Below are 68,804 nucleotides of genomic sequence, written 5' to 3' on the forward strand. Positions count from 1 at the left end.
TTCTCTCCAGCTAGAAGAAGCCGTCGGACTCGCTTTCCTATCGCTCAAGCGAAGAGATAGAACGCACGCTGCGACCACAGAGTAACCCGTCTGGACCAAGCCAATAGTTTGATTAAAAACGGCAACGAAATCCTCATCGTGAAAAAAGAAAGAGTTGGACGGTGAATTACCAAAGATCCGACGGAGAGAATGTGAGACAGTATGCGAACGTTAAACAGCCCTGCCAGCACAGCGGCAACGATTCCGACCCAGATCTGAGAGTTAACCGGAGTGTGTCTTGTTGGGTGTACTCTCGCAAATATCGAAGGTAACAACCCGTCTCTCCCAAGGCCAAGGTACAACCGCGACTAAATCATTAGAATAATCATATCAACAAGCTTGTTCATTAAATGACAAGGACGCGGAAATCACATGAAAATCGAAGGCGACTAACCTACCTGAACATAGAGGCCAACTAGGACAGTGGTGGTAAGTCCAGCGACGGCACCGACACTGATTAAGATTGAAACGTATTTTAAGCCTTTGGATATGAAAGCGTCGCTCAGTGGAGCTTCCTCTCCGAGTTGATAGTAAGGCACCATCCCGGTAATCACTAAGCACACGGCAATGTATAGCACGATGCATATCAGAAGACTACACATTATGCCTATTGGTAGATCACGCTGAAATATCAAAGCGACAAAGAATAGTTTAAACAACGGCCTAGGCCAAAAAAAAAAAGAAGTCGGGTGTTATAGATAAATAGTCAATTGAAATTAATGTATTTGCAAGATACCCAAGGTTTGTTTAAATTAGAGAAATAGCCAAACTTTACTTTTCAATCAAATTTTTGAACTTCTAATTAAATTTTCATGACAGTGTAAATTTAGAACTTTGGCTATTTTGCTAATTAATTAGTTTCAACGGGCTATTTTGCATCATTTTTAAAAAAGACAGCATACGACTCTGAATTTATCTACCTGCGGTCTCTTTGATTCTTCGGCTGAATTAGCAACTGCATCGAATCCAACATATGCAAAGAATACTACAGTTGCTCCAGTTAGTATCTCCTTTACGCCATTTGGGGCAAAGGGAGTCCAATTCGAAGTATCCACATCAAACGAGCCAACGAGAATGACAAAAATTACTATAGTAATCTGCAAAAGAAAAAAAAAGAAAAAAAAAGTTAATAATGATACTCAAGTCAATTTATTCTATCTGAGAGTGCACGAGATAAGCAGAGCACACCTTCAAAGAGGTCATGAAGGAGTTCACAGCAGATGATTCACCGACACCCCAACAAAGAATCACAGTGAGAAGTGCGAGGAGGATCGGGGCCAGAATATTGATCGACAAAAGCCCGCCGAAGAACTCCTCGCCGCCGTGGCCGATCCAGCTCGGAATGTTGTCTTTGAAAATGGGAAAGAGTTCGAAGATGGTAACGGTGTAGCTTGCTAGGCTGCGGGCTATGCTTGCCGCCCCGATGTGGTAGTCCAACATCACTTGAGTGAAGACCAGAAAAGCGGTGAGCTCGTTGAAAGCCGAGTATGTGTACAAGTAGGCCCCGCCAACTACAGCGGGGAAACGAGAAGCCAGCTCGGCGAAGCACAGAGCGTTTAGCACGGACGATAATCCAGCCAATAGAAAACTAACAGTAACTCCTGCAATAATAACAGATTATACGGCCTATCTACTAAACAGCAAACTTAAATCAATGTTATCAAAGAGGCAAGTTTAAGCACATCGAAAAATGATTAGATGTTATGACAAGTACAAGATGCCAGTTTAATTTTATTTAAAAAAAAAAAAATTATCATTTTACAATGAACTTCACTAAAGAAACTAGATTTTCCAATTTTTTTTTAATCAGATATAAGCAGAGAGCTTGGATGATAATATCCCATCAGCGATGACACATGATTTTACCACTGAATAACCAATTCTAGTTCTCGTTCTGCAAAAAAAAATTAAAAAAATAAACTAAAAAAACTAAGAACACACGCGCACATACACACACGATTAGCAAAAAAAAATTAAATCAATCTTCAGCTGATTTTAATAACTAGCGTATCACTAATTCACTATCAGTGATGGCGATCGCACCAAGAATGATAAGTAACATACAAAAAAATAAAAATCAATCTTGAGCAAGAGAGAGAAGGATGACTGACCGGGACCGGCATCGCGAGCGACGGTGCCGGTGACCACGAAGATTCCGGCGCCGATGGAAGCGCCGACTCCGAGGAGGACGAGGTCAAACACGCCGAGTCGGCGAACAAGTCCATCGCCGGAATTTGTGCGGACGGAGATTTCCGACGAAGAAGAAGGTAAAGGCTTGACTCTGAGAGCCGAAGACCAGAAATGAGAGCAAAACGACGAAGAAGAATTCGATCTCGAAGACGATGACCAATTTGTGCTCCGAGATTTCTGGTGTTCGTATTCTTCCCCACCCATGGCGATTTTTTACTATTAATTTTGTGTGATGGAGTCAATATACCAGACACGAGACAATTTTTTTTGAAAAATAGAAATCTATTATTAATCATAACGTTCTTGATTAATTACAGACTCTATCGAAAGAGGGTAATCCTCCAACCAAATGAGTTTATCATCTATGAAAAGAGCGTAAGTTGTTAAACCATGGGCTGCCATGTTGGCTTCCCTATAGATGTGAGACAACTTTACTCCTGGAAAGTTAGACAATAAACTAGATACATCCGACAAATGGAACTAAACTCATTCTTGAAGATAGTTTCCTTCTCACGAGCTTGTACCACAATCTTAGCATCTGACTCCACAAAGTGGATAGACAGAAACACTTCCAAAGCCCAAGATAAGCCATAGCGGAGAGCGGGAGCTTCAGCTTCTTTGACCGTGAATTTGCCTGGGAGATTTTGAGCCAATGCAGCCATAACCAGTCCAGAAGAGTTGCGAAACACGGCTCCAACTCCAAAGTAGTTTGAAGATTTAGGAATTGAAGCATCGACGTTGAGCTTGTAGTGGTCGCAACTTGGGGGTATCCATCTTGCTTGGGAGTGGTCCTGTCTGGGTTCAGGACCACTCGGCAAGCGATATGTAGAAGACCGTCTGGATTGGACAGACTAAAAATAAGAAGAAAATTTGGCGTCCACGAGGTAATCTGGTAAAAGTCATTACAAGGAACCAAAACTACCACACAGGGAGACGAAAGCGGTTACAGAGAACCGAAACAATCAAGAAGATTTATATCAAATTTTATGTTTGATTATTTAAGTAAGAACAAAGATTTTTTGACAAAATTAACTTAAAAAGTAATGTATACAAACTTCCAGAGAAGTTAAAGAAAGGAAAAAAAACAAGCATAGCATACGTGTTGGCAAATGATCCAGACACGAGACAATTGGTGATTGCGTCATCGCGTATGTAAATGAATTGTGAATGTGAGTGTATTATTGTGAAACAAATCAGAGATTAAAGTTAAATGCAGAGTATTGTAATAGATCATTAAACACAGAGACGCGTTTCAAAAAAAAAAAAAAACACGTGGGGGTTTGAGTTTGACTGACCCAACATTAGAATTATTTTAGAAAAATGATATTTTTGGCCCTTCAATTTTGTCATCGGTAACAAGTTGGTCACTGAACAAAAACATCTACAGTTTTACCATTTCGTCATTGTAATTGTATCATATTTGATCCTTATGTTACTTATATCGCCAAAATAAACGAAATTCAATCGTGTGTCTATCATGTGTTGGAAAAAATAAAAAAATATAGGTAATAACGTGAATTCGCAACATTCGAATCCATTCGGAAGTGTTTCTGAGGCGGTTTGGCTTTCATGAGGCCGTTGTCACCACCATCGGTAAGTAATTAATCTCTCTTGAAATGGGTCTCTCTCGAATTAATCTCTCCCGTTATAACCAATATAGCATTGTTTTTCAACACATTATAAACACACGATCGAATCTCGTTTATTTTGGCGATATAAGTAACAGAAGGACCAAATATGATACAATTACAATGACGAAAGGATAAAACTGCAGATTTTTTTGTTCAGTGACCAACTTGTTACTGGTGACAAAGTTGAGGGACCAAAAATATTATTTTTCCAATTATTTTTAGATTAATTATATATTGGCCTCATCTACTTTGTGCTCATTAACACGTCGCTCCTCAAACTTTGAAAACGGCATAAATACCCTCTCAATTGAAAATCAATTATGATTTTAATCATTCTGTCAAGATTGGTGTTAAAATTGCCGAAAAATTAACACGTGCTCATCAAGTGGTGAAGAAAATAAGGGAAATTATTTATTTTCCCTTATTGCTGAGAGTTTCAAAGTTTTATTTAGGTTAATAAATTCATTTAGTTTTTTTTATTTATTTATTTGTACTTTAGTTGCTCCAAATCGAGATGAACTAGGGATTGGAATAGCGATTTCAAGATTTCTTGATTCAATCCTTAGACCGAGTAAATAATTGCAATGGAATCTAGTCTGAGTTTGTCCGAGCGACGAAAATCGCGAATACAAGGAAGCAAGGCCGAGATAAGACCAGTTGAGCTCCGACGTGTAGGTGCAGGCGTATCAGAGTGAAATGCACTTCCTGGACGAAGGATAATCATGGGCAGAGGTTCTTTGGGTGTCCAGACCATAAGGTATGTATTTAGCTCCACTTCTCTGCTTGATAAATGCCAGTCGTCACTAATCTCGTCCGTTGCTACGTTGTATCAGACCAACTCTCCAAAAGGATGTGGTTTCCTGGAATGGATTGATACACCCATGTGTTCACGATCGACTCAAATAATTCATGGGCTGTTGAAGAAGATCAATGTGTTTGAAACGACGATGCAAGTGTCGGACACCGAAGATTTCGAATACCATGCACAAATTGCCTCGATGAAGGATGCAAAAGATTTGAAACAGATAAATATTATGCTTGGTCTTGTTTTAGTAATTGTTTGTATATTAGTTTTCAAGTAATTGATAATTTGGTGTTAAATTGATGTTGCATTGTTAAATTGGTGTTAAAATGATGTGGTGTTTGATGCAACTATTCAAATGACTGGGGTATTGGTGACTTGTAATGTTGTTTTGTGTTGTTTTGAGTCCCTGTTTTAATACAAGTATGTTTTATGAGTATGGATTGTATATGAAAACAATCTGAGGCAAATTGACTCAAAGTATATGCATAAATTGACACAAACATGTTCAACTGCTTCCATACGACATACATATACCATATGTTCCAATAAGACAAAATATTACATCAAATCATTGCATAGTAATTCTACATCAAGTTTCTAGCCTTTTTCATAACAAAAATACTTGTTTGATCAAACTATGATCCCAAAATATACAAAATATAAGACATTAGACATGCTTAATCTTCTTCCAAGTACAACCAATTTAGTCTCTGAATAACCCATGTGGTTGCATCATTAGCGGGTCATTCCTTATGGTATGAGTCATAAACCTAGGACTTCTCTACGCAAAGGAAATAAAGAGATGTAGAGTAAAAAATTGATACATTGTAAATTAGGAATGAACAAATCTTTACCATCAGTTCACTTGGCTGTGAAAGACGTGAAGGACATGAAGGTTGAGGAGGTTGTGAAGGTTTTGCTGCTTGACTGGCTTGCATTGTTTGTAATGTAGATTGTGAAGGTTGGTGTGATGTCCTTATGTGTGCACGTTCATCTCTTTGTTACATTTCAAAGATACATATATTCAATGACCGTAACATATAGACCAATCAGAATATGTTATGCTATACAAGTACCTGTTCTTGTTGTGTTCTTCTAAAACATCTTTTGATGTTATGTCCTTGTTTACCACACTTTGAACACTTTGTCATAACATACTTTCTTCTCATTTTTGTGGCCCGCCTTGGAACAACTTCGTCATCCTGAAGTTGCCGGATCTTCTTTGGCCTCCCAGGTTTAGCTCGGTCTGCTGCATAGTCATATGAGCCAATCTAGTTTTTGGCCATTGTTTAGAGGGTTAATAGGAATAATTTTGTTGACATACGTATCATGGTAACATGACTTCTTATACCAATAAAAAATATACTTCATTGGGTCATCTTGTATATTCCAAATGCAACTAATGGCGTGAGAACAAGGTATGCCTGAAACCATATACATACAATTCAATGCCAAATCATAGATGATTCCTTAAATGACTAACTAAGCTGATAGATCCCAGCAGTTGCATGAGCATGTTTGACGTGCCAAATTGACAGCGTACATGATCCCAAACATATCAGTAACCTGATAGTCAAAGTCACCACTCCATGACGTATGTTCTGTGCACTCAATCTCTTATTCGTCTCGAAAATATTCCTTACCCGAGGGCCAAGATCAGAATGTCACTTCTCACCTGCAAGCTTTTGCTTGGTGAACCTTTGTAGTAGATACATCCTTACACGTTCCAGTAATGACAAAATTGATTTATTCCTTGCCATCAACATTGCTCTAGTTTCGTTGAAAGACTCGCAAAGATTGTTCAATAAAATTTAACATTTTGGACCAGGTCTGAAATTACATCTCGCTCAATGTTCAGGGCACTTTTCAATGAGCCATTCATATGCAACTTGGTCATTCACTTTGATTAAGTCCATCTCTGCTTCATAACGAGGTCTTGAATAGCTCATAGCCGCTGCCATCATTTTTGTCTTTAGAAATTGACCTTTAAACACTTGTGTTTATCAATTGTATAAGTACAACATATACATTCAGTAGAAATAAGTAAATTCAATAAAAGCTAACCTTTGTAAAATTGCCTTGAAGCTGCTGCCATCATTTTTGTCGTTAGAAATTGACCTTTAAACACCTTTGTTTATCAATTTTATAAGTACAACATATATATTCAGTAGAAATAAGTAAATTCAACAAAAGCTAACCTTTGTAAAATTTCCTTGAAGACGGGGTACCCAATGTCTATGTTCAGCTTGAACTGAATCTTCCTCCCATAGATCAGATAAAGCTTCTTGCAATCCTTTTTGCTTGTCCGAAATGAACGTCCAGTGGTGGCTGTTGTTGATATTAACGTCTTTTTTAAGAAACTGGAAGAACCAAGTCCAAGATGATTTACCTTTTGATTCCACTATAGCATATGCAATAGGGAACATCGAGTTGTTAGCATCGATCTCAATTGCTGCAAGTAGTTTTCCACTATGATGACCTTTGATGTGGCATCCATCTAGTCCAATAACCGGTATGCATTGAGAAAATCGAGACTTGCACGCCTGGAAACAAATGTACATCCTCTTGAAAATAGGACTGCAATCGACACCTGGATCTGTTTCAAACTCCACGGTCGAACCCGGGTTTGACCTCTTGATTTCTGCACTATAGTCCTACAGAGCTGTATATTGTTCCTTGAAAGAGCCCTAAATAATCTTGGTCGCAATTCTTTTCGTGTTGTATGCTTTCATTTTGTTACATTCAAGTATAAAATCATTCAGCACACGATTCATGAACTCTAGCACTGACCATAAATCTCCACTTTTGAATGCTGTCATATAAGTCTTGGCGAGTCATTTTGAAGTTGCGAAACCGGTTGTGGTTAACTCTCGGACAAGTGTGATCAGAAATATATTTCTCGATAACAAACACCCTGTCGACTCTCATACTTGATGCATAACATACCCATTTGCAGTTTTTATCCTTGTAACTGCACTCTTATACGTTGAAGGTCTTTCTTCTTAAAGTACACATCCTTGCCCACTCGGATTGCATACTCTCTAATAGCCTCCTTGTACACACCTGCATTTGGGAAAGATAGTCCCAACTTAAAACTCATGTTCCTCATGTCAGAACCTTATCTAACCTCCTGACATCGAGGAAGATTTTTCTTGAAGTTCCTCTTCTCCCTAAGCTTGTCCAATTATGTAGTATCTTCGCCGGATTCACTAGTGTCGGAGTCAACACCTCCAATCTCAGCGTCAATGTCATAGTCATTATCATCCTCAGAGTTGTAATCGCTGAGAACTTGCTTCCCTTTGCTCTGTAACCCATTGAGTCCAGCATCCACAGATGGTCTATCGATGTAGACATCTTCATCACTGAGCACGAATCCAAATTCTTGCTAAGTTGGTCATTTCTGGTACACCGCCCAGGCGTCGTCATCCAAGTCGTCATCAAGTTCTTCAAGATCTACTTCATCATTCTCATCTTGCTCAATTAATGGCTCCCCAGACTGAAAACGCTCATGATCTACTTCATCATTATTAGCTTGCTCAGTGAATGGCTCCTCAGACTGAAGGTGCTCAGTATCTACTTTATCATTCTCAGCTAGCTCAGTGAATAGCTCCTCAGACTGAACGTGCTCAGGATCTATTTCATCATTCTCTGCTTGCTCAGTGACTGACTCCTCAAACTGAACATGCTCAGGTTCTACTTGATCATTCTTTGTGTGCTCAATGCTGGCCCTCAGACTGAACGTGCTCAGTCTCATACTTTTCGTGCCCATCCTCAACCTGCAAGATATCATTGTGTTCTTCTATTACTGGACTAGACACTAGGTGATCACAGTACATGTCTACCTCCCAATTTGTCTTTAATATCTCAACGATGTCTTCAAGCAAATACTTATCTGCTTCAACAAACGAGACCTTCTTATCCTTAGGGAACTTCAAAAAGTACACCACGTGGCCGTGGTATTACAGCTTGTTTTTCAATATGCCATCCAACTGAACAGTATACATTATGTCTAAATCAGCATAGTCCAAATGACTAACGCTATCGCCAATGTATTTGACTTCGTCTTGTCAAAGTCAATCAACATTATGTCAAAGTCAATATATTGAGTATGAAGCTGTTAAGAAGTTGGTCTGAAAAATAATAAAAAAGAATGAATAAAAAATCCATTATATCACAATGATCAACCCAAAACCCATGATTTAAATATCGTAATAAAGACGGATACCCTACACATAGACAAAACCCAGAATAATGGACCCATCTAACGTTACAAAACAAAACAGGCATGACAAAAAACTCAAAACTCGAGTGGTCCCAATTACCCATTCACACGTCGCCTAGCCGGAGATTCCTCCTCGCCTCCAACTAAATCAACGAACCTTGACAACTTCTTATTTCCCAGCGATTTCCTCTTCATGTTCGCAGTACTGAAATTTAGGGTTTAGGTTTCGTGAAATTTTGTCGATACGATTTCTTTTATCTTTTATAATCCTTGAGTTTAATTTCGAATTTAATAAATTTTTTTTATTACATTTCTTTCTTTTTTAATCCGATATCAACAATTTCATTTTGAATTAGTTAATTAATTTTATTATTTTATGTGGATACTAAGATTACCAATATAACCTTATTTTCTTCACCACGTGATGAACACTTGTTAATTTGCCGGCAATTTTAACACCAATCTTGATAGAATGATTAAAATTATAATCGCTGCTCAATTGAGGGGGTAATTATGCAGTTTTCAAAGTTTGAGGAGCGGCCTGTCAATGACCACAATGTAGAGGGAGCGAATATGTAATTAATCCTTTTTTTTACTAGTTTTTATACATCACATCATGTATATATCTACTCATACTATAACGTCCGAATTTACAAAAAATAATAGTTTTCAAGTTGTAAATAATTATTTTTCTTGATTTTTATAAATATTAAAAAATTATTTGGGTACATCAACTTCTTTTTTTTTATTTTTTATTTTATCTAAAAGTGTTCATTTAACTTTGTTTATTATTTTGAAAATGCTAAATCATTAAAACACTGTTTTTGTAATTTTTCTCCATTATTGGGTTTAGGGGAATCCAATACTGGGAGAAAAAAAAATACAAACCCTCGAGGTAATATTGAGTATACTACAAAATAACCCTCATTTTTTTTTTACAAATCAATATCGTGAATTTTCAATTGTGCAAAATGTATACCCAATATTTCAAAAGTGTGCAAATTTACATCCCTAAAGACTAGACCACACAGAGGTCGGAGACTGCAGAAGGTTGCGTTTAGAGGTGTAAATTTGCAAAATTTTGAAAATAATCAAGGTAGAGATAAATCCCGAGAGAATAAAAATCCAATGTAAGTCTATCATGGAAAATGATGATTTCAGCAACAAAAAAGAAAGTGGGGGATTAAATTTGTTTTGAATCCCATCATAGTCATTTTTTTAAGAATTAATGACATTTTTAGTCCCTGAACTATGTCGAGTGTAACAACTTGGTCCTTCGGCGAAAAAAGCTGTAGCGTCGATACCTGGTTAATGTGAGGAAATCACGTTTGATCCTTCTGTCAAATTTTTCGTCTATTTAGACAGAACGATGCTGACGTGGCTTGATCGAGTAGGGTAGTTAAGTAATTTTATATTTCAAGCGAGTAAATGGAACCTATTCGACACATTTTTCCCGAAATATTCAAATTGAACGACAAAGAAATTGAACGACAACGAAAATCTTAATTGGCGGCTGTGAAAACCCTAATGGCGAAGACGAAGTCGTCGGCGACGAAGATGCCGGCGGTGGCATTTAATGGAGGAGCAAAATCGAGTCGAAATACAACCCCAGTGCAGTCGGGGTGTTACGGTGAGAATGAACTCTCAAAAGTTTTTGGTTAGTTTTAGAAACATGAAAATGATTTTTGGATACCACGGGGACCAGTTTTTTTTGTTGTCGTTGGAATGGGGTTTGTCTGGGACCACGCGAATAAGTTGTTTATGGTCGGATATTATTTGGGGATGACTGGGACCACGCGAATAACTTGTTTTTGGTCGGTTATTTTCTGGGACCACTTGTTTATTTATTCCTCCTTTGTTTTGTATGGGACCACTGGTGTTTTATTGTCCCCTGATGCATATTATTTGTTTATTGAATATTCTTGTTTATTTTTGTCAAGTACTGGACTGATTTTTGTCCTCTGATTGTTTTGTATATTGACAGAGGAGTTGGTCAACAGCTTTACGTTACAAGTCCACCATGGTGGGTCAATGGTATTTGATACTGATGGAACCAGATACGTTGGAGGTGGCATAAGTCCTCAAGAATTCACAGATTTAGACAAGATGTCTATCTTTGAATTGAATGGGATTTTGAATGACCTGGGTTACTCATCTGCTCCAACATATTTCTTGAAGTCAGGTACGAGCAATTGGATGAATTTTGTTGAAAATGATGAGTGCTTGATTGAAGATATGGCTGAGATATTGAAGACACAGTGGGAGGTACACTTGTTCTGTTCTCACCCACTTGACATGACTGAGAATGAGGAGCTATTACGTGCCGGTGATGAGCTAATACCTGCCGTGGAAGAAGAACAGACAACGCTTGAGGTTGACGCTAACAATGAGGTTAATGATGATCAGATGAGCGACATAGACACAGATGAAGAAGCTACAAAACAACCCGGTGAGGCTGAGTTCGGGTTCGAGTTGAGCGAGGAGGACATTCAAGTTGATGGAGCAGCAGTGGATCTTGGGCTAGCTGGGCTACGGGACAAAGGAAAGCGTATTGTCGATGAGCATTTTGATCCGGACAGTGAGAGTGAAGACGATATTGACGCTGACTTTGGAGGGTTCGACACAGAGTCAGAAGAAGAGTGTGAAAAAGAAGATGACACGTCCTGGAACAAGCGAAACCCGAAGAGGAAACTGCCACGATTTCAAGAGTTTAGAGAGGAAGGTGATATGGGTAATGTGACCCTGAAATTAGGATTGTCCTTCAATAGCTCGAAAGTCTTCAAGGAAGCAGTGAAAGAATACGCTATTCGCCAGGGTAAGGACATTTATTTAAAAAAAAATGACAGCAGACGGGTACGAGCTGAGTGTCATGACAAAGGCTGCAAATGGGTTTGTTACGCATCAAACTTGGGGACTAGGAATGGTGTTTTCATCATTAAAACATACGTCGCTGAACACACGTGTCCAAGGGTCAACAAAAACAGATTTGCTACCTCGGCATGGCTTGCGAAGAAGTATATGCAATCTTTCAAAGACAGTGAATCATGGTCCGCCCCGGACTTCATGAATCGGGTTCAAAAGGATTATGTCCTTGAATGTAACAAGATGAAGGCGTATAGAGCAAAAAGGCTTGCGACAAAGGCCATTGAAGGCTGTAATAAAGAGCAGTACGCGGCATTGTGGGACTACGCAGCGGAGTTGAAGCGGTCAAACCCGGGATCCACTGTTGAAATTGAAGCAGAATCTGGTCCTGATGGTAAGCCGGTGTTTAAAAGGATGTACATTTGCTTTCAAGCTTGCAAGTTAGGATTCGCTCATTGCCGACCTGTGATCGGTGTCGATGGCTGCCATATCAAAGGTCACCACACCGGTCAGTTACTCTCAGCAATAGGTATTGATGCGAACAATTCAATGTTCCCTATCGCGTACGCGGTTGTTGAATTAGAAGGAAGAGCTACTTGGAGTTGGTTTTTAAACTTTTTAAAAGAGGACGTGAAGATAGACAATGGACACCATTGGACTTTCATATCGGATAAACAAAAGGGATTGCAAGAAGCGTTGAATGACCTCTGGGAAGAGGGATCGGTTCAAGGTGAGCATCGACACTGTGCCCGCCATCTTCAGGGAAATTTCACTAAGGTATTTTCTCATTTTTTGTAGTACTTTTATCTGGGTCCCATTTTTTACATGTTAATAATGCGTCTATTTGTTGCAATTAAGCGTTGAATGACGACTGCTTAATTTTTAAAAATTAAATGAAAAGCAAAACCTACTACGAGTGGTAATAATGTTGGTGCTGGTTTAAGACTTTCATTTTGTTTATAGTCAAAAGATGGCGAGACAAGATTCTGATGTGACAAGAAACTGATAATTTTCATGGTTTATGGCATAAACTTTATGTTAATTGAATATCTATTTTTCATACAACAAACATGCATTTGTTCTCTAATCATTTGTTATACACTTCGATCACCTGTTTAAAATGTATAATTTACACTGTAATTTATTTATTTTTGTTAAATTTTGCTTATAATATGAAAATGACAGTGCAAGCTCTGCAAGAAATTTCAAGATGTATAATTTACACTGTAGTTTGGAATTATAATGACAGGTTTTTAAAGGCCAGTTTATGAAGACCAAGATGATGGCCGCTGCTATGGCGTACTCAACTTCACGCTTTGAGGCTGAGTTAGAGTTAATCAAGGCCGAAGATGAGAGTGCTTACAATTGGCTCATTGAAAAACGCCCTCAACATTGGGCAAGGAGCCATTTCCGGTCAGGACCAAAGTGCGACATCTTACTCAATAATCTGTGTGAGAGTTTCAATGGGACTAGATCAGTGCTAATGGCTCGACAGAAACCAATTTTGTCGATGTTGGAGCGGATTCGAATGTATCTACTCCAAAGGTTCACGAAACAGAGATTGGCTGGAGATAAGTGGACTGGAGAAATTGGGCCTCGGATTTACAAGATATTGGAGAACAATAAGGTCCTTAGTGCACAGAACATACCATATTGGGCCGGAGGATCCGATTACCAAGTCTCGAACATGTACGGGTCAATGTACGCAGTGAATTTAGCACGCCACTCATGCTCATGTAACAGATGGAATCTTTCAGGTATTAATTTACTCATATGTCTTACTCATATTCATGACTTGGTTCAACACATGATTAACACTTATTTTTTGTAGGAATTCCGTGTGCTCATGCTATAAGCTGCATTTGGCACAAACACGATGATCCTTTGAAATATGTGTCAATGTGGTACAAGAAGCCTTGTTATGAACAAACATATGTTCAAGGGATATGTCCTATTAATCCCCTAGAACAATGGCCACGAACAAGAAAGACCCCTATGTCCATGCCACCGGACCGAGCCAAACCCGGAAGACCAAAGAAGCTTAGGCGACTCTCTCATGACGAGGTAGTTCCAAAGGGAGGTACAAGGATGACAAGAAGATATATCATGTCACGGTGCTCAAAATGTGGGAAAGAGGGCCATAATGTGAAAACATGTTTCAGGCGACAAGAAGAATCAAGGGTACATCAATTTCTGTAATGCCTATTATACTTGAATTCATTATGATTTAGTATTGATTTATTATTGACTATGTACATTTCTGTAATAACTTTGACAGAGGCATGGAATAGCACCACCATCATCCCAGCCTTCTCAAGCTCAGCCACCATCATCCCAGCCTTCTCAAGCTCAACCACCATCATCACAGCCTTCTCAACCTCAGCCACCGCCATCACACCCTTCCCAAGCTACACAGCCACCACGACCGTCACCGCCTTTGAGTCAAGCTACACAGCCATTGAGGGTGAGGGTACTACTGAATTTTGATATTCTTAATTTTTTTTTTGTTCTCATTCCATGTGTCTTTTTATTGTACAGAGAAGCCCGAGACCATCATCACAGCCTTCTCAACCTCAGCCACCGCCATCACAGCCTTCCCAAGCTACACAGCCACCACGACCGTCACCGCCTTTGAGTCAAGCTACACAGCCATTGAGGGTGAGGGTACTACTGAATTTTGATATTCTTAATTTTTTTTTTGTTCTCATTCCATGTGTCTTTTTATTGTACAGAGAAGCCCGAGATTTAGGACTCACAACATAAGACAGGATCTCATGACGCCGCGAAGTTTATTCAAGTAGATGGTTTATTCAAAACAAGTATCTCATGAGGCCGAGATTTTTTGGGTTGCAGATCGTTTATGTCTGTATTAAGGTTTCTTTCAGTTTCTTTTGATGAAATGAAATGATGTTTATGAATGGTTTATGTACTTGGTTAAAACATATTCTACTTTTGGGTTATGACTGGTTTATGTACTTGGTTGGTATATGAATGATTAAAATAGATTGACATCTTATTGACTCTAAATTATGTTATTTGATAGCTTAGTTTGTCTGTTGATTATGTACTTTGGTTTAACAATAATTTTTTCCAAGAATCTGTATCAAGAATTGATACTTAAATCAACTGAAAATATAACCTACTAAAACTGAGAAATAAACCAACTGGCATTACTTGAGCATTTGAATCCAGAATACCAGACAACATTACACGTTCATTATCAGTTACAAAACAACTTTGATCACAAAACCTGCATCACAAACCTACTAAAACTGGGAAATAAACCAACTGGCATTACTTGAGCATTTGAATCCAGAATACCAGACAACATTACACGTTCATTATCAGTTACAAAACAACTTTGATCACAAAACCTGCATCACAATTTACTTAAACAAAAGTACAAACACAAACAGTAATATAACCATGGCCAACATCTTAATCTGTTTTAGATCTTTCGTGAAATTCACTCCACAGCTTTGGTGGTCGTGAAATTCTTCTGTTACCAAGTCCGACTTCGTCCTCTCAAATGCATTAATTCTCTTCAACAGTCCGGGAATAATCGTTGTTGATCTTGCGCACATTGGAGGGTCTAGCCATTCATGAAATCCACAGCCTGGCTCTGTTTTATGCTGGTAATTTTCAAAATATTTAGAGTCGGCAATTTCACAAACACAGAAAGAAAAAAATTGAAAATCCCTAAAATGAAAACCTCACCTTATACCCGGGGCATCCATAAAATCTTCGTCCCGGGTTTTCAGTCGTCCACGACGTGCGTTCGACCCCAGTAGCACTGCAGAAACATGCCGGAGGTCGTCGCCGCGACCCATCGACCTCTACGCGAGATTTCCTTGACGAAGAAGACATAGAGGATTCCATGACACTCCAAGCTTGACGCGGTTGTCTTCAAGCCCAGTTCTGAAGAAATTTGTTCATTTCTTCTTGATTATGGAATTAAACGATTTGGGATTTTAGGGTTTTATCAAGGGATTTGATTTTCTCGATTTGGGATTTGATTTTCTCGATTTAATTTTCTCGATTTGGGATTACACGGCCATATGATTTACAAGAAGAGGAAACCATTAAAACATGGACAAAATGGTAACTACCCTACTCGATCAAGCCACGTCAGCATCGTTCTGTCTAAATAGACGAAAAATTTGACAGAAGGATCAAACGTGATTTCCTCACATTAACCAGGTATCGACGCTACAGCTTTTTTTGCCGAAGGACCAAGTTGTTACACTCGACATAGTTCAGGGCCTAAAAATGTCATTAATTATTTTTTTAACCATATATGTACTAAAATATTTATTGCTCCATGATATAATTTTTATCAATTAATTTTTAAAATAAAACATTCATAACTTTTAACATGATATTATATTGAAATTGACTCTCTTATTTTATTTGCCATCAAATTAACACAAATTCAGTAATAATAACTTATAGTTATGGTATTTGCGAGATAAGAAGACTCGCAAAAAAGAAATGAGAATTATTTGCGGAGATCATCCAAGTAATATTTTAGTTATGGTATTAGAGTCCCAATTAATTATCTTTTAATAAACTCTATACATTAAAAAAAATTGATTCTCTTATTTATTTGAGTTTTCTAAGTAACTATGTCACCTATAACATTAGGTTTGGGATCTAGCATATGTTTGGAGATTTTTAGGGAAATAGCCAAACATATTAGGTGGCAAAATATTTTTTACTTTTTTGTCCTTCAATAATGAAAGTAGTTTTTTAAAATCACGTTATTTTTTTTCTTTTTTGTTGTGCAATTAAATTCCTATTTTGTAGAAGGTAGTTACCAAATATTTGAATCCACGTTCTCTCTCTCTTCCACTTTCTTTTCTCTCTCTCTCTCTCTCTCTCTCTCTCTCTCTCTCTCTCCACAAAATAGATCTGGTTTTTTTAACCACGTTATCTTTATTTCCTCTTCCACGTTCTCCTCTCCCACTGAGCCTTCGACCGAGCCCTCCGAGCCCTCCCGGTGACCCAGCACGACCGAGTCTGGGGACCCTATCTCGCCCTGGTCTCCCTCCCCGGAGTGTCTTCCGACACGTCTCTGCGAGTCTTCGGCGATACCTCATGTTCGACCCGACACACGTCGAGGATTTCATCGAGTTTCTGCTCTCGGCGGGGCTGTTCCAGGAGGCGGCGGAGCGGCTCGCCGGAGTCCTCAACGACGACGGGTTCTCGTACGTGAAAGGGAAGACGAGGCACCGGCTCTGGCTCGAGCTCTGCGATTTGCTGACGAAGCGCGCCGAAGAGATCTCGGGGCTTGACGTGGACGCGATCATCCGCGGCGGGATCAAGAAGTTCACCGACGAGGTATAGATGATTTATTTATAGTTATATCCATTTATTTCCATTCAAATTACTTAAATGTGGAGAATGAGATAATTTCCAGTAATTTACGTTTATTATCTGTGTTGACAGGTTCCCAACAGTAACGTCAGTCTTGGTGAGCCGTTCTAGATTAGCGCGCCACGTGATTAATGATATCTTTGATAAAATAATTTGTTGAGATTTGTTAGAGGTTAAAGGCTACGTATAACAATTTTGAAATTGTCTGTTATTTTATATTGTTATTGCATATTATTTAATATAATTATATTAATTATTTCCATTTGATTAAGTAAAAGGGCAAATTAGTCTATTAATTATTGACACCTAAGCACGTTGGCTATTTCCCTAAAAGTTATGAAACATAGGCTAAAAACAAAATCTATAGTTTCAAATTGGTTATTTTGCTACAGTGCCCTATTTATTTTAGCTATTATATTACCATAAATTAATTGACTATAAATTATAGGAAAAATGGTATGAAATAGCCAATTCAAACTATGACTTTTGCAAAATAGCCATAGTTTCATTAGGTATAGCAAAATAGCCAATTGAGAGTACTACGACTTTTAATCCTGCCTCGATTAATTTTAATCCAACCGTCATAAACCTTACATTCTGTCTTTATAGTTCGTTGGGATTAAATTTAATCCAACCTAGATTAATCTTACTTTGGCTAGTTTGCTTATAGTTGACAAACTATGGCTATTTTGCAAAAGTTTAAGTTCTATTTGGCTATATAGCCGCTTGACCCTAAATTAAACTCATCGAGATAAGAAAACTTAGCAAAAACGAAATGAGTATTATTTGCAATGATCATCCAAGTAATATATTTGTAGCTGTGGTATTAGATTCCTCCCCTTTAAGTATTATTTTTACATAATAGTTTCATAAAATTGATTCTCTTATTTTTAGGTATCATATTGCCATAAATTATTCGAAGAATAAGACATAGTTAAACTCATCGAGATAAAAAAAAAACCTCACAAAGAAGGAAATGGTAATTATTTACGTCGATCATCCGAGTATATACCAAGTGATATATTAGGATTTTATGATATTAGATTCCTTATTAATTAATTTTCATTAAATGTTATTACTAGGAATGTACATCGGGTTGGGTTATTCGGTTTTATACTTTTGACGGACCCAACCCGATGCATTCGGTTTGTCAATTTGAAAACCCAAACCAAACCGTTTATGGCATGTGAACCAAACCAACCCGAACCAAAAAAGATCGGGTTGGTTTGGATTGGTTTGTTTGGGGCGGTTCGAGTCGGTTTGTTCGGGTTCACCGTAATTTAGATATGTAAATAAGTGTAAAACATTAAGCAAAAATCAATAGAAATATTTAAAGCAAGTCTATAAAAAAATCAAAAAGAAAAAAAATCATAGGAATTAGAAAATCGCCATAATCTAAAATAAATAAATATTTTTTTTTTCTCTTGATCATGAAAAACTCAAGTCTTATGCAAAAAATAAAATAAAAATGAACTCAAGTCCGTTGCTCTTTGCTAAAGTTCACGACGACAAAGACCTACAAAACAAATAATTAATAATAAATTAATTAGAATTCTCGTTGTAAGATCATGAATCATATATCATATATGTTTTATTTTTACCTTGATAATGACAATATATTTTGTTTAAAAATAAGACCCAGAGCCAGAGCCAGAAAAAAGAGCATGACCCTCCTGATTCGAAATGAAGAGTTCCTGCTAATATCTCTGCAATTACAAAAGTACAAAAGAATATTGGAATAAAATGTTGTTGATAATTTTTATGAACATTTTTTGGGGCTTCTAATATTGTCCCTATAAATTACCTGTTTTCACGATCGATTCCGAAGATTGTAGATTTTCTACTTCTTCTTTCAGTTCTTCCACAATTAGTGACACATTATCGCCAATCAACCAATCCCTCAAACAAATCAAAGCTTCTATCATTCTTGGGTGCAAAGAACTTCGGAATTTATCAAGAACTCTACCACTTGTAGAGAATGCTGATTCAGAAGCAACGGTTGAAACTTGAGCTGCTAAGATGTCTCGAGCAATGGATGATAAAGTTGGATACTTTGAGCTATTCAACTTCCATCATGAAAGTATATCAAACTTAGCAGACACAACAAGCGGCTCGCGTGATTCCATCAAGTATACATCAACTTCGTTCCTAGCACCATGACTGTAATCACAAGTTTCCATAAGTCTACTCAAGATGGCCGAAGTACAACTCTTGTTTTGAGGAATTGGCTGCGATTGAGACAATTGTTTTTCTTTGGTAGATGTATGGTTCTCATTGTAAAACTTCAACAAGTCTTGCAACTTCTCTTTAATTCGAAAGCACACCATATCAGCCTCCATCGTTTCACCGGTTGCTATTTCGATACAAACCTTCACAAGTCCCATCTTGTATCGAGGGTCAAGAACAGCGGCAATAATCAGCATGTCATTGATTTTTTCCGCATCACCCCAATACTTATCAAACTTAGCCTTCATGTTGAAAGCCATGTTTCTTAAAATACTTGTTTGTGCTGACTTTAGTGTTGTTAACAACTGTCGAACTTCATAGATTTCACGGAAGAACAAATTCGCCGTAGTGTAGTGTGTCCCGCTGAACTTCAATGTTACCTCGTAGAATGTCTTCAAGAAAGTAACATACTCTTTTGCTTTCTCCCAATCGATATCAGTTGGAGGCCCTTTCCGTTGTTTCCCATCTTCATTCTCTCTAAAATAGTTCTCGTAATTTCCATCAACCACCATCATATCAAATGCCTTTTGGTATTTTAGTGCTGTCTCTAGCATAAGATATGTCGAGTTCCATCGGGTGGGAACATCTAAGCACAAACCAGCCTTAGAGTCGATTTTTTCTTCAACGACGCATTCATCAAACTTCTTTGCTCTAGTTGTAGAAGACCGAACAAACTTCACTGCATTTCTGATCATCTCAATAAAATCATCGATTTCCTTCAAACCTTCAGTTACGATCAAATTCACTATATGAGCGCAGCAACGAATATGCAAAGACTTACCATCCAGAAGAACACAACCGGGGATGTCTTGTAGTCTTCTTTGCAGGTAAGTCAACGCTGTATCATTTGAGGAAGCATTATCGACTGTGACTGAAACTACTTTTATAATTCCCCATTCGCGGATACATGTCTCGAGCTCTCTTCCAATAGTATCTCCTTTGTGATTCGGAACAAGGAAAAAATTGATGATCCTCTCATGCAACTTCCAGTTGTCATCTATAAAGTGAACGGTGACACACATATAGTTTAGATTCTGAATAGACCTCCATGTATCTGTAGTTAGATACACTCTATACTTTTGCAAGATTGTCTTCATATTTTTTTTCTTCCAAATATGTTTGATACACATCTCTAGCCACTGTAACTCGAGAAACAAGAGCAAGTCTAGGCTGAATGATGGAGCAAAATTGTTTGAAAAAACAATTTTCAATGTGCTTGAAAGGTAACTCAGCACCAACTATGTACTCAACGCAAGCCCTCCTACCTTTTTCCTTAGTGAAGTTAGCGATCGTCAAATTACTAACCATGTCACCACTCTCGTTTTTGTGTATCAAAACTGTTTGCTTTGGATCATCTTTCTCCTGCCTTCCCGGGAATTTTTTGCACCTTCCCATATGAGAATTCAAAGTGCTCGTACCATGCTTCTTTCCATGACATGCAAAGTCTTCTTGACAATAATTACAAATAGCCCTCAAACCATTTGGAGTTTTGACAAAATGGTTCCATACCTCAGATCTTCTTTTAGGCTTTCTCTTCCCCAAAGTTGTTTGACTACTTTGAGTGTTGTTTGTAGTCTCATCATCTTCCTCGTGATCGCTTATTGGAATTGGCTCCAAAAAAGTATCCATTGTAGTCAAAGGTCTGTATTAAGAAATTAAAAATAACAAAAAATAATGATTACTAGGTTCAAGACTAAGTGTAAATCAATAATAATTACAGAAAAGTCAATAATAATCTATACACGAGCTTTGGCATAGCCTTACATACATATTAGAGTTTTGGCATAGCCTTACATGCACATTATTTATATATATATATATATATATATATATATATATATATATATATATATATATATAAAGCAGAGGACATACTCTGTTATTTTTACAGTACCGAGGAATACCTATATAATTTTACAAAATTACATAAATGCCACAAATCATACAAAAAGTGAACTCAAATATTAAGCTTGACATACTCGATGTGTGAAAGTTTTACTGAATTCAGAGTTCAGACTGGAAAATCCAAATGATCAGGAATATCGACTGCGTAAAACTCGATCACCGCCGTGTTCCCACCAGCATTGTTGTTCCTCCGTTGTATAAAAGAATTTAAAGCTTAGGTAATCATAATTTAAAGTATCGCTAAAGGCAGTAAGCTTGACATTTCTTTTTTTAATATTTCAGGACAAACATACATATAAAAATTAACCTACTATTTCATTTAAAGAATCAAATTTTATGAAGAAAAATAATTTCTTCTGAATTTTATTTTCTTGTGAAGGAGAAGAAAAGAAACCTAATGCGCACAATTGAATTGAAAACAAGTGGCTAAAACTACACAAGCCTATATTATTTTCTTAACTCTAACTTCACAATAAAGCATCATTTTTCACAATAATTCCGGTACCTAAAATGATGCTCAACGACATTTTAAACCTCAAGTCAAAAACCACAATTTTTATCAAACATTCCAAAACCATCAGTTTCAAATTTAGACCCAAAAATATGAAATAAAGAGAAAAAATATACTCGGTGTAAGTAGAGAAAGTAACCTGCTGTAGAAGCACAAGACTGCTTTCGTCCTTGTAGTAACACAGTGATCGCTATCTAGCTCCTCCAAATCACTGTAAAGTTTCAATACATCGAACACATAGAGGTCAATTTTTTTTACTTACAGAGAGAGAGATATGCAGAGTTTCAAACTTCCAAACTAATAATAAAAATAAAAACTAAAAACTAATATGTAGAGAGAGAGATACGCAGAGTGTGCTAGCCAAACTTCCAAACTAATAAATTTTTTTTTACTTACAACTTCCAAACTAATCAATTTTTTTTACTTAAAGAGAGAGATATGCAGAGTTTGTGTGCTAGCCAATATGTAACTCCCTTCTCATCTCCTGCTTTTGGTGTTTGAAAAAAAAACAAGACTTTGATTTGATATCGAAATCGCACTCGATTCTGATGGCGAGGACCGTATCCAAATACTTAGTATTGAAGCCTCTCTTCTTAAGCTTGACCTGAGTATAAATTACACTTAGCGAGCCAAAACCAAATATAAATCCGCTAGTTAATCACATCCTATCATTAACTCAAGAAATCTCAGATTCAAAACAATATTCATAATCAATTCAGCAACTCACTAACCACACAGGCTCAAATTAAGTCACAATTTCATAATCTAAATTCCCAATAAACAGATTCGTAACAACTCAATCTCACATTCAAGTCAGCATAAACAATTATGTAATTGCAGGTTCAATCAGCAAACTAAACAAAACAAGATAGAAGCCTCATCAAGCACGGAATCCATCAATCAGAATTTAGGTAAAATCACTACATATAACAAATTTGAATACCGAGTCCAAAGCCCTAATTTTTTTTACTTTCTGAAATCTGAAATAAACAGTGAATAACCCTAATTTAAGTCACAATTTCATAATCAAAATTCCCAATAAACAGATTCGTAACAACTCAGTCTCACATTCAAGTAAGCATAAACAATTATCTATATGCTGATATGCTCCAATAACTATTTAATATGTTTTTTTACAGTGGAACGAGACAAGCATCAAACAATTAGAGGAAGGAAAACCTTACCACAAAAAATTGTAGCGACTGTGAAAAAACCAATACCCCTGGTACGAACAACAGAGGTAGCGAGTAGTGACTGTGAATATATCGGGGAAAAAAATCTAGGTCAGACAGGAGGGAGGGCAAAAAAATTTATATGGTATCGAACTATCGATCAAATATATAGTGAAGAGCGGTACTGAATTAGGGCTTACCTCGGGTTGGGTCGGTGTGACCCGCGATTTTGGCGACGAGAGCCGAATCCGTTCGACGAAGGCCTTCGGCTCGGTTCGGTGCAATCCGAAATTGATCGGGTCTTCGTGGGTCGACTTCGTCGGATCAACGGAGTGGGTTGGAGGGCTGGTTTACTCGGTTCGTCGGTTTCGGGTCACAGTCCTAGTTAATACACTTTATAAAAGGATTTACCATAATAAAATTTCTTGAGTAAATAATAATATGTTATCAAATGTTTTGAGTTTTATTCAAATACCTTTATCTCTAAAATATAATCGATCACAATCGACCATATGGTAAAGTTTTATTCAAATGCCGTCATCTCTAAAATAATTAATTACCATTGACATAGTCAATTAAACTCATCGAGATAAGAAAACTCACAATAAAGGAAATGGTAATTATTTGTGGCAATCATCCAAGTCATGGAAAGTGATATATTAGGTGTTTATGATATTAGATTCCTTATTAATTACCGTCTAATTAAATGTTAATACACTATAAAATGTTAGACCATTATAAACTTCTTGAGTAAATTATATTATGTTACTATATCTAATGAGTTTTATTCAAATGCCGTTATCTCTAAGATAAAATCGATCACAATTATATCATCGATAACATGATAAAATTTTATTCAAATGCCGTCATCTCTAAAATAGAATCGATCACAATTACACCATCGGCGACATGATACAATATTCGCTTATTTTTTTTTTCCTTTGTACACATATTTTTCTTATTTATTTATTTTTGTACTGCATGATTTCACAAAACCAAATTAATATTATTATTAACATTATTGAGATTAATTAGAAGTTAAGTGTCGTTTACTCATTAACAAGGCATATAAATAAGAATGGTTTGTTTGGTTCGTCTAATGAGCTGTGTTTTCCTTTGTTCTCTCATTCTTCCCAACCCATCTCAACCCCAAATCCTGTGATTCTTCGTCCCAAATTCCCTTCTCTTCTCTTCCGTTTCCCACACCATTACAAGCCAATCTCTCTCTCCAAGCTCTGTTTATCGTTTCGTTCGCAATTAGGACATTTAGAGATAGATAGGAAGATAAACACGGTTTGAGGGTTAGGATTGCTTGGCTCTTTCCTATTACCAATCAAAGTCACGACCTAAATTCTCCCACCGACCTTTGTTCAGCTTTTGACTTATCTCTCCCAATCTACCCTAACGAATCACGAATTCAATCAAATTGGAATCTCCATTGGAGGTTCTCTTTGTTCTTGGGAACCACAAGAAAGGGTGTGATTTTTGCTCCTACAAGCGTCGAACTTTGATGTCCTTAAATTTAATGATTACGCTCAGTTTGTAGAGAAATTTAAGGACCGTTTCGTGTGGTTGTTCGCTCGAATGCATTTATGGTGCTAGATTTTATTTGTCTTTAATATATACATATATATTTTTTCTTCTATCGAAGCTGGACTTATCTTCTTGTAGATTTTGAATAATCAATTGTGGGTGGTATATATTGGGACATCCTTGTGGGAACTTGAATTTCTTTTTCTCGTTGTAAGGGTTAGGGTTTTCGCTGAGGTAAAGTTGGACGCTTTTTTTAATTTGTAGCTTTGTGAATTGGTTATAGAGTTTTGAGTTTTTGGTTTTGGTTTTCTTAATGGTATTGGCTTGTGGGCGTGTTCTTGATATCGTTGCCTGAGGGTATTATGAGTCGTCGGGTTCGAAGAAAGGTGGCTCGGAAAGGGAAGGAAAAAGTGATCTTGCCGAGCTACCCCGAGATCGAAGGGGACGATGTTTCGGGTTGGGACCGAGCTGTTGAGCTCGTCGCCGTGGATTGGACCGGTCTCCCCGATGACACGGTGATCCAACTGTTTTCGTGTCTGAACTATCGTGACCGAGCTAGCCTCGCTTCGACCTGCAAGACTTGGAGGTTCCTCGGAGTCTCTCCGTGCCTGTGGACTGCTCTGGATCTCCGAGCCCACAAATGCGATGCTTCAATGGCCGCCTCGCTGGCTTCGAGGTGCGTGAATCTCCAGAGGCTTAGATTTCGCGGCGCCGAATCTGCTGACGCTCTGATCAGTCTTCAAGCTCGGAATCTCCGTGAGATAAGCGGCGACTATTGCAGGAAAATAACCGACGCCACTCTCTCGGTGATCGTGGCTAGGCACGAGGCCCTCGAGAGCCTTCAGCTCGGCCCTGACTTCTGCGAGAGGATTAGCAGCGATGCTATAAAGGCGATAGCTCTTTGTTGTCCTAACCTGAGCAAGCTTAGGCTCTCTGGGATAAGAGACGTGAACGCCGAAGCCATCAATGCTTTGGGCAAGCATTGTCAGAAGTTGACTGATGTCGGGTTCATAGACTGTTTGAACGTGGACGAGGTCGCTTTAGGGAATGTGAATTCGCTCCGTTTTCTCTCGGTCGCGGGGACGTCGAACATGAAATGGGGCGTCGTTTCTCACCATTGGACAAAGCTCCCTCACTTGATCTGCTTGGATGTGTCGAGGACCGACATTGGCACGTCGGCCGTTTCAAGATTGTTCTCTTCGACGCCGAACTTGAAGGTCTTGTGCGCTCTGAACTGTCAAGTACTCGAACAGGACAGTAGCTTATTACCCGGCGGTAAAAACAAAGGGAAAATGCTAATAGCTCTCTTTACCGATATTTTGAAAGATACAGCTTCGTTATTTGTCGACACTTCGAAGAAAGTCAGTAATGTGTTTCTGGACTGGAGGGATTCGGGAAAGAAAGATAAGAACTTGGAGGAAATCATGGCTTGGCTCGAGTGGATCCTGTCCCACACTCTCTTGCGGATTGCTGAGAGCAATCAGCAGGGCTTGGATTCTTTCTGGCTCAAGCAAGGCGCGGCGTTATTGCTCAATTTGATGCAAAGCTCACAAGAAGACGTTCAAGAAAGAGCCGCGACGGGGCTCGCAACTTTCGTCGTGATTGACGACGAAAATGCCAGCATAGATTGTGGAAGGGCCGAAGCTGTTATGAGAGACGGTGGGATTCGCCTGCTTTTGGACCTAGCCAAATCTTGGCGGGAAGGTCTCCAATCAGAGGCTGCAAAGGTAACTTATTTATCTATTATCTACATTCGATTCCCACTATTAATTTTATAAAAAAAAAACGGTTTTAGCTATATCTATTAATGTGCAAATTTCAAATGATAGGCCATCGCAAACTTGTCCGTCAATGCCAATGTTGCAAAAGCCGTAGCTGAGGAAGGAGGTATCACGATTCTTGCCGGTTTAGCAAGGTCTATGAACAGGCTAGTCGCCGAAGAGGCCGCTGGGGGGCTATGGAATCTCTCTGTTGGAGAAGAACATAAGGTTTGGTTTGGCGAGTTTTGTCTATATCGATTACGCCTTGGAATCACTCTCAAGCTTTATTTCATCGTAAAAATGATATTTGCTTCAGGGCGCCATTGCGGAGGCTGGTGGAGTAAACGCTCTAGTGGATCTTATATTCAAGTGGTCAACTGGCGGTGACGGAGTTCTGGTTTGTCTTCTAACTTTGGTCCATCGTTCCCTTATTTATTTATTTTTTTCCTTTCTCTGAAACTATAGAGACTCCGTGAGCGTATGAGCTAAATGTAACGCTTTCCCTTAAGTGGTCTCAGGAACGTGCAGCGGGTGCGCTGGCGAACTTGGCGGCGGATGACAAGTGTAGCACCGAGGTCGCGGTGGCGGGCGGTGTCCATGCTTTGGTGATGCTTGCTCGTAATTGCAAGTTTGAGGGCGTTCAAGAGCAGGTAACAATTTCAATGCGATAAAACTATACGAAAATATGTTTTAATCGGGTATACGGGAGATACCCGTAACCATGGACTGAAGCTACTGTGGGGCCCCCCCTCAATACTATTTTTTCTACACTTTTTGCTAGGTTTTTTTTTACCCTAAAAATTTACAAATTAGCTCCCCCTGAACTTCCTTTTTTTTAGCAAATTCGTCCGTTACTCTTCCCAAAAATGCCCTAGCTTCACTCGGAACTATTTTGTACAAACTATTCCTTTTATTCTCTTATTTTTTTTCTTTTAATTATTGGTATCTCTTAAATAAGTATGTTGTTGAAACAGGCTGCGCGTGCATTGGCGAATCTGGCTGCTCATGGAGATAGTAACAGCAATAATGCTGCGGTTGGGCAGGAGGCAGGTGCTCTCGATGCTCTCGTTCAACTTACCCAGTCGCCCCATGAAGGTGTCAGGTACATATAATACGAAGTTTACTCTATTTCTGTGTTCCCATAATGGTAAAGTCTAAACTGTAATGATGATTAAGTGTTAGTCTTCTTCTGTTTCTGCGCTCTAAATCTAGACCAATTTAACAACGATTGAGCGGTTCTTACAGGCAAGAAGCTGCTGGTGCATTATGGAATCTCTCTTTTGATGACAGAAATCGAGAAGCAATCGCCGCGGCCGGTGGCGTTGAAGCATTGGTAAATCACTTGATGATCTCATGTCTTTCTGCTACGGAATGTGTGTCCTGCAAAAAGGAAACTAAATTATATTCTGCGATAAACATTTTCTGTGTATTTAGGTTGCTCTGGCACAATCTTGCTCAAATGCCTCCCCAGGTCTACAAGAAAGAGCAGCCGGTGCTCTCTGGGGATTGTCAGTCTCCGAAGTCAACAGGTATATTCAGTTACTTACATATTTTTTTTTCTAAGGAAACATAGTCTCAAGAAGGTGATTTTTACTAGGAAGGAAACAGATTAGACAAAAAGGGAAAAAAACTAATCCGGAGAACAAACCCATTACATAAAAACCGGAACCTAATCCAACTAAATCCGAAACAAAACTTGTCTAATGTAGCCAGCCATAGTGCACCCTTAATCGGAAACTTTGTTGCAATCCTACCTTAACTTCGAGTATCATCATTGTCCTTGACAACCTTAGATAGTGATTAAAAGAATTCAGCTTCTACATAGCTTTCCAAGAATCATGGAGCTGGTTAAATAGATTTAACTATTGAATTTCTGTCACATATCCTTATTGTTGCTAACAAGAAATCTGTCATATATCTTGGTTTTGTATTTATTAGCATTGCTATCGGACAAGAAGGTGGTGTAGCCCCTCTGATTGCATTGGCTCGCTCAGACGCGGAAGTAAGTTCCAAGAGATGCCCGTGTGGGATTTTTTTCTAATTTTTTTTATATTTGAAGTGCGGTAAGAATGCTAACACTGATCTCTGGATTCAGGATGTCCATGAAACAGCTGCCGGAGCTCTTTGGAATCTGGCATTCAATCCGGGCAACGCTCTCCGCATCGTCGAGGAAGGCGGAGTGCCAGCTCTTGTTCATCTTTGCTCTTCCTCTGTATCCAAAATGGCACGTTTCATGGCCGCACTGGCACTCGCATACATGTTCGATGGGAGGTACTTATTATTATTATTATCCCGACTGTGTCTTTATCTGTACTACTAGACTAGCGTGTTGCTCATTTTGTCTGTTTTTTTTTCTTTTTCTTTCAAAAGTTTCTTTGAAATGCCCACAACGTCCTCATACCCACGTGACTCGCATGGAAAATTTGATAGGCAAGTTAATAGAGCCTTTTATGTGAATTGAGAGAGCAACCAATCCAAAATGTGTTTAGGCAAATAGAGGGATTAGAGTATATTAGTTGGGTCTTAGCTACATGATTTATGATGTGCTAACTAAACTGCAGAATGGATGAGTACGCGCTGGTCGGTACTTCGTCGGACAGCGTTCCAAAGAGCGTGAGCTTAGAGGGTGCTCGGAGGATGGCTCTAAAGCACATCGAAGCTTTTGTTCTCACATTCTCCGACCCACACTCGTTTGCAGCCGCGGCTGCTTCATCGGCTCCGGCGGCGTTGGCCCAAGTCACCGAAGGAGCCCGTATTCAGGAAGCAGGCCATCTCAGATGCAGGTTCGCTCGTACCCTCTTTTATTTAGCAAATAACTGTGTAATCTAGAGCATCCATTTATTCATCATCGACCCTCTATATTGAACTTGGCAGTGGAGCTGAAATCGGAAGGTTTGTAGCGATGCTACGGAACTCCTCGTCGGTGCTCAAGGCGTGTGCGGCGTTCGCTCTTCTCCAGGTATTCGGCCGGCCCTCTTCTTGAAAACCCACCTCCGTATTTTGTATTCGTATTCATTTTCTCTTTGGGACCGTCTCCGATGCAGTTCACGATTCCGGGGGGTAGGCATGCCGTCCACCACGCGAGTCTCATGCAGAACGCCGGAGCTGCGAGAGTCCTGCGCGCCGCAGCCGCCGCTGCAACGGCGCCGCTCGAAGCCAAAATCTTTGCGAGAATCGTGCTCCGTAATCTCGAGCATCATAACATAGAATCTTCACTCTGAAATTGAGAGAGAGAGAGAAAACTAGTTCAGCTTCAGCTTGGTCATGTGTCTGTATGTACGTACTACTATAGCCAAGTGCCGAGCACTCGAAGAATTTCTGAGTAGAGTCATTCGGAGTGCTCCACCGGTTATGCTCGATATATCTCATTAATTTCGTCTTTTTTATTTTATTTTATTTTATTTTATTTTATTTTATTTTGGGAAGTGTTTTTCGTTTGTTAGGCATAAAGGGTGGTTGGTCAGGGTATGAGTGACTCTTTCACCATTGTAGCAGCAACATGGTAAAAGGTGTTGAGAAGAGTGTACTTAGGTGGTGGTGGTGGTGATGGTGATGGGATTTTAGTCTTGTAATCTTGTCATACCTGATTTTTGTTTCTATTCATTTGTGGGCAGTCTCGTCTAGATAATAATACTTTGTATGATGTTAGCATCTTTAAACTTTGTTGAGACACCAAATTTTCTTATTTTCCTCCTGATTAAGATTCAATCAGTGGCCGATAATGACGAAAAGAAAAAAAGGAATGGATTGTTCATCCGAGAATTCTCTTTGGGGTCTGTTAAGATTTCAAGAATGGCTTTCAGTTTACGCATGATTGATTTTTAGGAGCTCGAAAAATGTGGAACTAAAAGCTCACCACTTCAGGTTGTGGGAAGTTTCTATGAAACAAATCACCTAGAAAGTAGTCCCCAAGCAATTATCTTGCTAATGATTTTCATTGTTGAGTTTCAGCAAAATATACTTCAATTACATGGGATTTTAAGTCAATAACTTGGAGCTCAAGTTTGAGGGAGGGACAGCAAATTGAAGAATGGCTTTATTACAGAGCATCATAGTCTGCCAAGTTTTAATAAAAAAAAAAAAGAGTGCAAAGAACGCTTGAAACACTTGAGACTCGGACACTCGAATATCGCCGGCATGGTTAATAAGACTTGTACATTTGTATAAGAGATTAAATATTGCCTCATCGAATTATTGACATCGTGTTTTTCTCCCCCACAAATTCTCGTTGCCCTAATTCACAGATCGAAGCAAGAATCGGGTGTCGGTAATGAGCCGAGGCAGTTCCAAAATGTGATTCCAGATTGCCAAAATCCAATTATACGATGACTGTGATTCATCGATCCCCATCGGCGGCGGAGACTCCTGCTCAATCAAGTACGGCACAATATACTTTTTCATGTCGCTTTTAGATATCTCCAAATGATTCCCCGTCACGTTCACGAATTTCACTTTCCCGGCTTTATCCAAAGCTTTCAATCCTATCCAGTCTTCGGTGTAAAGCTGCGTCTGTTTTTTATGAGACAATTTTCAGTACTTAGTAACACTACTGAAAATAATAATAATAATAATAAATAATATCACCTCTTGTGCTGGCAGAATGGTGTCGAAGGTACCGTCAGGGTAATATCCAAACCATGCGGTTTCTTTTGGTATCAAAATCGTATCGTGTTCGAACTGCTCAGTTATCCACAGAATAACATGTCATCACGCCGCAATCAATAAGAAAAACACGTAAAACTCTTTTTTTGACTCACCATAATGAGCACCAAGTTGTCTAAGCTAGATAATCTCGCCTTGTACGTGGAATTTCTCTCGTTGGCGATCTCGTTGTTGAGTTTCGGAAGAAATCGGCATCCTTGCAAGTAGTCGGCAATGTCCTGGACAATATTTCAGACAATTGAGGGGAACAAAAAAAAAAAAAAAAACCACGACCAGGTTGACGGAAAAAGTAATTGGAAATAGTAACGCTTACGGTCGGGATTTTGAGGTAACCACTCGGAGCTAAGTGTTCCTGAGGAATTGTAGACCAAGTTACGTGATTTGGCACATGAAATAGTGCAAGGCAGTGACGGAGTCAGTATAGGCCCAGCAGGGGCTTAAGCCCCCCCCTCAAAATTTTTTTTGCACTTTTTGCCCATTTTAAAAAAAATTACATTTTTTTTCCCTTGAAAATTTATACTTTTGGCCCAATTTTTATAAATTTTTTACAATCAAGCCCCCCCTGATTTTTTTTTTTCAAATTAGCCCCACCCCCTGATGGGCTTTTCTGGCTCCGTCACTGGTGCAAGGTATGTATGAAATGAAGAGCTTTAAGCTGAAACGGAAAATTTTGAACCTGGATATAGTTGCTGTATATCTCTAGCTTGAGTAAGGTGTCGATAAGAATGCAAATCCACCCAGACTGAAAATATAAGAGCATGTTAAAAAGAAAATTAACCGAACCAATTTTTTTTTTCTACATCCTATTTTCGAGTAATAATCTGAAATCGGGTTATGAAAAAAAGAACCGCATACACCGCAAAGTGGAATTGAAGCAGTCCCGGCATGAGGGCCTCCGAGTGACACGAAATTCTTAACCTGTGGACGACCAACAAGTTACACAGAACATGAATAATTGATCGAGGTGCATAAAAGAGAAAACGATTATGATGTTTCAAGTCGGGACTATTGATCGGTTCTTACAGGAGGTCCACCATCACAAAACTCAATGACGCCACGACCGATCACGTTTCCCTGCCAAAAAGAAACATAGGAAATCCGATGAACTTTCGAAACTAATCAATCGTGTGTATATACACGATATTTGACTGCGAGGTTAGTTACCATACGAGATCTTTAAACCACCAAACGAGAACCAATGGATTCAAAAAGAGTCACCTGAGAAAGTCCAACAATGTTGTAACCCCCGCTGAGCTCACTCATTTTCTTCACCTGAATTGTCGAAACCAAAAGCTAGTCAACCGAAACATCCGTTTCAAATGCCGTGATTGAATAACAATATATATATATATATATATATATATTATATATATAGCCAAATCTGTCCACCTTGTCACACACAATGGCCGTCTGCAAAAAGAAACACAAGTGTCGACATTTTAACTTGCACAGGAGAAAAACAAAACAAAAACAAAAAAAAAAAACAAACACGTTGTGTGTGTAAGGAACAAAAAAATCACCTGTTCCAACAAGGGCATTGTCCACGAATCCCACGACCCGTTTCCAATTTCCCTACAATCAGCCCAAAAAATATTTAATCCTGGATATAGTAGCAATAAAGATGACAGCAATATAATCATTGAAAAAAAAAAAGAAAAAAAAGAAGAAGAGCATACAAGCAATATCCTTGAGAACCAGACCAATCACTCAAGTGCTCAGTGAATTTCGAGATTCCTCGGTTTCTACATTTGTCTCCAATGCCTGCCCGCGGAAATAAAATATGCACAGATTTACATACATAATGAATCTAGAAAGCAAGCTCATTCATTTCAGGAGCGTTAACATTTTAGACGCTAAAACGGAAATTAGAGTTGACTTGGCTCTCTATTCATATAGTTGGGAATTACCGTGTAAGACGATGAACGGAAGGGAGTGAGTGAGAGTTGTTGCGAGCGCGAAGAGGACGAGGGTGATGGTCGGAAAGATCGGAGAGGACGGTGATCGTGTCAGAGAAGCCATGGATTGGGTTTGGTTGGAGATTAGTGTTTGAGATTTGAGGTTCTTGAGGACTTCGAGGTTTGAATGCCTCAACTGTTGGGATTTTACTAATTTCGGGGTACTCTGAAAACGCCCCGCGCCAACTACCCTTCTCACTTCACTATTAATGGTCAAGTCTTTGTTAAGGAAATGATTGGATTTTGGATGAGATTTTTCTTTTCCCTGAGAAACGCCTAGAAAAATACCTCGGGTAATGATTTGGATTTTTTTTCCCTTTCTTTCTTTGGACCGGAGTGTGGCCTTTTTTTATTATATCGATAAAGGTAGATTTCTTGATAATATTTGCTAGCCACGTGAAAGAGTGGAGATTTATCGCGTACGTCGTTTGAGGTTTTCGGGGTCATTTTTCTACGGTCTCGAAAAAGTTGTGTCTAATCGGATGGGTCCGAAATATCGATATCTCAAGAAGATCTTTGAAATCACGATGAAGAAAGAGATTATTTCCGTTAGTCACGAGAAAACTATGGTAGGTTCCGGTTAGACTTGAAGAGCCGCAATCCCTCCAAAGAGCCTCGAAAGAGGCGTGGTGGTTGTCATCTTGATCTTCTCTTCATAAAAAATCGAATTTTTCGTCTCAATTACATAGAGGAAACAAGAAAATGAACTAAGAGGACGCAAATGGTTTGCCCTCGACGCGTTGAGACATTCGACATTAATTTGGGGAGCTAATATAAGGTGAATGTTTTAGGGTTTCTCTTGAATTTGAGAGCGAGAGAGAGAAATTTGACACTAATTTGCCTTATGAAGAGTGGACTTATCTCAAAATGGTGACAAAAAACTTACCTCTAGGTTAGAAGGGTAGTTGGTCTGGGCCCTCCGACGAAAAAGGGAGCTGGACAGGCCCTTCAGCGAGAAGAAGAGCTGGTCCACACCCTCTGAGCGAGACGGAGAGTTGGCCCAGGCCCTCCGGCAATAAGGGGAGCTGGCGTGGGTCCTTCGGCGAGAAGAAGAGTTCTTGTGTCTTTTTTGCTTTTGAAGTGTCATTTTTTACCTTGAAAAAAATGACGACATAGCAATAAATATATATACTCGAATTTATTACATTACATATGACTTACAATGAATTAATCCTAAAAATCCGACTAATCTAATCTCAAATGAGACTCTTGAAATCGTAAAATCGATACTGAAAATTCTTGATATCGTTTTTCAAGGAACTGAGATTTCTTGTTATTTAATTACACTTTTAAAGAAATCATACAAAATGAGCACTAAGATTGTCTTTATTTATTAATAATAAATTTATTTTATATTTGCGAGATTTGGACACCTACTGTCACGCAAAAAAGAAAAAGAAATTGATAAAACGGATGGATTAAAGCTCTATTTGGTATGAAGGAAAATAAGAGGAATGGATCAAGGCAGATGGATCCAGAATGATAGAAACAAACATTTTAAGAAAAATGCAATCATGATATATCTATATATATATATATATATATATATATATATATATATATATATATATATATATATATATATATTATCATATAGAGATAAAAGGCAATAGAGTAATTTTGATATTAGGAAAATTGATCATTTGATCGCAATCTTCTCACCTATTAACCAATAATTTTTTTTCCGTCACCATATTCAATCTATCTACCTATATTCTTATCATACTTAATCCATTCACATCATTCTGGTTTACGAAAGAGACATAAATAGTGGTAGCTGTTGTGTGGGATTTTTACCCATCCAAAAAACATCAAGGCCCAACTCAACCAAGGGTGCATGGCGATCCCGGCCCAAAGAATAGAGCCCGGAATTAAGACAAGTCGAGCTCGGCCTCGACCTCGTCAGTTCGACCTCGTCAGCTCGGTCTCAGCTCGGCCTCGCCAGTTCGCCTAGGCCGAGCTCGTCAGTTCGCCTAGGCCGAGCTCGCCAGTTCGCCTAGGCCGAGCTCGCCAATTCTCCTAAGCCGAGCTCGCCTTGCCAGTTCGCCTAGGCCGAGCTCGCCAGTTCGCCTAGGCCGAGCTCGCCAATTCGCCTAAGCCGAGCTCGCCTTGCCAGTTCGCCTAGGCCGAGCTCGCCAGTTCGCCTAGGCCGAGCTCGCCTTGCCAGTTCGCCAGGCCGAGCTCGCCTTGCCAGTTCGCCAGGTCGAGCTCGCCAGTTCGCCTAGGCCGAGCTCGCCAGTTCGCCTAGGCCGAGCTCGCCAGTTCGCCTAAGCCGAGCTCGCCTTGCCAGTTCGCCTAGGCCGAGCTCGCCTTGCCAGTTCGCCAGGTCGAGCTCGCCAGTTCGCCTAGGCCGAGCTCGCCAGTTTGCCTAGGCCGAGCTCGCCAGTTCGCCTAAGCCGAGCTCGCCAGTTCGCCTAAGCCGAGCTCGCCTTGCCAGTTCGTCTAGGCCGAGCTCGCCAGTTCGCCTAGGCCGAGCTCGCCTTGCCAGTTCGCCAGGTCGAGCTCGCCAGTTCGCCTAGGCCGAGCTCGCCAGTTCGCCTAAGCCGAGCTCGCCTCGCCAGTTCGCCTAGGCCGAGCTCGCCAGTTCGCCTAGGCCGAGCTCGCCAATTCGCCTAAGCCGAGCTCGCCTTGCCAGTTCGCCAGGTCGAGCTCACCAGTTCGCCTAGGCCGAGCTCGCCAGTTCGCCTAGGCCGAGCTCGCCAGTTCGCCTAGGCCGAGCTCGCCAATTCGCCTTGCCAGTTCGCCTAAACCGAGCTCGCCTTGCCAGTTCGCCTATGCCGAGCTCGCCAATTCGCCTAAGCCGAGCTCGCCTCGTCAGTTCGACCTCGTCAGCTCGACCTATGAGCTCGACCTCGGCAGCTCGGCCTCAGCTCGACGTCAGTTCGACCTCGTCAGGTCGACCTCGTCAGGTCGACCTCGTCAGCTCGACCTCGTCAGTCCGACCTCGGCAGCTCGGCCTTAGCTCGACCTCGTCAGTTCGACCTCAGCTCGACCTCGTCAGTTCGACCTCGGCAGCTCGGCCACAGCTCGGCCTCAGCTCGACCTCGTCAGCTCGACCTCGTCAGTTCGACCTCGGCAGCTCGGCCTCAGCTCGACCTCGTCAGTTCGACCTCGGCAGCTCGGCCTCAGCTCGACGTCAGTTCGACCTCGTCAGCTCGACCTCGTCAGTTCGACCTCGGCAGCTCGACCTCAGCTCGACGTCAGTTCGACCTCGGCAGCTCGGCCTCGGCTCGACCTCGTCAGGTCGACGTCGTCACAAAACCTGAGGTTCCCTCCGGTAAAGCTCACAAAACCTGAGGAACCTTCAGGTAAAGCTCACAAAACCTGAGGAACCTTCAGGTGAGGCTCACAAGACCTGAGGAACCTTCCGGTAAAGCTCACAAAACCTGAGGAACCTTCCGGCAAAGCTCTCAAAACCTGAGGATCCTTCCGGCAAAGCTCACAAAACCTGAGGATCCTTCCGGTGAAGCTCATGAAACCGGAGGGTCCCTCCGACCAAGTTTCCATAACTTTTCACATTCAAAATCCTATAAATACCTCCATTTTTCCCATTTGGAGGTAAGTTGGCTCACACTTACAAAAACCTTTTCTTTTCTCTCTAGAACCAAAAGCTAGACACCTAGACTAATGTTGAGCATCGGAGTGCCCGCCGGAGGAAACCCCTCCGCGGTCCTTTAGTTCACTTCTCTCTCTTTTCCCAGGTGAGGAGGCGTCGGAAAACCCTTTCCGACACGGCGGAGGCAGGTCGGGAATCAAGGACGAAGAACGCGTCCCCGACGAAGAAGAAAGCAAAGCGTTGTTTCCCTCTTACGATTCTAAGATCTTCTGAAGCTCTTGGACGCCCTGGGCTTAATCCCGGACTTCCTTGAGCCCTTTGGACTTTCGAAAAGTAATTTGGGCCGACCCAACACTAGGCACGTGACTGTTCCAAGCACGCCACGTGTCCTCGAATGTTAAATAAAAAAAACGGCTTAACATTTTGGCGCTAGAAGGAGGGGATCTCGAAAACAACCACGAGTTCTCCACCGGCAAATCCACCTCGCCCCGCGGGACCATCACAAGCCTTCCTGGTAGACCTTCTCTTTTCGAAACCAGAAGAAATCCTCCACCGAAAGTCTCAAGACCGGAGGACTAATCCGCCTAATCATCGCAACCGGAAGATTCCTCCGGCAAAAATCTCATGCAAGATGTCCAACCGCATCACCGCTTCTGGGAGCAACGCCCCTCAACAGGTGGAGAGCGTAGCACTTGACACACGGGCCCGAACTCAGGCTAAGCACGGTCAAGAAACCTCGCCGCCAAGCGTCGTCCCGGCAACAGGCACCGCACCTCTGCCACACCCAAATACCACCGGCGTTAGAAATCCCGCCCGAGCCACTACCACGCAACACGGCAGTGCTTCCAAAGACCTCGCCGACACCCGGCGAACTCTTTTTCCCACCGATCGCTTCCGCCGAGACGATCTGCTCTCCATCGACGGTCCCTGCCGTACACGTCCCGCATGACAGCCTCGACGAGTTCCAATCTCCCCCACTTGCTGCTGCCGAACCCATGGGCGAGGACTTCCCGTGGTTTAGGGTCGATTCGATCCCCGTGATCAAGTCGCTTAGCCCCCGTGGCTCCAAAAATCCCGACCCCCGTGGTTTAGGGTCGATTCGATCCCCGTAATCGAGTCGCTTAAGGCCCACGTGGCTCCGAAAATCCCGACCCCCGTGGTTTAGGGTCGATTCGATCCCCGTAATCGAGTCGCTTAAGGCCCCCGTGGCTCCGAAAATCCCGACCCCCGTGGTTTAGGGTCGATTCGATCCCCGTGATCGAGTCGCTTAAGGCCCCCGTGGCTCCGAAAATCCCGACCCCGTGGTTTAGGGTCGATTAGATCTCCGTGATCGAGTCCCTTAAGGCCCCCGTGGCTCCGAAAATCCCGACCCCCGTGGTTTAGGGTCGATTCGATCCCCGTGATCGAGTCGCTTAAGGCCCCCGTGGCTCCGAAAATCCCGACCTCCGTGGTTTAGGGTCGATTCGATCGCCGTGATCGAGTCACTTAAGGCCCCCGTGGCTCCGAAAATCCCGACCCCCGTGGTTTAGGGTCGATTCGATCGCCGTGATCGAGTCGCTTAAGGCCCTCGTGGCTCCGAAAATCCCGACCCCCGTGGTTTAGGGTCGATTCGATCTCCGTGATCGAGTCGCTTAAGGCCTCCGTGGCTCCGAAAATCCCAACCCCCGTGGTTTATGGTCGATTCGATCCCCGTGATCGAGTCGCTTAAGGCCCCGTGGCTCCGAAAATCCCGACCCCCGTGGATTAGGGTCGCCTGATTCCCGGGATCAAGTCGCTAATAGCCCCTATGGCTCAGAAATCAACGACAGGCTCAAAGTCCAGACGACCACACACCAAGGCCATTGCCAAAAAGACAAGGAAAAACTACCCCCAGACAGTTAAATTTCTCGCACGACAAGTCGCACGAGAAACTGGGGGGTTAATGTTGTGTGTGTCACGACCCGCAGGACACCCGTCGCCCTCGGATCGCGACCTTTCTCGTAACATTTTCATAACCATTTATATTTTCAAACGAAATGAACATAAAACATTTTCAAACGTCATTTACAAAACGTTTATTGAACAACAGCGGAAATAAATTTAATTTACATATAAGGAATAACAAAGGTTTCTAGAGCTAGTCCGCTAAAAACTGGTAAAATTTTTCGCTTTTAAAAGGGTTACAAAAATGCGGACTACCCTAGCTTGCTATCCATAAGCTATATAAAACTTTCACGAGCATACAAGCTCGGTTTTCAAAAACCTGATACCCATTTTTCAAAAAGACATTTCCTATGCCACAGGTCGTCATGAGATCTACCTTGACTAGCACTCCTGCTTCGCCTGAGCTTTTCCTTTATCTACAAGGAGAGGGATTTAAGGGGTGAGTCACACCGACTCAGTAAGCAGGATATCTAACCTAGCACTACATGAGATGCATGGGTGCAGATGATAGAATGCAGATGACAGCAGGTGATAGATTCAGAAGAATAAAGAAGTTTCATCGTACAATCAGGATAACAAAAATCTCATTCAATCAACATAGACATATTCAGTTTTAGAACCCCGTTCTAAAACAATCAAACACATAATCATATAGGAATCCGGCTAACAACCGTCTTCCTAGAAACTCATCCATCTCGCTCATACCGGCGCCTTACATCAGTGGACTGGCCAATCAACACTTCAGTCCGCAGCCGTTCATGAGAGATGAGTAAACCATTCTGAGAACTTGAGCCTAGTCCTCAGGAGGCCGAAGTTTTAATGTCTGGGATCCACTAGCACATGTAGGAGGGCCTTGACGCGCGTATGGTAGAGGGGAGCAAACCCTCACCAATCCCTGGTTGGTCCAGGGTTTCATATTTCCCTCAGGACAGGTAAGCCACTCATCGACTTACCTGAAGCCACCCATCGACTTCCCATTAAAGGGCCTTCAGGAATGCCACTCGCTACATTGCCGACAAGAGTTCGTTATGTTTTACAGGAGCTGTCTACAGCCTACCTGTCTATCTTATTACAGGAGGAGATCTTATCGGGATAAAGCCCGTCATTAACATTATTAATTTCACTGTATGGCTCTTTAAGTATTTTACAAGGAGTTGTCGACAGCTGTGAGGCTGGACCTTCTCCTAGAACAGTTCCTCTCGGGATTGAATCCTGAGGACACCGTCTTTCCTCCTCCTGTTGTCCTCTTCATCAGGACGAAGGGGTAAAACCTATAACAGAAGCTCAACATAGTTTAAAAGGCTTCAAGGTTCTTAACCCGCTAACCGTTTAATCCTATCACTTTATTATCTTATTAGTTAGTGGCCGAAGCCTTATTCGGTCGTCTTGTCTAACTGAGGGTTTCTCTTTGTTTTAGGATTAAACGAAGAAACATAAACAATTATTCTACTAGGCACCATTCCCCTTTTGGCGCCTCAAACTTAAATCCCACTTACCCGGAATAGTTCGTCGGAGAACTCGATGAATTCCGGAGGACACTTTGCTTTACACGCTTCCCGAGACCTTTAACACGTCCTGGAGCGTCAAGAGAACTAGAATCCGAAGTTGAGACTTCGTTAGTTATCGAACTACTTGAAAAGATAATGGTCGTTGTCGGGATTAAATTCGAGTCGGTTCGGAATTCGAGAATTTAATTCATTATTCTCCGGTTTTTCGGAAGTCAAACTTATTCAAGACTCGCGTATTTTCGTATCGAGAATAATACGAAATAAAATCCAATAACATGCTTATGAGTCTCAAATAAATTGATCCGAATAAAAAGTAACCGAGAATTCCAAAGCGAATCAAATCAAATTCTTAAACGTTGTTAAATAAATAATCATAAATTATTTATTTAAATACAGGAAATACATCACATAATCAAATCCAAGAGTATTTAAACGCACTAAGCGATTTAAAAAAACTCACGAGTTTATCGAGCTTTAACTACGATAACTCTTTTCTTGAAAATTCCAAATTCCGGCTTCGTTGCCTTCGACTCTGTCGGTTCCCGCTCGTCCGTCTGAATCTGTAATCAAGTCGGGAAATCCGATAACGAGTCAATTTCACAATTTCAAACTCGTATCAATACCAAACTCCAAATCCCGACCTTAACCCAAAACCCGAACTAAACCAAACAAACACTTAACCAGCCCCGGCTGAACACACAGAATCAAAACCAAGCCCACGGCCACAACAAACACACAGCCAAAACAAGCACTTGGACAGGAAAAGACTTTCGGCCAAAAACAATTCCACACGGCTATGTTCATGTAATCACCAAAATTCGTCCAAAAATTATTTCAATTCCAACAGCGATTCTCAAACAATTCCTGGACACCAAACTGGCTAAAAAAAGTCTTAGAATCATTAAACAATACACAGGAACGAGAAGCCCCAAAAAAAAAAAAAGATCTTCAAACCCTCGTTCGTCAAGATTTTCGGCCAAATGAATCCAAAACAAGAAATTCGAAATCAATCCTCAATCTCAAGCTATAATCATCAATAACCGAGCTCAATAAACACACAAAACCAACCAACTCGAATCAAGCAAAAGCCCCAAATCTACCAAACCATGAACCCTAATCACGAAATCAAATCCAATGAGAGGAAATTTCTACCTCAAATCGTGAAATTAGGCGTCCTTGGTGAGCTCTCCCACTTCCCCGACGTCTTTCCTCTCGGTCCGGCGTCACGGCGACTCACTGCGGCGCCTTCTTTTCTCGGTCGGAGCGTGCACAGGTGGGTTTGGCTGTCCGGCGTCGCGCGATGACTCGGAGCTCGCCGAGACTCGCTCAGATGTGCACAGGTCCGGCGAAGCTCGAGAAGAGAGAGAGAGATGGCGGCGGCGGCTGGTCGCGCGATCGACGGAGGCGCGCGTGCAATCGGCCCGGTGCTCGGCGCTCGCGCAGGAAAAGAAGGAGAATGTGAGAGAGAGAAAGAGATGGTGTGGGGGTGATGATGACTTGCTGAAGCTTTTCACGTTGATTGTTTTTGTTGTGTGAGCGCGCGGGAGAAGAGAAGCAGAGGAAGAAGAAGAAAAGAAAGAAAGAAGGGAAGAGAGAGAGAACGTGAGGTGGCTGTGTAAGAAAGAGGATTAGTGGAATACATAAACCACGTGGCGACTCCTCACTAAGCCACACGTATACAGGTGGCCCACCCGATTTGTGACACGTCTCTCTTAAAATAACCCCTCTTTACTCTTTTCTTTCAATCTCGTCCTTCATTTTGTTGCACATAAACCCTTTTAAAATAAAACTTCTCAACTTCGTCCTTGATTAATTGAAAATAATCTCGAAAAATAACCGAGAAATTCTCATTAATTCTCGTTACCTTGAATATATTTAAGGGATTTCAGAATTTATTTTCACTCTTGAGATTTTTAATCTCCGAGTACATTCCGAGTAATTTTATTCAGAAAATAATATCGAGTTTACTCGAATATCCTTATTCCGAATTTTCGTCCCCCTTAAATATTATTTCCTTCGTTCTCAAGCACTTAAATTTATTCCAACATTCAAGTGCTTTCAAAAATCCTTTTCCTTATATTCGGATTATCAAAACTCACCATTTCCTTACTGATTCATCCAAATATATAATGAATTCCTTCCGAAATTCTAAAATTCCACTTAGAACGTAGAATGAGAAAATATAGAGAGGACATCTCTAATAACTGAAACGAGAGAGATCGTGAATTTTATAACTCATTCCACACGGAGAGAGAAGAAAATTTCCTTTATTTATTGATAAGAGGAAATTTTTACAGAAGCTGACGTGTACAAAAGTCGGATCTCACAGTGTGGGATTTTTACCCATCCAAAAAACATCAAGGCCCAACTCAACCAAGGGTGCATGGCGACCCCGGCCCAAAGAATAGAGCCCGGAATTAAGACAAGTCGAGCTCGGCCTCAGCTCGACCTCGACCTCGTCAGTTCGACCTCGTCAGCTCGGTCTCAGCTCGGCCTCGCCAGTTCGCCTAGGCCGAGCTCGCCAATTCTCCTAAGCCGAGCTCGCCTTGCCAGTTCGCCTAGGCCGAGCTCGCCAGTTCGCCTAGGCCGAGCTCGCCAATTCGCCTAAGCCGAGCTCGCCTAGGCCGAGCTCGCCAGTTCGCCTAGGCCGAGCTCGCCAGTTCGCCTAGGCCGAGCTCGCCTTGCCAGTTCGCCAGGCCGAGCTCGCCTTGCCAGTTCGCCAGGTCGAGCTCGCCAGTTCGCCTAGGCCGAGCTCGCCAGTTCGCCTAGGCCGAGCTCGCCAGTTCGCCTAAGCCGAGCTCGCCTTGCCAGTTCGCCTAGGCCGAGCTCGCCAGTTCGCCTAGGCCGAGCTCGCCAATTCTCCTAAGCCGAGCTCGCCTTGCCAGTTCGCCTAGGCCGAGCTCGCCAGTTCGCCTAGGCCGAGCTCGCCAGTTCGCCTAAGCCGAGCTCGCCAGTTCGCCTAAGCCGAGCTCGCCTTGCCAGTTCGCCTAGGCCGAGCTCGCCAGTTCGCCTAGGCCGAGCTCGCCTTGCCAGTTCGCCAGGTCGAGCTCGCCAGTTCGCCTAGGCCGAGCTCGCCAGTTCGCCTAGGCCGAGCTCGCCAGTTCGCCTAAGCCGAGCTCGCCTTCCCAGTTCGCCTAGGCCGAGCTCGCCAGTTCGCCTAGGCCGAGCTCGCCAATTCGCCTAAGCCGAGCTCGCCTTGCCAGTTCGCCAGGTCGAGCTCGCCAGTTCGCCTAGGCCGAGCTCGCCAGTTCGCCTAGGCCGAGCTCGCCAGTTCGCCTAGGCCGAGCTCGCCAATTTGCCTTGCCAGTTCGCCTAAACCGAGCTCACCTTGCCAGTTCGCCTAGGCCGAGCTCGCCAGTTCGCCTAGGCCGAGCTCGCCAATTCGCCTAAGCCGAGCTCGCCTCGTCAGTTCGACCTCGTCAGTTCGACCTCGTCAGCTCGACCTATGAGCTCGACCTCGGCAGCTCGGCCTCAGCTCGACGTCAGTTCGACCTCGTCAGCTCGACCTAGTCAGTCCGACCTCGGCAGCTCGGCCTTAGCTCGACCTCGTCAGTTCGACCTCAGCTCGACCTCGTCAGTTCGACCTCGGCAGCTCGGCCACAGCTCGGCCTCAGCTCGACCTCGTCAGTTCGACCTCGGCAGCTCGGCCTCAGCTCGACCTCGTCAGTTCGACCTCGGCAGCTCGGCCTCAGCTCGACGTCAGTTCGACCTCGTCAGCTCGACCTCGTCAGTTCGACCTCGGCAGCTCGGCTTCAGCTCGACGTCAGTTCGACCTCGGCAGCTCGGCCTCAGCTCGACCTCGTCAGGTCGACGTCGTCACAAAACCTGAGGTTCCCTCCGGTAAAGCTCACAAAACCTGAGGAACCTTCAGGTAAAGCTCACAAAACCTGAGGAACCTTCAGGTGAGGCTCACAAGACCTGAGGAACCTTCCGGTAAAGCTCACAAAACCTGAGGAACCTTCCGGCAAAGCTCTCAAAACCTGAGGATCCTTCCGGCAAAGCTCACAAAACCTGAGGATCCTTCCGGTGAAGCTCATGAAACCGGAGGGTCCCTCCGACCAAGTTTCCATAACTTTTCACATTCAAAATCCTATAAATACCTCAATTTTTTCCATTTGGAGGTAAGTTGGCTCACACTTACAAAAACCTTTTCTTTTCTCTCTAGAACCAAAAGCTAGACACCTAGACTAATGTTGAGCGTCGGAGTGCCCGCCGGAGGAAACCCCTCCGCGGTCCTTTAGTTCACTTCTCTCTCTTTTCCCAGGTGAGGAGGCGTCGGAAAACCCTTTCCGACACGGCGGAGGCAGGTCGGGAATCAAGGACGAAGAACGCGTCCCCGACGAAGAAGAAAGCAAAGCGTTGTTTCCCTCTTACGATTCTAAGATCTTCTGAAGCTCCTGGACGCTCTGGGCTTAATCCCGGACTTCCTTGAGCCCTTTGGACTTTCGAAAAGTAATTTGGGCCGACCCAACACTAGGCACGTGACTGTTCCAAGCACGCCACGTGTCCTCGAATGTTAAATAAAAAAAACGGCTTAACAGTAGCTAAGTTGGTCTAGTGATAATTACGCACATACCTGAGAGGTCATGGGTTCAAGTCCCATGAGATGCAGAAATGCATGCCCCCTTAAGATTTATTCTAAATTATGTAACCTTGGTCAATAGTGCCACATGCGTTTTGCACTGCTATATCATGTAATCTTGATCAATATTGTCATTTCTCAAAAAAAAAAAAAGACATAAATAAATTATAAGATGATGAGAGATTTGGTTTCCAAATCACTTTGTTATTAAATGACAACTATAATATTTATTTATATAATTATTTTATGAATATAAGGGTAATATTTATATTGACAATTAATCATTAAAAAAGCTGATGAATTAAAATTATTTCTTCTATTATACCAACCAACTTCTTCAAAAAGTTTACAATCCACTGCTCTCTTTCTTTTCTAGACAATGACATTTAGGCGTTCGAACTCATTATAAAAAAATTAGATATACATTTTTATATTTTAGGAAAAAAAAAGAAATTTATAACTTACTAGGTCATCACGTTTTGGATATAGCCAGCATTTGAAAACTTATTAAAAAATAGTCAAACAGATGATGTGACACCTAAATAAGCCATTTGAATTTTCAATTTTGTCATTCGTTTAAACCAACCGTTTTTTTTACTAGAGTTCGTCACTCTTTCTCTCTAGTATACTGTTTTTTTTCCTCATCAAAACTTCAAAAAAAAACCATATCTTTCTCATATGAACTTGAAATTGAGTGATTACAAATCTTACAGATTCGTGACTAGGAGAGCTTCAAAAATAGATTCATTGTGTTGGATGGAAGGTCTTGTCTACTACTGTAGAATTCCGCCGGAGTCTACCATTGATACATTTTCAATTCACAGGCGAGATGTGATTTTTTATCCGCATTTTCAAGACCAAGACATAATAAAACTTCAGGGTCGTCATTATCGTCGTCATTTCTTCTCAGTGATACTCCAAGTTTTTTCTACGAAAAACTAGAAATTTTATGTAATTTTTTTTGGAAATAAATGGAAATTTAATGAAGATTAATATGGATTTTTGGGTTTGCAGAGAAAAACTAAGAAACAAAAATTTGTGAAAATTTTATTTTTAATTAAAAAAGTCAAGTTGAAATTTTTCTAGAAATTCGAAGCCCATAACACTTGTCATTAATTGTCGAATTTTTAAATTATTTACATTTTTTTTGTTAATTATAACATGTTTAATACGAGGATATTTAAGTCAAATATAATTATCATGGAGTATAGTGCTAAACGTTTGTAAACGTTAACCACATCCCAATTTTATAATTTATTTTTACTACAAAGTTACAATGTCCAAAAAATAATTGTAGTTCTTTAGTTTTTTCCCCATTAATAAAAATTTGTAACTGACTAATAAACCTATTCAAACCTAAGAATTTCATTTTGTCATACGTTTCAGATTTTTTTATTCCTAGCACATTGTTTATACTATTTTTACCCTTATTAATTAGATAATATAATTTATTTTTGAAATTTAATAAAATCTAATTTATTATTCAAAATCCATAATTATTAGGATCTCAGTTATTTCTTTGTCTCTATTTTCACGTTCTGTCTCTATCTCTATATTTTCACGTTCTATCTCTCTCTCTCTCTCTCTCTCTCTCTCTCTCTCTCTCTCTCGTCACATTTTTTAGCCATGGTCGAAGGTCAAAAACATTAAAAGCACAATTAATAGTTGTTAATAACTCTTAATAGGTTTCTACTTTAACTAATAGTCGGTAATAACTGTTAATAGATTTCTATTAACAATTATTACCGATTATTAACTGCAATACTGTTTTTTTTACCTCCGTCGTGGCTAAATATGTAACAAAAAGAGAGAGAGAGAGAGAGAGAGAGAGAGAGAGAGAGAGAGAGAGAGAGAAAGAGTATTTAGGTATAGATAAATTATTTTCATTTCATTTATTTTTGACAAAGAATTAGGGGAAAAAAATAAGGATAATTATGTCTTATTTCATCAAAGATTGGCTGTTATGCCGTTATTTTCACATGGTGTAAATAACACCCTGAGAGCAAAAAAACGAAACATCAAGCCCATACACAAGGCCCAAGCCTACAAACAAATTCACGCGCCAAGCTCCGAGTCAACTCTCATAAAATGTCTTTCAAAAGAGACTCTCAACGAATGTTTTCAAGCGAGACTTCTTGACAAATCTTCAAGACAAAGCCACAAAAATGACCACCCGGTCGGCAAAAAAAGAAGACCATCCGGCCATCTTCACTCGGCCAAAGACCACCCGATCATCTTCACTCGACCAAAGACCACCCGGTCGTCTTCACTCGGCCAAGACCACCCGGTCGTTTTCACCCGGTCATCTTCACTCGGTCAAAGACTACCCGGTCGTCTTCACTCGGCCAAGACCACCCGGTCGTTTTCACTCGGCCAATATCACCCGATCATCTTCACTCGGCCAAGACCACCCGGTCATCTTCACTCGGCCAAGATCACCCGGTCATCTTCACTCGGCCAAGACCACTCGGTCATCTTCACTCGGCCGAAATCATGCGGTCAAGATCACCCGGTCGTCTTCGCTCGGTCAAGACCACCCGGCCATCTCCACCACCCAAACCAAGTACTTCTCACCAAATCCCTTGGCTCCTATAAATACCTCACTCATTCACAACACGAAGTAAGTTTCTCTCAACTTGTCAAAACTCTACAAAAATCACACCACTTCTTTCTCTCTCTAGAAAACATATAGACGAGTACAAATCGTTCACCAAGAACATAATACAACACGACTAATGTTGAGCGTCGGAGCGCGCGCCGAGGAAAAACCCTCTGTGTCCCTCTAGATTCACATTTTCTTTGTGGTTAGGTGAAGGTGCAAGGATTCGAAGATCCGACGAAGAACACGAAGAACGTGGAAGATCCAAAGATCCGAAGACTCGAAGATCCGAAGACCCGGACACTCGAAGACCCGAAGAACATGATGAACACGTGAGAAACACGAAGAACATGGAAGATTCAAAGGGTTGAAGACTCAAAGAAGCAAAGACTCAAGAACACTACGAAGACCGCGGAAGATCCAAAGACCCAGAAACTCAAGGACCCGGAGACCCAAAGATCCGAATAACACGAACACGACGAGAAGAGAAGAACTTCACCAAATCCAACCTACGTGCGGTCATAGGGTCCGGCCCTAGATCGAACCACGGACGTTTCTTAGTGCTAATCAAAAAACGCGATTAACATTGGCTAATTACCAAATATTACTAAAACATTGATTATTTCACAATTTTAAGTTTTAAAAAGGCTAGTAAGCTAGAGCGCCTCCTTAATAATCTGTTATCATTATGCCATTCCTCAACTCATTTAAACAACTTATTGGTTAGAATCATTTTTAAATTTTATTTCTTTGTATTTTTTTGGCGTATCATTTAATACAAAGAATCATAAATTATGAAAATAAAAGCCAACAAATTAGGTCACTACTTGAATATGTGATGTCATATTTTTAAGAGAAAATAATACATTTATACGCTGTGTTTTAGTGAAATGTCGAGTTTAACCCTCGGTTTTCAAAAATGTCGAGTTCATACCCTCTGTTTAACTAAAATGACGAAATTATACCATCTGTTTAACTAAAATGACGAAATTATACCATCTGTTTAACTAAAATGACGAAATTATACCATGAAATGCATAACAGCGTCACAAATCTCTCTTTCATTGATATTAACTCTTATATAAGAAAAACCAAATCAAATCTAAATCAGTGCCCTAACTTCCAAATTCTCAATTTTGAAATAAAAATAGCCTTAAATTGAAATTAAATAATAAAACTCATACCTCCTAAGAAATGACTTCATTCCGTGTTCGAATTGTAACTCTAAATCCTGGATTCTCTGTTCGAATATGCGATTTTGATGACTATCAACTATCGATGTTTACCCCTTTGCCTCTTTCTGTGTTCTTCACGATTAAGAGACTGTTGTTTATTTTTTAGTTTTTAAATAAATTACATATATGGCGCGAATGAATAAAGATAATTGGTGCTTATATATAAATATTATAGTCAACGTCAATGAAAAGTCAATCAAAAGAATATTCGTGACACTGTTGTCTATTTCAGGGTATAATTTCGTCATTTTAGTTAAACAGAGGGTATAATTTCGTCATTTTAGTTAAACAGAGGGTATGAACTCGATATTTTTGAAAACCGAAGGTTAAACTCGACATTTCACTAAAACACATGGTATAAATGTGTTATTTTCTCAATTTTTAAATAGATGCACTCTATAATTCGCTCGAGTTTATTTTAGCGGCTTTAGCACAACTTTTAATACAATTTCACAATCAAACCAACAAAGACTAGTGTTTTATGTCTATGTTTATCATGAACTTCAAATGTGAAGTTATCTATCAACTTTGTAAAATCGAATGCAAAGATGTTAATAATGTTTTAAGATACAATCTTTACTTTATTGAGTTTAAGTCTTTTGTCTCATGTATTTAATTCATTGTATATGTTACAGGAGTTAGATTGTTATAATTATAAATTGACCAATTTAACGAAAAAAATATAAAAGTCTGTAATTTTAATTAAACATCATTTATAATATGGATTTTATGGCTCTGCAATCCCGAGTCCGAGACCGAGACAACTCAACAAAGTTCTCTCTTCTTTTTTTTTTTCTCGGAAAGGACTACTTCATTGACTTAAATATTCAAGCTTTGGCATATTCAAACTTCATTATATATTATTTTTTTTGCTCGGAAAGAAGTTCTTTCAAAGAACTACTTCATTGGTATAAAAATAGGGTGAAGCGACTATATAGCCAAATAGAATTTAAGCTTTTGCAAAATAGTCATAGTTTCTGAACTATAAGCAAATTAGCTCAAGTAAGATTAATCTAGGTTGGATTAAATTTAATCCCAGCGAATTATAAAGACAGAATGTAAGCTTTATGAAACCCGGATTAAAATTAATCGAGCCAGGATTAAAAGTCGTAGTACTCTCAATTGGCTATTTTGCTATACCTAATAAAACTATGGCTATTTTGCAAAAGTCATAGTTTGAATTGGCTATTTCATATCATTTTTCCATAAAAATAATATACAATATGTAAGGCCGAAAAAATATCAAATCTTCTTTTATTTTTGGGAAATTTGCGTCAATGTCACAAATTCGTCGGGTTTTTGCATTTGTGTCACAAAATTGTCAAAATTGCATTTGTGTCACGTATTTACATTCGTGTCACATGTGCAAATTTCAAATTACTCTTTCTCATCATTTAATCTTTTTATTAGTTACTCCATGTCTTCTGAATTTTTACAATACCTCATTAAAAATCACTTCATCTTCCTCTAAAACTTTCTAAAAATTTTGTATGTGACTTATTTGCAATTGGATTGCCAATTTGTGACATAAGATGCAAATACCACTTTATTTTTTCTTTAGAGGAGAATTTTTCTAGCTGTTAATTTTAAACCAACCACTTGAAACATAAAAAATAAATATTTTAATATAAAGCGTGAACCAGTCATCTATAAATACAAAACTGGAAAGTACCGGAAAAAAAAAAAAAAAAAAAAAAAAAAAAAAACAAGAGCACAATTAATAGCGTGAGACGGTATAATCTTTTGATTACGACCCGAATTGAATTGGATCTTTTTTCTTGGTTTGTTCATTCGGTAGTTCGTTGTTTTCTTCTCTGTTCGTGTTAGGTTGGCTTTTCTCTGTCGCTTCTCTCTCTCTCCGTCGACAACCGGTGAACTTATCATGCCTTTACGCCTGTAAATATTTTCCCTAATATTTCAAGTGTCTTTTCTCTGTATATCTTTTCAAATGCTTCCGATTTTAATTTTTTTAAGGGGTTTTCAGCTTCGTTGTTGTGAAACTCGAATTCTACGTTTGGTTTTTTGGGTAGGGAAGAGCGATTATTAAATATCAGGATTGCATATACAAGAACGCCTAGAATATTTTCATTTATTTATTTATTCATTAATAGCGTCAGTGTTGAAGAAGATGGTGGAAAAAGACTAGAGAGTAATCATTTTATTATTCATTTTTGAAAAAATAATTCAGTCAATTAAATTTCAAGTTCATCTAGTGTTGATACTTGTAAAAGTCTTCTGGAGGAATATTGTAAGCCTTTTTTTATTTTTTATTTTTATTTTTTATTGATGGTGTCGAAATTGATTAAGCTGAAGCCTTGACCATAAATTTTCTTTTGAGATTACTCTTTTCCTCTTAGAGAGAACTTCCATACATTGCAAATGCTACAGTCTGTCACATAGATCTCTTTCTTCGGATTCAGATAACCCAATTGTTGTATTTAGTCTAATTCCGTTATATAACCGTTATCGGGTTTTTACGCGGTATAAGTGGCATATGCTTTATAAATACTACTTATACACGGAATCTTAGTCGAATCGGGAATGTTGAATGATTATTTTATTGCTTAGACAAACCGTTACGGTTGAACTGACTTGTCGAGAGCTTTCAGGAATATGGGCCCCGAATTGAATCTCAAACCGAAGCTTGAAGCTTCAGAGAAAGCTTCTTCTATCTGCGAGGAAAACCCAAGTATCCCTCAGAGTAAGGGCAAAAGCCTCGACACTGAACCCTCACTTGCCAAACCATTTCTTGAACCAGATAGAACTCAGAACTTGGATAAGAACATCAATGAAGCCACGCATTTCTGTGAAGTTGGAACGGGCGAGAGTGACAGAGCCGACACTACCGAGGCTTCAAGCTCATTCAGCGACACAGAGTCGGTGACAGAGTATGGTTTCGAGGGAGACGAAGCCGAGTCGGGGTTCAGTTGCGAGCAAAATCCAACGCCCGGTTTCGATGGTTGTTACAATACGTTCCGAACAAGGTGAAATATTCTCTTTATGGCTTTGTGGCTTCAAGCATTAATTTTTTGGATCTGTTGTTTCTTGGCTTGATTGAATACCATATATATGCGTTTTCTTTCTTGAATTTTCTAGGAACAAGAAATTGACGACTCACTGGAGGAAGTTTATACGTCCTCTCATGTGGCGTTGTAAATGGATGGAATTGCGAATGAAGGAACTTGAATTGCAGGCTTTGCAATATGACAAGGAACTTGCAGAGTACGACGAGGAGAGTCGAAACCGGATGAATAAACTCATGAAGAGACACAAAAGGAAGAGAGTCGAAGAGACGGTTGATACCAAGTCATACATGTCCCAGCACAATTTTTTCTCATATTACGGTAACTTATTTTGTTTATGTTTCCTTTTTTTATTCGGGTTTTGTACTATGCGCGTGTTTCATTCTTCCGTGTCTTTTTTTTTTTTTTTCCTCTTTCTAGAGAACAAGAAGTTTCTTCCTGATGGCGATGCTTTGGAAGATGATACTGGGAACCCGGGTATGGATTCTTTAGGTTGTCCGCTTTGCAGCCATTTGCTTCTCAGTCTGAATTTTGTATTTCAACTTGCAGGTACGAGAACTAACCACAACAGTGAAGTTGGGTCGAATGAAGGGTTCTCGCTTGAGTCACGAGACGAGGAGAGTTATTTTGAGGATCTTTTTCGCAGCATTGAAACGGTTCAGTCGCAAGTCAAAAAGTTGATCACTCGTGTGGATGTGGTGGTTTACACACACACGGAAAAGATCAATTCGATCAAGAGATTGAGCAACGCCATAAGCCAAAGCGCCTTGGGGAATACTGCACAAAATCCCAACGCCCCATCTGGATTTGGAGACGGATTAAATACAGAGACTGTGCGTTTCGCCTCTCAGAACACTTGCGGGAAAAATATGGGAGATGAACAGATTTGTGGCAGGTCGGTTCCAAGTTGTTCGCAGGTAAATGGAACCGAAAAAAGATTACAGGTCGGGGGCTTATTTGCAAATGTAGATTTCTCTTTTCCGTGAATTAACTGCTTTTTCATCGGCCTTTAAAATACATTTTGTTTGTACAGAAGAGTTATTTATCGATGTTGTGTGCAGAGTGAGGACGTGCTGATAGACAACGAGCTAGCAAAAGAAGAGTTGCAGGATTTCGAAAAGTTTCGACATCAGTTTGGAGGGAAGTCTCTCGTGTCGAAGGAGCGGATAGAAAATCACACTTCGGTTCCAGAAGCTGACTCGCTTCCTTCCAAAGCTTCGAGTGGCAGAGCAAAGGGAAAGAAGAGAAAACGAAAGATGGGTTCTAGAGGATGAAGTGAAGTCGGTAGTTTTTTCAGCACAACTTGGTTGAAGTTAAAAGTGATTTGGGAATGACTTCATTGGGTCTCAAGAGTTTCCGAGTAGTAGAGAGTCCGCTGTAATTTAGTTTTCCTGCTCTCTCTCTCTCTCTCTCTCTCTCTCTCTCTCTCTCTCTCTCTCTCTCTCTCGTGAGCTGTATAAAACTTGTATATCCTGCTGACGATGATAGACGAAGCAAAATCCTATTATGATAGCCATTATTGAATTTATGAAAAGTTTGAAAGGGTTTATTTTTTCTCTCTGAAAATACAAACTTTGTGCCAAACGAATTGGATATGAAGTGAAATCATCAAAGGAAACAGTAACGAAAAAAAAAGTGGAAATTTCATTTTGTACAAGGTGAAGAAGCCATTGACTTGATAACCCTTGTTCCAACCTTGACCGAAAAGAGAGCGAGCACGGTGGCGGAAGGGACAAAGAGGACATCGGGGACGGCTTTGATCATCTTAAGCTGCGGAACATTCTCTCCGGCTCGCTTGGCAGCCATGGCCACCGGCGGCGTCACTACTCCGGCGATCACCGTCGGCACATCCATTTTGTTCACATTCACTTTCGTCTTCATGAATTTCACGAATACCCTCTTCTTCTCTTCTGGATCACTCTCGCTATCCCAACTCTTGAAAACGGCCTGCTTCAACAACGCCCTTTGTCAAACCAAAAAACACAAAACCCAAAAGTCGGCTGTGAAGTCGAGCACTGACCTCGACTTCGGAGCGTGGTGGAGCGTCGTAGTGTTTTCCAGGCAATGCCGAGTTGAGAGTGCTGGTTTAAGAAAGATTGGATTTTTTTTTCTTCTGTTATGAATATGTGGGAATGTGTATGAAGCTTTTGTAAAAAAGAAAAGACCTTTTATTTTAATTACTTGAACATGTCGAGGACGGCCATGTGGAATTGATCCTCGGTATGGATGGTCTTCTCAATGAGTTTATCGTACAACGTTCCTGTTATCATGTGTAAAAGCCGCGATGATAACATTCCTGCGACGATGATTCAACATTTGAGATCTCAGAAGAGAGACATTTGAAATCAATTAAGATATAAAAAAAACATAAAATTAACTCACTAACCTCCTGCCATTAAACCTCCTCCCATGAAACCTCCTCCCATGAAACTCATTACCATCCCCATTTCGGCGATACCTGAGTGGTGAGATAAGATTGTGCAATAGGACTCAAAAGATCATCATATAAAGAAATGGTTAGTGTAAGAAAGGTATCCATGACAGAAATTCTGATTCTTTGCTTGAAAGTTGAAACTAACCTTCAACTTTTTTGAGAGAGAATATTTGGGTGTTACTCTTTGTACTATATTCTATGACAAAAGAAAAAAACACCACTTCTCTCTCTTCTTCTTTTTTCCTGTCATAGAAGCTTCTATCATGACGCAGAGTACAAACACCCTTTCTGAGGATCTTTCATGTGAATCTGCAACGTCTCCAGAGTCGAATCTATTTGGCTACGATCACGATGCAATCCATTTCCGGAGACAAATTCTGAGACCATACCACCGACCTCGACGGCACTGAGACCGGCCTCTTTGGTCGCTCCTCCATCGATCTTCATCGAAGCCTCCTCGGCTTCGCTCCACCTCCGCTCCAAAGCATACAGATTTCTCGCCACCACGAAATTCGAGTGCTCGAGCTTGGCCGCGGTCCCGAGGAATCTCTGGGCCCGCTCTGCGTCCCCGAAATGCCCGCACGAGGAAACGAAAGAGCTCAGAATCACCCCATTGGGCTCAAAAGGCATGGTCTCGACCAACCTCTCCGCTTCGTCCAACAACCCGGCTCTTCCCAAGAGATCGACCATACATCCGTAGTGTTCGATTCCCAATACCAAGCCGAACCTTTCCGTGGCTTCCTCGAACAGTCTCTTTGCTTCCTCTACAAGACCGCAGTGGTTACAAGCGGATAAAACCCCGAGAATCGTGATGTGATTAGGGTTTATACTATTCTCACGTTGTCTCATTTCGGAGAATAGTTCCAATGCTTCTGTACCGTAGCCATTCACTGCGAAGCCGTTGATCATCGCGTTCCATGAGACGATTTCCTTCTCGGGAATCTCGTCAAAGATTCTCTTGGCTTCGGAAACTTCTCCACATTTGGAGTACATGTCCACGAGCGCGGTTCCTATGCGGGAATGTGCGCAAAACATTTTCCTCTGAACAAACCGGTGAACCCAGCGGCCTGAATCTAGCGCACCCAGGTCCGCGATAGCGGAAAGAATGCTCATGATCGTTGCCTCGTCGGGTTCAAATGAAGCATCAGCCTGAAGCTCATAAAACAATCTCAAGGCCTCACCGGGTTTTTCGTTCATACAATACCCACTCATCATCGCGTTCCAAGACACAAGATTCTTCTCGGGCATTGCTTCGAATAACGACCTAGCGAATTCTAAATTGCCCGCATGGCAATACCCGTGGATCATGCTCGTCCACGTCACCACGTTCCTCTCTTTCTTCATGGCTTCAAAAAAATCTCTAGCGGAGCTCATATCTCCCGTCTTGGCGTAGCCATCGATCAACGCGTTGTACACGGCCGAGTCTTTCTCGGATGTCTCATCAAAGAGCTTCCTCGAACAAACCATACCTCCGATTTTCCTTGCGAATTTTGCGTACATTTCGACCAACGCTGCAACGAGGTGCAAATTAGAGAGAAACCCTTTTTTAACGACGTGATTGTGTAGTTGCTCGCCTTCTCGAACAGCCATGTTCGAACCGCAAGCCTTGACGAGGACCAAGAAGGTAAAGCCGTCTGGGACGAAACCCGTGTCTCTTGTCAGGTCTTTGTAGAGAGCGAGGGAGCGAGAGAACTGTCCTGCGGCTGAGTAGGCTTCGATCGCGGAGTTGCAGAGGAAAGGATCGCCGAGTTGTCTGTGGGGACTTTTGTCGAACACGTGGCGGGCGTTTCGGAGCAGAGCGAGGGGTGAGGGAAGTGAAGCGACGACAGAGATGAACTTGGCGGCAAGTTTGACATTGGTTTGGAGGGCGTTTCGGAGCATGAAAGCGTGGATTTGAAGGAGAGAAGATCTGGTGTTTGTTTGTCGGAGAAGATAAAAGCATATTCTCTCTACCGAGCTCCACTGCTTTTCACCCATTGATCTTCTTATAGTATTCTCTCTCTCTCTCTCTCTCTCTCTCTCTCTCTCTCTCTCTCTCTCAAATGGATAAGTTGTAAACTGAATTTTAAAAATGGCGGGTATGTATGTTGGTTATGTAAAGATGAGCCGTGGGATCTTTTGTTTGGGTGGATAAATAGCTTTATACCCGACCCGGAATTACCCAATATAACCAGATTTTGTATATATATATATATATATTGCAAGGAGCTGTGGGTAAAACTCATGAATAGAAGAGAATAGCATTTTAGTACATGACACACCACATACCTAAATCTAAATGAAGCTAGAACTAAACACTATTTAGTGATCGTTCATTTTGTGCTGATAAAGGGAAGGGATATTCAATTAATTGCAGTTCGATGATCATTAAAATGATGATTTTCGTTTTGTACAGACAAAAACTTAACACGACTTAATAAGAGCATCTCCAATGAGTAGCACTTTTCTTTTGTTAATGAGGTCTATGATCTTTAGTTGCAAAAAGATGACATGGATGACATTTATTGTTGCCTACTCATTGGAGACAATATAAAAAGAGAGTTAAGTTGTCATTGTTGTTTTTTTGGCACCGATGTCAAGTGAAATGTTTAGTATTATTTTATTATTTTTTAATAAAAAGTCCAACTCCCAACTATCTATTTTATTTGTCTTATTCAATTTTCAACTTTATTTTTTTTTATCAACCCGTTGTAGCTTCTGAAGCATTTTCACTTTTATTCACAAAATATCAATGTGCTTCCAGAGTCCTATTTCGTCTTAACTTCCAACTGTACAATATATACTTAATTTTTCTTTTTTCTACTTTCAATTTACAATAGTGTCAGCAAGCACTATGCTTGTACGTTTGCATGTTATGATTTTCTCTAAAAAAATGTTATGATTTTTATTTTAATAAAAATTAATTATTATATAAGTCTATTTTTTTAATTTTTTTTTGGTTGTTGTGCAATCTTGTATTTTAATTAATTATATTTATTTTTAAATTTATCATATGAATCTAATTTATAAAAAAAATTGTAAACAATAAAAAAAAGGTAAAAGAATTATGGTGGGCAACTTGCATTGGAGTGATTTTGTTAAAAGTTACCAATTTAGTGATGTGGAAGAGAGATACAATTATATATTATTATTTTGGTGCTGTGTTAAAGGTTGTCAACTCTTAGCATTGGAGATGCTCTAAGAATCCTGAACTGAGGTGGATAAAAAAATTGATACGGGTTTTTTTTTTTCTTGAATTGAGAGAGAGAGAAAGAGAAAGAGATATATATATTATAGTATGTATCACAAAATGAAGTATTAATAGAGAAATTTCATTTTCTGAGTCTCAAAAGTGCAGAAATATCAAGACAAAACTTCATAGTTGTAAAATATCCAAAATTAGACTTTTGACCAAAAATCAGACAAAATTGCTCTTTCACCACATTTTTTCCTCTTAAATATTTGAATTTCATCGAAAATCATCCGCAATCATCTTAAATCATCAGAAATCATCCGAAATAATCTTAAATCATCTTAAATATTTTAATTTCATATGAAATCATCGAAAATCATCTTAAATCTTTGAATTTCATCGTATTTCATCGGAAAAAGCTATGAATTTCATCGAATTTCATCTTAAATCATTGTTTCATACAAAAAATCTCAAATTCAAAATCTTAATTTTTTCAAAACCGATCCAAATCATCAAATCTTTGAAATTCATCGTAAATCATCGTATTTCATCGGAAAAAGCTATGAATTTCATCGGATTTTTTCTTAAATCATCGTGTTTCATCGGAAAAAAAATCTCAAATTCAAAATCTTACCATCTTTGTCATGTTTAGCTTAAGAATCCTAAATCTGAAAAGGAAAAAAAAAAGCGAAAATCATTTTAAGTGAAAATGCGGGATTGAGTGAAAGAGGGAAAAATCGACTGAAATGATATTTTTATCCGATTTTGAATCAAAAGTACAATTTTAGATATTTTTCAACTATGAAACCTAGTTTAGATATTTCTCCACTTAAAAGAAATTTCTCTATTATTAATAGAGGAAATATCAATTGTGTAAGTAAATTCCATTAACAACATCACAAACGATTCTGCGATTAACATTCTTAGATGTCAAAATAATACCTTTACACAATTTTGTTAAAGATACGTTTATTCATAATATAAATTGAAAAGGTGAAATAATTGTGGTATCACGTCAATTTATGGTTGCACTATTTTAGTTCAACTAAAATTATATAAAAATCAGTGAAAAACGAGGGGTACATCAATAAAAATTATATTTTTTATAATTCAAAATCCTTGGAGAGAAATTTATACAACTTGGTAGCAAATAGAATGAAAAAAAAAAAAAAATTAACTGAGTGTTTTGTCACACACTGTGTAAAGCAGAGAAAGATATCCCTTGAAATAGAATAAGTACCAAAGCTGGACCATTATTCCATTGGATCAAAGTCATGGTGGCTATCTGGAAGGAAATGAAAGTGTCACTTCCAATAAGCCACTTTGTAATTGTTTATTGGAAGTGACATTTCTATTAGGCAATGATGCATTTCATTGCTTAACGAAAGTGGAATTTCCGTTAGGCTTAGTGAAAATATAGGTTGTGTTTGGTAGTTAACTCAAAAAGTTTTTTGTTTTTTGTTTTCTAGTTTTTGTAGTTGTATTGAAAAACTGTTTTAAAGTTGTTTTCAAAAAGTTGTTTGGTACAGTTTTCATTTTTGTTTTTGAGAAAGTGAAAAAACTGAAAAAAAGTGTTTGGTATAGTTTTCATTTTTGTTTTTGAAAGAATGAAAAGAGAAGATGAGGAGAAAGAGGAGAGAAGAGAAGAAATTTTTTTTCAAAAACACCTTTTATTTGTTTTCAGTTTTCTTTACTTTTTTCCAAAACAACTTCAAAATTTTTTGAAATTTTTTTCCGAAAACACTTTACCAAACATGTTTTCAATTTTTGTTTTCAATTTTTTCAACTCAAAAACTAAAAAACAGTTTTTGAGATGATAAACAAACATGGCCTAGATTTTCGTTAACTTTCATTATGTAATTAAAAAATCAAATTTAAATGGTAAATGAAAGAGATTAAACTGTTAAAATTCTAAAATAAGGTACTAATATGTAAATTGAATTTCATCTTTTTTAATAGCTTTTTTTTAAGGTAAAAATATTACAACAATATTATGAGTAAAACATTACAATAAGACTACATTTCATTAATAGTCATGTTTTGAAAGTTCATATCAAAGTTATCAACAAGATCAATGTTCACAAATGTTTCTTGAGAACTTTGTTCGTGTTGACATCAATCTTTGTGAATGGTGAGAGCCTCGACCATTTCGAGTTTCAAACTCTATCTTTGATCGTCAATGATGTGACCCAAGCTACTAAATACGAATGTACGTCTCGAGCCACCTTCGACAAGATCGAAAACATGTTCTCGTGCTGATGCCACCACGCCAGCAAGTTGAGGTCGTCTTGGTTCGTGGAGGCAAATTGTTGAGATGTGTATAACGCGATCTCGTCGTGTTCATACGTATCTTCAGTGGGTTGGGGATGTAGTGATGATCTTGGAGATGAAGTTCACAAGCTATATCTCGGAATATTCATATGCTTGTCGATGAGTGTCAGGGTGGACTCGGCTCGGAACACGCTGGAACTTGTCGCTGGTAAAACCTAAAAAATGAGCAAAACTTTTCCACGACCCAAGCATATCATGTGCAACGTAATCTTGTCCAGTATGACATTTTAAATACTGTAAAAATGTCAAATAACCCTCAAATTTCATTCGGGGGTCTAGTGTTGCGATTTTTCCGTACGCAAGTGCACGTAGTCGCTCAAGTAGTAAAGTTCGTAAGTACGAGTCGATCCCACGAGGAAAATGTTTAATTAAATTGACAAGATTACTAGCACGAATTGAACCCAATGATTTGATGATTGTGATGGTTATTAAAACAAACGAAAATTAAAAGCAATTAAAATACGATAGATCACGATAATGAGAAAGCAAGAACTATGGCTTCACAAGTTATTCCTATGGTTTGGATTCAGAAATTAAGCACAAAACACACACTCATATGTTCGCTAATCACGCTCACGATAATGGTAATCCAAGATTTCTCTAAAACATCTAAGAATCTAAACCTATGTCGGGATATCTTCTCTCGATCTCAACCCCTAAAAACAACGGTTAGCATTAAAAACAAGAACGTTCACACGACTCCGAAACAGCCTAGCTATGTCTAGCCTAGGAATGTATCCCGGTAAATTAATCCTTATGCACGACTAACCTAATCTCTTCCGAGCATCAAGCAATCCTAATATCATGAACACGGTAGCTAATCGAATTCAAGCATTACACACAGAATTAAAATAAACAAACATGATAGAGCATATGAACATTAATTTGACATGATTGAATCCATAACCATATTCTTAACTCGCTACACCATAGCCCTTAATGAATTTAGTGCATGATTGAACGGAAAATAAATAGAGATGAATATAAAGCAATCATGACTACAAACTGAATTATACTAATAAAAACGGGAGTTCAAAAATTTCAGAGAATAGAGATAAAAACTGTGAATGGTGAAAACGAGATTGTGGCGACGATGATCCTCTCTGAACGCTTCTTCTCTCCCGGGATTTTGCGGCCGAATGAGAAAACAAACTAAAAACAAAAGCAAAGATATGTTTCTAAATAAACTAAAGTGTTTTTGTAGGTTTCCTAGGTTTTTCGGAGCTCATATGGGCCGTCGGATCGCATCCAACGGCTTAGATTACAATTAAAACGCGCGACAAATAAGTTGGAATCGGGGCCTGTGCGCCGCACACCCATTCCTGTGCACCGCACAGGTCTTTTCTGGGCAGCATGTGCACCACACACCAAATGCACAGGGTGAGCGCATAGGGTCTTCAAATGGTTGTGCACCGCACATGGAGCGCACATGGCAAACGCACAAGACTCTGGAAGTTTGTGTGTTGCCTCGAAGGTCCGATTCACCTTGAACCACTTATCTTGAGCTCCGGTTGTCGGAATCGAGATCCGAAAGATGTTCTGAACTCCTTGCGATTGCTCCGTCGTCCTCGAATGCTCTATTTGTCATTTTGAACCTCCCAACTCTGAAAATTAAGCAAAACACTCCAAAACACATAAAAATGCTCTCGAACTAACTTCTTTTCACTTTCGAAAGTACAAACAAACACGTTTATAACGCGCTTATCATCTAGAATGCATGCAAAAACATATACGTAAGGAATTTTTGACGTTCTCCAATATTTTGAAAATTTTGCTCGAACAAATTCTACGTATGATTAAAAAATTTCAAAATGGTTGTAATCGTGAAGATGTTCGGCAATTTTTGTAACTTTATGTATGGCTAAATAAGACGTGGGATGAAAAATATTGAGTTCCACCTAATCCTGATATCGGTGTGAAATTGCCTCTCGTCAAGATCGTGTATTATTGCGAATGAACAAGATATTGATGAATTGTCCATACGTATAATCAGAAAATTTGATACGGGCATTTTCCACAAAGTAACCCAAGATTATATATAGAGAGCAAAAAAAAAAATCCTCCACTACAGTTTCACAACAATAATATTTTCGGAAAATGTTTTGAAGAACTAAACAATATTTGGCCAAGCATAGCAAAACAAAATTGAAGGAATAAGGTGAAAAAAAAAAAGAACACACACACCGAAATTATAAGGTTCAGGGAAGAAGACAATATTTTTTTTTCTTTAGTGGGGACTAAATAATAATATGTGATATTGTGGGTATTATAATTATTTACATTGTCCATAATAAATAACAATAGTATAACTGACACCAACGAATTATTTCGTGCTTTTAAATTATTGCAGAATAACCTTACTATTAAGCTCTTATCGGAGATATTTTTCTTAATGTATACAAGTCTGAAGTCACTAGCTATGAACTGAAGATTAAAACGAATGAATTCAACCATTCTTGATTTGCTAGAATTTTCGTTTTGCCTTATCAAGTGATCCATATTTGAACCATGGAAACTATTTGAAGAACTGCAGGAGATGGATTTGTTGTTTCCATTGTTTGGTAAAAAAGAAGGAAAGATGGATTCATGTTTGTGGGGCACACCAAAAAATAATCTTTCTACATTTAGATGAATTGTGCGAAGTAGCAAAGCAATTTTGCTCAAATTACAATAATATCCTCTTAGTTTATGACAATTTCGTAATAACATTGATTATAAAATGCTTTTTTCTCTAACAAACTTAATATAATAATAAAGATGGTATTTATGTGATTTAATATAATAAAAATCATCAATCCTCTTCTTTTTTTCTAATTGTACCAAACAATGAATGGATATATATTAATCTTTCCACCTTTTATACCAATCAACTTTTGTAATACTTATAATCTACTACTTTCTTTTCATTTCTATTCCATCCCACTAATTCCATCCACCCATTTTTCATTCTTCCTACCAAATGAGCCTTTAGAGTAGTATTAGTTTTCATCACAACAAATCAATACATATTGTTAAAGAGGAAAAAAATGAGTTAGTTTAAATAATATATAAATAGATAAAATTATCAATACTTATTTGAATCTGGGTTGTGCAGTTAACAAAATCATTTGTAATATTGTTCATTTATAGTAGGTTGATACTTATTAGCTTGCAAACGGTGTTATTTATATGGTAATTATAAATAATGGATAATTAAAATAATTATTAGGTTGGAGGCAATATTGTTATCTAACTTCTGATCAAGAGAAGAAACGTTGATGGTTGGGTTGGTTTCAACCTAACCAAACTTGAATTCAATCGGTAATACCTTTGATTAAAAAAAAAAAAATTAAAGTCGAGGAACCCACACCAACACCCACACCCAAGTTGCTACGAGCTCTTTATCTATATAAATCAACAAATATTAATAGTAGTCGCAAGATATTATATGGTGTTCACTGGCATAATTATCATTATGAACAAGAAATATTCGTACAAAGACTATACTTATTTTATATTCTTTAAGGTATAAATTGTTTGATTATGTCTCTTATCATTCAGTTAAGAGAACTTTTTGAGGTGTTTTTAAACTAAAATAAACAAGCTTGTTTTGTATGCGGGAGTGCTTTAATACAATGTCACTATTCGATTCCTATTCTTGAATCCTTTTTTTATGCGTATGGGAGCATATCCAATTCCAAGGACAGACAAATCACGTGTAATGTTAGAGTTAGAGAAACGACAACACAAATATTAATAGGGAAACTTGATAAACCAAGCTTAGTGTAGCATGTGTTTTGAAAACCAAACCATATTTTGGGTCCTTTAGAGAAACCAAGCATTTGTCCATGTAAAATGTCCAAATTACCCTTAAATTAAAATTCTTTTCAAAATCAATCCTTTATTTTCTCTGCACTCCCATTCCTTCCCATTTCATGCGTGCCTTTCCCATTCCCGAACCATTTCAATTCAAAACCCAAAAAAAAAAAACCCGCTCATCCCGTCCCGCCCTAAATCCCTCGTTCTCTTCTCTTCTCTCCGTCGGTCATCCTCATGCACCCACGCCCATCGTCGTAAACCAGTCCAGCCCTACTATTCATTTCAGTCCTTCGTCGCCAGTCCAGCCGAGTCGCGAACCACCCTAGCCCTCCTCGCGAACCAGCCGAGCCCTCCTCGCCAGTCCAGCCGAGTCGTGAACCAAACGAAAATGGTGAGTTTGTTTTGGGTCCCATTGTTTTAGGGTTTGTTAAATTGAAATGGTTTCATAATTATTTAGATGACATTATTTGAGAATCTTCGATTATGACTTGTTAGGGTTGTTTAGAATATGTTTCGAAGATTTTGGGTATGAGGGTTTGAAGTTTTCGATGAATTTTTGGTGATTAAGATTGTTTTGATATGAAATCTTTGGTATTTTCGGTGTGAAATTTTGGGATGGGATGTAGTTTTGATTAGAGATTTTGGATTTTTTGGCTATGAAGTTCATAGCGGTTTGAAGGGATTTCGAAGATTTAAGTTTGCTTTGTTTATGTAATGGATTTATTTTTTGTAAACGATTTCAAAGTTTTCATTTAGTTTATGTGTTTGATTTCAGACGTTTCAGTTATTTTTTGTAATGGATTTTCAGAGTTTTCAGTTATTTTATGGAATGGATTTCAGAGTTTTCAGTTAGGTTATGTGAAGGATTTCATAGTTTGTAGTTAGTTTTTGTAAATGATTTCAGAGTTTTCAGTTATTTTATGGAATGGATTTCAGAGTTTTCAGTTAGGTTATGTAAAGGATTTCAGAGTTTTCAGGTATTTTTTGTAAATGATTTCAGAGTTTTCTGTTATTTTATGGAATGGATTTCAGAGTTTTCAGTTAGGTTATGTGAAGGATTTCAGAGTTTTCAGTTATTTTTTGTAAATGATTTCAGAGTTTTCATTTAGTTTATGTAATGAATTTCAGAGTTTTCAGTTAGGTTATGTAAAGGATTTCAGAGTTTTCAGTTATCTTTTGTAAATGAGTTCAGAGTTTTCTGTTATTTTATGGAATGGATTTCAGAGTTTTCAGTTAGGTTATGTAAAGGATTTCAGAGTTTTCAGTTATGTTTTTTTATGGATTTCAGAGTTTTCAGTTATGTTTTGTAATGGATTTCATTTAGTTTTCAGTTATTTTTTGTAATGGATTTCATAGTTTTCAGTTAGTTAATGTAATGAATTTCAGAGTTTTCAGTTAGGTTATGTAATAAATTTCAGAGTTTTCAGTTATCTTTTGTAAATGATTTCAGAGTTTTCAGTTAATTTTTTTTATGGATTTCAGAGTTTTCAGTTATTTTTTGTAATGGATTTCAGAGTTTTCAGCTAGTTTATATAATGATTTTCAAAGTTTTCAGTTAGTTTATGTAAAGGACTTCAGAGTTTGCAGTTATCTTTTTTTATGTATTTCAGAGTTTTCAGTTAGTTTATGTACAGGATTTCAGAGTTTTCAGTAAGTTTTCTGTGATTGATTCTTTATTTCGAACTTTTCTCATTTTTTTGTAGGCACCGAAGTATGAATTGTTAGTTCCCATCTGTAAGGATTACAGTGGTCAAATAAGTTTCAGAGGCAGCGGGTTCTTGAAGGTAATAAGCACACGATTTATGGTATTCGGATTACATGCTAGGTTGAAGGACACACAATTTAGTTGGATCGATTCCCCTTCCGTTACGGGTTTCAACTTTAATGGTGTGATTATAGACCAACTTCTCCAACGACGCATCCAGCAAAGATGTCAGGATGCAATTTACTTTGGTATCGGTAAGAATCCTATCCGTTTCGGAAGAAACGAGTTTGGTTTGATGACCGGACTAAAGTTTAGTACGCTTCCATCAACGGAAGAATTCAAGAAGCACCTTTCAAGCAACCGTCTGTTGAAGACGTATTTTCCTGACCCCGAACACGTTGATGACAACGACAAAAAACTTCACAAGGCACCGTCTGTTGCTGATTTAGAGGCAGCTTTTAACACGTGCACGAACAAAGAAGACTTGTACAAGCTCGGACTGTGTTTGATTGTGGAAGGCATCATACGAGGAAGGGATGGCAGCCCCCGAGACGACAAGCAACGTGGCAGCCCCGGAGACGACAAGCACCGTGGCAGCTCCCGAGACGGCAAGCGAGACGGCAGCCCCCGAGACGGCAAGCGAGACGGCAGCCCCCGAGGCGGAAGCCCCCGTGGCAGCCACCGAGACGGCAACCACCCTGAACGCCCCCGTGACGGCAACCACCGTGGCAGCCCCCGATGACGACGACGACTTCGTCAACCCTCCGACGAAAGAGACGGCAAGAACTGTGGCAGCCCCCACGACGGAAACCTCTGTGGCAGCCCCCGATGACGACGACGACGACTTCGTCAACCCTCCGGCGAAAGAATCTGTCCGTGTCTATGGTAAGTTCTCAATTTTCAAACTGTTGCCTATATTTCATGGTTTATGTTCTTTTTAATTATTTTATGTTGGATTGTGTAGTTTCGAAGAGAAAGAGCAAGCGGCCCATAAAGTATGATGATTACACTCCGTTGAACACAGCCAAACTGAAAAGCCTGAAAAAGGGGTGATGAACATTACTTTGATAGTGTTGGAGACTAGTTTTTTTGGATGAAAATTGGGTTTGTAATGTTTGTTGATAATAACTTTGGTAGTTTTGGAACATAAATATTAGATCAACTAAAATATTCGAAATGTACTTCTCAGAAAACCTAAAATCTCTGAAATAACATTCCAAAATTGTCGAAACAAAACTAAAATCTTCGAAATTAAGTACCTGTCTGATATGAAACAAAGATCTGGCGGGGAACCGATGGTCTCTCTCAGTTTCCGAAGGAAGTAGGTCCAAGAGTGATTATTTTCGGTGTCTACAACAGCAAATGCAAGTGGAAACAATTGGTCATTTGCATCTAATGCAATCGCCGATAATATCTGCCCTCCGTACTTTGTCTTCAAGAAACTACCATCGATACATATCACAGGTCGACATGATGCAAATCCCCGTATACAAGCTCCAAGGGCCCAAAAACAGTACCGAAATCGACTGCCGGAGTCAAGAACAAGGTCAGTAACCGAACCTGGATTTTTTGTTCTAATGCGTAGAAGTAAGCAGGTAACCGCTTGTATGACTCGTCAAGTGTACCCCTTATGTACCCAATTGCCGTCTCCTTGCATCTCCAAGCCTTCTCGTAACTCAAATTTATCCCATACTCCTTTCGTACATCTTCTATGATGTTCCTTGGTGTATATGATGTCGATTGAAGACTATACTTATGCTTGATAACATGTCCTACAATCCATGGTGCAGCTTGAAGTTGGCCACTAGCAGGGGCATCAATCGAACAAGTATGTGTAGAAACATACACACTCACTTCGAACATATCACTGTTTGGTAGTTTATTCCCTCTCAATTTCCAAGTACAATCACCAGCTTTGCACTTGACTACCCACCGACTCCTGCTTGTTTCGAAGACCCTATACTGAAAGCTCTTTCTCATTGCAAGCATGGCAACTTTAGTTTTCAAATCAAACTTATTATCAAAAATTTGCCGAACACATATGTCCGAAGAACTGGCAGTGGATGAAGGCGTACTTACATTTTCCTCCGAATCGGGAATTGAAACATGTGCATCCCATAATTTTGACTTCTTATGAGGCGTTGCCGATACTGGCTCTGACATGGGAATATCATTATCATTCATAACCGGATCATCCTCACAATAGAATCCGCTTGCATCAAAATCTTCCTCATCATCGCCATCTTCATCTTCCTCATCATCACCATCCTTACCTTCCTCATCACCCTCTTCATCGCATGGCGCCTGAAAATCATTCACCTCGACGCTAATACCTAAGCATGCTACCTGAGAATTTGGGGTTGGTGAAACTGCCCTGCTTGGAGTTGTATCAAGAGCTGCATCAACAATGTTTCTTTTCACGGGGGTTACGCATAAGGAAATCCTCAGCTTGGATTGACCAGAATTCTCTAACATAAATGCCGTCACACTAGCGTCCGATGCCAAAATGAGAGGAGGCATTGGTCTTCCAGCCCAAACATACGCAGCTTCAAGTTTCAAATCGTATAACGACTCGTCGACACAAAAAGCTTCGTACATAGCGATTAATAGCTCCGCCCGAGATATGTCTTTCGCGAGTGCACGGAGTTCGAATCGCGATTCATTAGTATATTCCCATTTTGTACCTTTGTTCACCCAAGTACCATCAAATAAACAACATATATTAACGTTTGAACCTGTTAAGAAGTTAAAAATTTGAGTTTAAACGATATCTTTTCTGGGAATCGAAATCTTCGAAATGAAATCAAAATAACAACTATAAACGTCGAAATTACAGACAACAATTTCGGACTTTTTTCTGGATCCAACATGACGAACTCAAACTCTTTTTTTCAGGAAATCAAACAAATCTCTTACAAAATATCATCGAATTAGGGATCGAAACTTACCCATATATCTTCGGGTTTGCCGTGCGTTGGGGTTTGCGACGACCGTGGAGATGGGCGTGCTTGGCTGTGGCTCGGCTGGTTCGCGACTCGGCTGGAGGGCTATGTTGGTTCGCGAGATTGCTGGACTGGCGACGACGGCTGAGTGGCGACGACGGCTGAGTGGCGACGACGGCTGCGGGCTAGGGCTCTGAGTGGCTCTGAGGATGGTTTCTTTTTTTCTTTTTTTTTTTGAAAGGGAAACGTGCTTGGCTGTGGGCTGCACGTTTTTTTTTCTTTTGTTTTGGTTTCTGAATTGAAAAAGACAACTGGAGTGAGTGAAGGATTGATTTTGAAAAAAAAATTCATTTAAGGGTAATTTGGACTTTTTACATGGTGATATGCTTGGTTTTCCTAAGGGAACCAAAACATGGTTTGGTTTTCAAATCACATGCTTTATCAAGCTTGCTTTATCAAGTTTCCCTATTAATATTCATTTGATTTTTGAGTGCTTATGAACCGTAAATAATGTTATACACAAAAAAAAAAAAAAAAAAAAAAAAAGTTAATCCACATTTGAAATTCAAAACTTGAAGAATTTTCCTAATTCAGTAAAATTCTAGAGTCTAGAAAATATTTGTCAGAGGGCTTTGTCTCATTTTGTTGATAGAATCCCAATCTATCCCTTGAAGTGGAATCACCAGAGCTGGCCCATTCTTCCATTGAATCAAAACTGGTCCTGACTGGCCCACATCGAATCCATTTGACGCATCTACCCTTTTCCCCTTTTTGTCATAACCTGCATAACAAAATTAATAAATAATAACTAAAGAACAAATTATACTAACATTAAATTGTTAAGTTGATGTGTGTAATGGAGTAAGACCTTGTGATTGATAGTCTTCCCATCTGATTTCTTCATGGGACTTGCTTGTGTAACCAGGCATGGCCGAGATTGATTGCAAATTTTCTTTCACAAGGGTTTGGCATTGGCATTTTGGTGCCTTTGTTTTGGACCCAGTTTTATTGGGCCGAGGGCCCACATTTAATGGGCTTGTTGTTTTAGTCGGTTCGAGATCGGTGCTAAATGGGTTTCGGGGTGTTGGGAAGACCGGTCCGAAGCCCGAGCTATTTCTTAATGGGCTTGGGCCTTTTGGAACCATGT

The 68,804-nt window shown here is 39.8% G+C and overlaps 8 protein-coding genes and 2 long non-coding RNA genes across 17 annotated transcripts in view; 3 read left to right on the plus strand and 7 right to left on the minus strand.

Moving 5' to 3' along the window:
• The window catches only part of CAT9 (cationic amino acid transporter 9), a 3,293-nt gene extending 807 nt beyond the window's left edge, over positions 1-2,486 (minus strand). Inside the window, exons 1-6 of the mRNA XM_089612367.1 lie at positions 2,151-2,486; positions 1,228-1,640; positions 960-1,136; positions 438-662; positions 171-347; positions 1-90 (exon numbers count right to left, since the gene is read on the minus strand). The exon at positions 1-90 is cut by the window's left edge and continues 138 nt beyond it. Coding sequence (XP_089468493.1) covers positions 1-90; positions 171-347; positions 438-662; positions 960-1,136; positions 1,228-1,640; positions 2,151-2,433 — 1,365 coding nt within the window. The 5' untranslated portion in view covers positions 2,434-2,486. The remainder of the gene's footprint in view (positions 91-170; positions 348-437; positions 663-959; positions 1,137-1,227; positions 1,641-2,150) is intronic.
• A 12,412-nt stretch (positions 2,487-14,898) lies between these two features.
• LOC149400603 (uncharacterized) lies at positions 14,899-15,605 on the minus strand. Its single transcript, XR_016296814.1, has 2 exons — positions 15,467-15,605; positions 14,899-15,381 (listed from the first exon to the last, which is right to left on the minus strand). It is a non-coding gene; the product is annotated as an uncharacterized LOC149400603 (long non-coding RNA).
• Positions 15,606-24,015: 8,410 nt separating this feature from the next.
• LOC149400604 (protein ARABIDILLO 1-like) lies at positions 24,016-29,891 on the plus strand. Of its 4 annotated transcripts, none has more exons than XM_089611856.1 (13): positions 24,016-26,199; positions 26,302-26,460; positions 26,549-26,629; positions 26,742-26,882; positions 27,207-27,334; positions 27,478-27,565; positions 27,667-27,761; positions 28,171-28,234; positions 28,328-28,503; positions 28,603-28,662; positions 28,794-29,015; positions 29,107-29,191; positions 29,277-29,891. In XM_089611856.1, the coding sequence occupies exons 1-13, from the start codon at positions 24,835-24,837 to the stop codon at positions 29,451-29,453; spliced, it is 2,841 nt and encodes a 946-aa protein (XP_089467982.1). In that variant the 5' UTR covers positions 24,016-24,834; the 3' UTR covers positions 29,454-29,891. The 4 variants fall into 4 exon arrangements, with proteins under 4 accessions (XP_089467982.1, XP_089467983.1, XP_089467984.1 ...); XM_089611857.1 differs by having other exon boundaries at positions 26,751-26,882; XM_089611858.1 differs by lacking the exon at positions 28,603-28,662.
• Positions 29,892-30,245: 354 nt separating this feature from the next.
• On the minus strand, positions 30,246-33,137 carry LOC149400605 (alpha/beta-Hydrolases superfamily protein). The gene is made up of 12 exons (XM_089612003.1): positions 32,802-33,137; positions 32,571-32,655; positions 32,415-32,466; positions 32,284-32,304; positions 32,113-32,166; positions 31,918-31,968; positions 31,750-31,812; positions 31,571-31,636; positions 31,208-31,246; positions 30,990-31,112; positions 30,817-30,909; positions 30,246-30,741 (listed from the first exon to the last, which is right to left on the minus strand). Exons 1-12 carry the CDS (start codon positions 32,911-32,913, stop codon positions 30,466-30,468), a joined length of 1,035 nt encoding a protein of 344 aa, XP_089468129.1. The 5' UTR covers positions 32,914-33,137; the 3' UTR covers positions 30,246-30,465.
• Positions 33,138-49,933: 16,796 nt separating this feature from the next.
• LOC149400606 (uncharacterized) lies at positions 49,934-52,809 on the plus strand. 5 transcript variants are annotated; one of them, XM_089612167.1, is made up of 7 exons: positions 49,934-49,985; positions 50,080-50,148; positions 50,862-51,236; positions 51,349-51,596; positions 51,696-51,752; positions 51,825-52,219; positions 52,337-52,809. In XM_089612167.1, exons 2-7 carry the CDS (start codon positions 50,135-50,137, stop codon positions 52,547-52,549), a joined length of 1,302 nt encoding a protein of 433 aa, XP_089468293.1. In that variant the 5' UTR covers positions 49,934-49,985; positions 50,080-50,134; the 3' UTR covers positions 52,550-52,809. The 5 variants fall into 5 exon arrangements, with proteins under 5 accessions (XP_089468293.1, XP_089468291.1, XP_089468290.1 ...); XM_089612165.1 differs by having other exon boundaries at positions 49,942-49,985; positions 50,080-50,173; XM_089612164.1 differs by having other exon boundaries at positions 49,942-50,173.
• LOC149400607 (calcium ion-binding protein) lies at positions 52,800-53,966 on the minus strand. Its single transcript, XM_089612169.1, has 5 exons — positions 53,855-53,966; positions 53,662-53,733; positions 53,457-53,571; positions 53,296-53,356; positions 52,800-53,222 (listed from the first exon to the last, which is right to left on the minus strand). Exons 2-5 carry the CDS (start codon positions 53,720-53,722, stop codon positions 52,920-52,922), a joined length of 540 nt encoding a protein of 179 aa, XP_089468295.1. The 5' UTR covers positions 53,723-53,733; positions 53,855-53,966; the 3' UTR covers positions 52,800-52,919.
• On the minus strand, positions 53,940-55,743 carry AHG11 (Pentatricopeptide repeat (PPR-like) superfamily protein). Its single transcript, XM_089612168.1, has one exon. It carries the CDS (start codon positions 55,684-55,686, stop codon positions 53,971-53,973), a length of 1,716 nt encoding a protein of 571 aa, XP_089468294.1. The 5' UTR covers positions 55,687-55,743; the 3' UTR covers positions 53,940-53,970.
• Positions 55,744-65,248: 9,505 nt separating this feature from the next.
• On the plus strand, positions 65,249-65,815 carry LOC149400609 (uncharacterized). The gene is made up of 2 exons (XM_089613191.1): positions 65,249-65,600; positions 65,680-65,815. Exons 1-2 carry the CDS (start codon positions 65,252-65,254, stop codon positions 65,766-65,768), a joined length of 438 nt encoding a protein of 145 aa, XP_089469317.1. The 5' UTR covers positions 65,249-65,251; the 3' UTR covers positions 65,769-65,815.
• Positions 65,816-66,173: 358 nt separating this feature from the next.
• LOC149400610 (uncharacterized) lies at positions 66,174-68,095 on the minus strand. Its single transcript, XM_089610460.1, has 3 exons — positions 67,664-68,095; positions 66,795-67,450; positions 66,174-66,686 (listed from the first exon to the last, which is right to left on the minus strand). Exons 1-3 carry the CDS (start codon positions 67,665-67,667, stop codon positions 66,174-66,176), a joined length of 1,173 nt encoding a protein of 390 aa, XP_089466586.1. The 5' UTR covers positions 67,668-68,095.
• Positions 68,096-68,213: 118 nt separating this feature from the next.
• The window catches only part of LOC149400611 (uncharacterized), a 1,295-nt gene continuing 704 nt past the window's right edge, over positions 68,214-68,804 (minus strand). Inside the window, exons 3-4 of the long non-coding RNA XR_016296677.1 lie at positions 68,526-68,804; positions 68,214-68,438 (exon numbers count right to left, since the gene is read on the minus strand). The exon at positions 68,526-68,804 is cut by the window's right edge and continues 126 nt beyond it. This is a non-coding gene — a long non-coding RNA (uncharacterized LOC149400611). The remainder of the gene's footprint in view (positions 68,439-68,525) is intronic.

Source organism: Urtica dioica, chromosome 4 (genome assembly GCF_054948205.1).
Source record: "Urtica dioica subsp. dioica isolate 48M chromosome 4, U.dioica_male_clone48M_v1_H2, whole genome shotgun sequence".
In the NCBI taxonomy this organism is placed as follows: Eukaryota; Viridiplantae; Streptophyta; class Magnoliopsida; order Rosales; family Urticaceae; genus Urtica; species Urtica dioica.

Excerpts from the sequence above, each read along its gene's own strand:
- LOC149400604 (XM_089611856.1), top strand. The coding sequence starts at position 24,835 with ATGAGTCGTCGGGTTCGAAGAAAGGTGGCTCGGAAAGGGAAGGAAAAA. Across the intron at positions 26,461-26,548 it reads CTGTTGGAGAAGAACATAAG|GGCGCCATTGCGGAGGCTGG; the intron begins GTTTGGTTTGGC and ends TATTTGCTTCAG. Across the intron at positions 28,235-28,327 it reads TGGCTCGCTCAGACGCGGAA|GATGTCCATGAAACAGCTGC; the intron begins GTAAGTTCCAAG and ends CTCTGGATTCAG.
- LOC149400605 (XM_089612003.1), bottom strand. The coding sequence starts at position 32,913 with ATGGCTTCTCTGACACGATCACCGTCCTCTCCGATCTTTCCGACCATC. Across the intron at positions 31,813-31,917 it reads TTTGTGATGGTGGACCTCCT|GTTAAGAATTTCGTGTCACT; the intron begins GTAAGAACCGAT and ends GGTCGTCCACAG. Across the intron at positions 30,910-30,989 it reads ACAACTTGGTGCTCATTATG|TTCGAACACGATACGATTTT; the intron begins GTGAGTCAAAAA and ends ATAACTGAGCAG.
- LOC149400606 (XM_089612167.1), top strand. Across the intron at positions 51,597-51,695 it reads CAATTTTTTCTCATATTACG|AGAACAAGAAGTTTCTTCCT; the intron begins GTAACTTATTTT and ends TCCTCTTTCTAG. Across the intron at positions 51,753-51,824 it reads AGATGATACTGGGAACCCGG|GTACGAGAACTAACCACAAC; the intron begins GTATGGATTCTT and ends TTCAACTTGCAG.
- LOC149400607 (XM_089612169.1), bottom strand. The coding sequence starts at position 53,722 with ATGGGGATGGTAATGAGTTTCATGGGAGGAGGTTTCATGGGAGGAGGT. Across the intron at positions 53,572-53,661 it reads AGGAGGTTTAATGGCAGGAG|GAATGTTATCATCGCGGCTT; the intron begins GTTAGTGAGTTA and ends TCATCGTCGCAG. Across the intron at positions 53,223-53,295 it reads CACCACGCTCCGAAGTCGAG|GCCGTTTTCAAGAGTTGGGA; the intron begins GTCAGTGCTCGA and ends TTGTTGAAGCAG.
- AHG11 (XM_089612168.1), bottom strand. The coding sequence starts at position 55,686 with ATGGGTGAAAAGCAGTGGAGCTCGGTAGAGAGAATATGCTTTTATCTT.
- LOC149400609 (XM_089613191.1), top strand. The coding sequence starts at position 65,252 with ATGGCAGCCCCCGAGACGACAAGCAACGTGGCAGCCCCGGAGACGACA. Across the intron at positions 65,601-65,679 it reads AGAATCTGTCCGTGTCTATG|TTTCGAAGAGAAAGAGCAAG; the intron begins GTAAGTTCTCAA and ends TGGATTGTGTAG.
- LOC149400610 (XM_089610460.1), bottom strand. Across the intron at positions 66,687-66,794 it reads TTCCCGATTCGGAGGAAAAT|AGCTTTCAGTATAGGGTCTT; the intron begins GTAAGTACGCCT and ends GCAATGAGAAAG.